At 38.0% G+C, this 71760-nt stretch overlaps 5 protein-coding genes across 6 annotated transcripts; all 5 read right to left on the bottom strand.

Annotated features, from left to right (window-relative positions):
• Positions 1–15363: 15363 nt before the first annotated feature.
• LOC142643674 (uncharacterized) lies at positions 15364–16467 on the bottom strand. Its single transcript, XM_075818374.1, has 3 exons — positions 16081–16467; positions 15907–15953; positions 15364–15803 (listed from the first exon to the last, which is right to left on the bottom strand). The coding sequence occupies exons 1-3, from the start codon at positions 16307–16309 to the stop codon at positions 15669–15671; spliced, it is 411 nt and encodes a 136-aa protein (XP_075674489.1). The 5' UTR covers positions 16310–16467; the 3' UTR covers positions 15364–15668.
• Positions 16468–19047: 2580 nt separating this feature from the next.
• On the bottom strand, positions 19048–35162 carry LOC142642211 (magnesium transporter MRS2-3). 2 transcript variants are annotated; one of them, XR_012845614.1, is made up of 7 exons: positions 34568–35162; positions 34049–34288; positions 33804–33932; positions 33425–33582; positions 33073–33319; positions 32072–32442; positions 19439–19577 (listed from the first exon to the last, which is right to left on the bottom strand). XR_012845614.1 is itself a non-coding variant. In XM_075816550.1 (6 exons), exons 1-6 carry the CDS (start codon positions 34988–34990, stop codon positions 19290–19292), a joined length of 1485 nt encoding a protein of 494 aa, XP_075672665.1. In that variant the 5' UTR covers positions 34991–35162; the 3' UTR covers positions 19048–19289. The 2 variants fall into 2 exon arrangements, 1 of the variants encoding a protein (XP_075672665.1); XM_075816550.1 differs by lacking the exon at positions 32072–32442 and having other exon boundaries at positions 19048–19577.
• Positions 35163–37009: 1847 nt separating this feature from the next.
• On the bottom strand, positions 37010–52580 carry LOC142642212 (magnesium transporter MRS2-3-like). The gene is made up of 6 exons (XM_075816551.1): positions 52016–52580; positions 39295–39528; positions 38808–38936; positions 38466–38626; positions 38211–38358; positions 37010–37473 (listed from the first exon to the last, which is right to left on the bottom strand). The coding sequence occupies exons 1-6, from the start codon at positions 52418–52420 to the stop codon at positions 37183–37185; spliced, it is 1368 nt and encodes a 455-aa protein (XP_075672666.1). The 5' UTR covers positions 52421–52580; the 3' UTR covers positions 37010–37182.
• Positions 46977–48687, bottom strand: LOC142642214 (uncharacterized). The gene is made up of 3 exons (XM_075816552.1): positions 48294–48687; positions 47601–48203; positions 46977–47525 (listed from the first exon to the last, which is right to left on the bottom strand). The coding sequence occupies exons 2-3, from the start codon at positions 47703–47705 to the stop codon at positions 47088–47090; spliced, it is 543 nt and encodes a 180-aa protein (XP_075672667.1). The 5' UTR covers positions 47706–48203; positions 48294–48687; the 3' UTR covers positions 46977–47087.
• A 12042-nt stretch (positions 52581–64622) lies between the features above and the next one.
• On the bottom strand, positions 64623–70544 carry LOC142644632 (magnesium transporter MRS2-3-like). Its single transcript, XM_075819210.1, has 6 exons — positions 70073–70544; positions 68842–69024; positions 68589–68717; positions 68261–68403; positions 67950–68118; positions 64623–64920 (listed from the first exon to the last, which is right to left on the bottom strand). The coding sequence occupies exons 1-6, from the start codon at positions 70499–70501 to the stop codon at positions 64636–64638; spliced, it is 1338 nt and encodes a 445-aa protein (XP_075675325.1). The 5' UTR covers positions 70502–70544; the 3' UTR covers positions 64623–64635.
• Positions 70545–71760: the final 1216 nt, after the last annotated feature.

Raw genomic sequence — 71760 nt, 5'->3', positions numbered from 1 at the left:
CTTTTCTTTCTTTTTCAGGCCATTGAGAGATCAAGTGGTCCTTTCAAGTCCGAAGCATCCAACCTACTGATTTTCTTTGCATCATCACTCTTCATCAAGACCTCCTCTGGATACGATCAATGTTATTTTTGCTGCACCTGGAAGAACTAGTTCACATCCTTCCAGGGTGATGTCTGTGGCTCGGACACTAGCCGAGGAATCTAGGGATCAGCCGAAGAGGACTAAAGTGAATATTCTACCAGTTTTAGGTTTTTTAGAAGAGGACAAGATCGGGACTATCCAACCACATGATGATGCTTTGGTTGTTACCTTAAGGATAGGGGACTACGATGTGAGGAGGGTGATGGTTGATCAGGGTAGTGGGGCAGATATCATGTACCCTGACCTGTTTAAAGGGTTAAACTTAAAGCTTGAAGATCTTATAGCTTATGATTCACCCTTAATTAGTTTTGAGGGAAAAGCAGTCGTACCAAAGGGGTAAATTAGGTTGCCTATGCAATCAGGCTCAGAAGTGGTAAACGTGGATTTCATTGTGGTAGACGCCTATTCTCCCTACATGGCCATTGTGGCAAGACCTTGGTTGCATGCTCTAGGTGCCGTTTCCTCAACCTTGCATGTCAAGATCAAATTTTCATCTGGAGATCAGATAGAGGAACTGCTTGGAAGTCAATCTGTGGCTCGACAATGCATGACGGCTGCGATTTTGCATCAGCCTGAACTGGAGTCCTCAGCCTCGGCTGACGGAAGGTCGTAGCAATCAAAGTCTCTGGCCATAACCAGGGTACCATTAGTAGAAGAACCTGCTTATGAGGAACTAGAGAAGGTTCTTATAGGCGACGACCCTAAGAAATTCTTTCAGGTGGGAGTTCAATTGCCACATGATGAGAAAGTAGAGCTAGTTATGTGTTTTTTAAGAAAAATGTGGATGTATTTGCATGGAATTCTTACGAGGCCCCTAGGGTTGAGCCGAGTTTCATTTGTCATCATTTGAATTTCAATCCAGCTGTAGTACCGAGGAGGGAACCACTTCGGCGCTCCTCTAAAGAGCATTCCGAGGCTTTCAAAGAAGAGGTGCTCAAACTTAAAAAGGCGGGTGCTATCAAAGAAGTTTTCTATCCTGAATGGTTAGCTCATACAGTGGTGGTAGAAAAGAAAAATGGGAAGTGGAGAGTGTGCGTGGACTTAATAGATTTGAACAAAGCTTGTCCTAAAGATTCTTTCCCAATGCCTCGGATAGATCAGTTGGTGGATGCTACTGTTAGGCATCCTCGGATAAGTTTTTTGGATGCTTTCCAAGGTTATCACCAAATACCTTTAGCTGTGAAGGATCAGGAGAAGACTGCATTTGTCACTCCCACGAAAAATTACCATTATAAGGTAATGCCCTTCGGTTTGAAGAACGCAGGGGCTACCTATCAAAGGATGATGACTAGGATGTTTGAGCTACAATTGGGAAAAACTATCGAAGTATATGTGGATGACATGGTGGTGAAGAGTAAAGCGGTTTTCGCTCATCTAGAAGATCTGAATGACACTTTTCAAACATTAAGAAGGACATTAAGAAGGTACAAGTTGCGACTAAATGCCTTTAAGTGTTCTTTTGGTGTGAGGTCGAGCGAATTTCTAGGCTATATGGTAACTCACCATGGAATTAAGTTAATCCAGCTTAGGTCAAGGCCATTAACAACTTACACCCACCTCGAAATCCTAAAGAAGTTCAGAGGCTGACAGGAATGACTGCTGCCCTCAATCGATTTATTTCTCGGTCCGCAGACAGGTGTAGGCCTTTCTTTTAGTTGTTGAACAAATGGAAGGGATTTGAATGGCTTTTCAACAGCTTAAGGAGTATCTCTCACGACCACCCGTTATGTCTCGACCAGAAATTGATGAAATTCTGTTCGAATATATTGCGGTGGCTAATCATGTAGTTAGTCTAGTTCTTATACGGGATGATGATAATATACAAAGGCCAGCTTATTACGTGAGCAAGTCTTTACATGAGGCCGAGGTGAATTATTTACCATTGGAGAAAGCAATCCTGGCAGTGGTGCACGCTAAGCGTAGACTTCCCCACTACTTCCAGTCTCATACAATTGTTGTCCTAACTCAACTCCCTCTCAAGTCTATACTTCGGAGTACAGACTACATGGGAAGGATTGCCAAGTGGGGTACTATCTTAGGGGCATTTGATATCAAATATATGCCTCACACCTCTATAAAGGGACAAGTCATTGCGGATCTGGTGGCGGAGTTTGTTGAGCCCTCGTTAGAAGAATATATTAAGGGATCTGGCATGGATGAAAAATCAGTTGGCATGATCTCGTGCAAAGAGCCTCTGTTATGGAAGGTGTATGTTGATGGAGCAGCAAATCAAAGAGGATCTAGTGTGGGGTTAGTTTTGGTGTCCCCTGAGGGAATTACTTTTGAGAAATCCCTGAGATTGGGGTTCTCGGCTACCAATAATGAGGCAGAATATGAAGCCCAACTTCAGAATGAACATGGTTCATAGAATGGGAGGAAAGATGGTGCAAATGTTCTCGAATTCACAATTGGTGGTAGGCCAAGTGGAAGGGAAGTTAGAGGCAAGAGATCAAAGAATGCAAGGATACCTAACTCAGGTCAGATATATACAATCCAAATTTGAGTCTTTTTCCTTATTACATATATATAGGTGTGGGAATACCCATGCTAACTCTTTAGCCACACTCGCGACGTCCTCAGCACAAAGCCTACCTCGGGTCATCCTTGTTGAAGATCTGTGGAAACGAACTAGGACAAGTGGTGACACCATCCGAATTCATCAAATTAGGGTGGGGCCTAGTTGGATGGATCCAATTATGACATTCCTCAAAGATGATATCTTGCCCAAAGAAAAGTCCAAAGCAGATAAAATACGCAGGAAAGCACCTCGGTTCTGGCTGTCCGAGGATCAGAAATTATATAAGCGCTCTTTTTCAGGACCATATTTGCTATGTATACACCTAGAAGCAACGGAGTTACTTTTGGAAGAGTTGCATGAAGGAATTTGTGGAAGCCACACTAGAGGAAGGTCTTTAGCTCATAGAGCTCTTACTCAGGGATATTGGTGGCCCAATATGCAGAGAGAAGCACAGGATTATGCGAAGAAATGTGACCAATGTCAAAGATTCACTCTTAACATACATCAACCAGGGGGTGTTCTTAATCCTCTATCTAGTCCTTGGCCTTTTGCTTAATGGAGTTTGGACATTGTTGGGCCTTTCCTAAAAGCAGTAGGGAATAGGAGGTGGCTACTCGTTGGAACGGATTATTTCATCAAATGGGTTGAAACTGAGCCATTATCAAATATTAGAGACATGGAAGCGAAGAAGTTTGTATGGAAAAATATTGTCACCAGGTTTGGAATCCCTCATACTCTCATTTCAGATAACGGTCTACAATTTGATAGTAAAACCTTTAGAAGATACTGTTGTGATCTAGGCATCACGAATAGATATTCCACTCCAGCTTATCCTCATGGGAATGGATAGGCCGAAGCAGTCAATAAAGTGATAGTCAATGGTCTCAAGAAAAGGTTAGACGATGCTAAGGGAAGATGGGTGGAAGAATTGCCACATGTTTTGTGGACATATCGAACTACACCTCAAAGATCCACTAGAGAGACACCCTTCTCTATGACTTATAGGGCCAAGGCTATAATACCTCTGGAAATTGGATTTCCAACACTAAGGATAAGCTCTTTCACTCCAAGTGGTAATGATAATTTACTAGTAAAAAGCCTAGACCTAGTTGAGGAACGGCAAGAGAATGTCATGGTTCAGCTAGCTTATTATCAACACAAACTCAAGTAGGGGCATGACTCTCATGTAAAACTACGGCCACTTGCACCTGGAGACTTGGTGCTGAGAAAAGTTTTGGGTACTACAAAGAACCCAGCATGGGAAAAACTAGGGCCCAACTGGGAAGGACCTTATCGTATTACCTCAGTCGCGGGCATATAAGGGCTTATAATCTTGAAGATCTAGATGAATATGTTGTACAACGCCCGTGGAATGTAAATAACCTACGAAGGTACTATTATTAAATGAAAGGCACTTCTGCCATTTTTTATTTCCATTAACACTATATTGCATTGATTGTCGTCATTTTTTCTAAGTATCAAACTAAAGTTTGGTCATGCCTGGCTCCTCGGACCACATACCTCATCTAAATTAATATTTTACTAAGTGTTGAACAAAACCTTGGTTATGTTTGGTCCTCGGATCATCTACTTTGGAGAAATTAACACTTGAGTTCATTTTTCTAAGTATCAAACTGAAGCTTGGTCATGTCTGGCTCCTTGGACCACATACCTCGTTTAAATTGATATTTTATTAAGTGTTGAACAGAATCTTGGTTATGTCTGGTCCTCGGATCATCTACTTTGGAAAAATTAACACTTCAGTTCATTTTTCTAAGTATCAAACTGAAGCTTGGTCATGCCTAACTCCTCGGACCACATACCTCGTTTAAATTGATATTTTATTAAGTGTTAAACATAACCTTGGTTATGTCTGGTCCTCGGATCATCTACTTTGGAGAAATTAACACTTCAGTTCATTTGTCTAAGTATCAAACTGAAGCTTGGTCATGCCTAGCTCCTCGGACCACATACCTAGTTTAAATTGATATTTTATTAAGTGTTGAATAGAACCTTGATTATGTCTGGTCCTCGGATCATCTACTTTGGAGAAATTAACATTTCAGTTCATTTTTCTAAACTATCAAACTGAAGTTTGGTCATGTCTAGCTCCTCGGACCACATACCTCATGTAAATTAATATTTTATTAAAACCTTAGTCATTGTCTGGTCCTTGGATCATCAAATTTAGGGAAATTAACACATCTTGTTAGCCGTGTACCTCGTATATGTTGATATTTTATTGGGCATTGGTTAAAATTTAATTGTGATTGATCCTCGGCCTGTTTATGTTTAAACTTGAATCCAGGCCTAAGTTTGTGCTTCTATTGGTAAAAACTTGGAGACTCCCAAATATAGTGATAAATGGATAGAAGTCCATGAGCATCACTTAATGCATTTGCAAGTATATTGAACATATTACCTAAATCATTCCAGATTGCTTCCTTAGAATTGTTAGTTAGTTTATGAAAATAAAAAAACTATTGTTTTAAGTGTGGTAAACAAACATCAGGAACCATGAACAAGATAACTAAACAAGTATCAAATAAAAGAAATAAACTTGCTTTTTTCATTGATTCAAAATTTCTTTGGAAGTACAATTACTTGCAAGTCGTCGAAATTACAAAAGATAATGGTAAAAGGGAGAATAGGGAAGGAGAGAGCAATCATGGCTTTAGCTTTATCTTTAGGGGAACTTTGGGATCTTCTGGAGGCTGAGGTTGCGCCAAGGGGTCAGCAACTATCCCTTTGCCTTTTGGATCTTCCCTCAAGGTTATTGGAATTGTCGCTAAGACAATCTCCATTGTCTAGTCACTCTGTTTGTCCTTGGAAGATTCCTTAGGATCATTGGGAGGCTGTGTATCCTCAGATGCCACCCCTTTTGTTAGTTCAGCATGCTTGGGAGGTCAATCTTCAGTAGAGATAGGATCTTTAGCTACCTTACTTTGATTGTCCTCTGCTCCTTGTATGTCAGCACCATCCTTGATTTGGGGAAGGGTAGAGGCTCGAATGGCTAGGGGAAAGTAGACATTCTCTATCTTCCAAAGCATGGAAGAAGCATCAACCTTAGCTCGGGAAAGTGCCTCGTTCCATACTTGGAGGCAGTAATGCCTACATACCTCAGGGACTTGAGCCTTGAAAGTTTTTGTGGTCTCTGTCACACCGACCTCATAACCTTCTTGTTCAGCTCGGTCCTTTGCCTTCTCAGCCTCCTCTTTTGCTTGGATGGCCTCTTCTTTGGCCTTGATGGCCTCTTCCCTTGCCCTCTCCGACTCTTTCAAATCATTCTTAAGACCCTCAATCAACCTTTTTGCAGCAGCAAAGTTCTTTTCGGCTTGCCTAAGCTACAATCTTTGGTCCTCAACCTGCTTCTCGGTTCTTTTCAAAGCAGCATCCAAACTGGACCTCTCACCCTCTGATTTGGTCAGATTATCCGAGACCTCTTTTAGTTTCTTCTTTTGTATGTCAAGCATCCTCTGGGTGTTGTCACGCCTTAATTCTTCGGCCTTGAGGGACTTGTACGTGCTAATAACAATCTCCTCTGCCCTGTGAGCAGACTGAACAGCCTATGCATAGAAAACAACAAAGTTATAAAAACAAAGTTAAAACTTTTCAAGTGTAACAGAAATGGAGGTAAACAAGACTTGGATGAGATCCTTACCATAGCAAGTTTCTTCTTTAAGGTCATGAAGACGTTTTGATCTCTCATTCTTCTGAGTTCACCCATGTCCTCGGGTAGCAGTAAGGCTTGCTCTAGGGCATCTGTTACACAGGCAGTTGTCCCTGCATCAGAATTCCTAATGGTTGCGTCAGCAGTGATCGCTTTGTTGTCCACGGTCATCTCGGGAGCCCAAATTGGGGCATGAACGACTGTATGAGACTCGACCCATTTATCTGACCTCGTTTGCGTTGTGTAGGCCAGCTTTCCCCCTTTTTCGGGCTCAAGTTCCTTGGGAAGAGAGTCTTTCCCTCCCTCAATCACGTCTTTCCCTTTTGGCTGATCCATTTTTTCTTTTGTGGTCAGCCTGGTTAGTGCGTTGAGATTGGGTAAGAGGAGGAGGAGGAGGGATCTTGGATTCGGGGACTTTCTCAACGCCTTTATCTTTGACTTTGGTTTGAGGTACCTTAGCAAGCTCTTGGGTCCCCACTTGAGCTTCTAGTACGTCCTTAAGACTTGGCTTTGGCTTGCGTTGGATGCCCATAATATCAGGTTGTTGGGTGGTGCTTAGTAGGGCTGGGGAGGATGTGCCAAGGACAGCAACTTGGTCTTTAGGAGAAGGGGGTTAATTGAAAACCTCGAACTCGTCCTCAGAATCAAATACTTCAACAATCTCTTCTTTTCCCTTTATACTCGGTTGAGAAGAGGTTGCTTCGCCAGATGTGTGTTGAGTTGGAAGAGGGGCTAAAGGAATACCGTCTGGTATGGGTTGAGGGGGTTGTACAGGATGTGTGATAAGTGTGCCTTGAGGAATAGGAGTTCCCTCCGGTAGCAGGAAACCCTCGACGAGAACGCTTATCCGGGGTAGACGCGGGTCCTTGGCTCTGATCATGCACTTCGGTGCTTGGAAATCTTTGCAGATGGGATTGTAGCCGAGGATTAAATGAGCCGCTCGGAGTTGACCGTCTGAGTGTACAAAAACCTCAGCTTGTAGTATCCTGTCTAATCTGGCAAAATCGACAAGATGAGGATGGCGATCTGCTGCGTGTGAGTCTACAAAATTGTTGAGAATAAAAATTATTAGAATAAGTAAACGGTTTATATAAATATAGGTTTTAAAAAAAATGGTTTTGAATAATTTAAACTGGATCCAGAATTTCACTTGGTGTCCCCTCCCTTGTCGAACAGGCAAGGCCGTCGTGCCAATCCCCTAATATGAGTAGGAAGTCATTTTTTAGACCCTTATTGGATTCAGGGAGGCACTGAATTAACCTAACCTCTGGATATCTAGATTTTAGATAATATCCACCTTGTTTCTTTAAGTAGTGAAGGTTACAAACCCAGTTCACATCATGATGGGTGAGTCCTAGGTTCATCTTTTCATTCAAGGCATCTATGGAACCTAGAATCCTAAACATGTTTGGGGCACACTAGGTAGGAGTTAATCTAAACACGCTAAGGTAATCCTTGGTAACAGTTCCCATTGGGATTTTCATCCCTCCTTCTATGAATGCTATCATCGGGATTACTACCTCTCCCGTTTTCCTTTTCTTATACCACTCCCCTTCCGAACAGTATTTGACAAATACCATCGATGGAATTTTATACCTAGCCTTAAATTGTTCTATTTTTTTGCTTGAATCTACTAGCGATGCAAATCTGCCCATGTTTAGAAGTGAGGTGTGGGTATGAGGGAAGAATTAAGAAATTATATGAGCCGAGGAAAAGTAAACACCAGAGAGAGAAAAAGAGAAATAATGAAAGATGGAGTCTGGGAAAATTACTTTAAGTACGACAGAGTCACCTCGGCCTAGTTCTTGGTAAATGTGGGGGCGTGTAGATTGCAAAAAAATTGGCAGATACGCTGAGTAGGTGTTGTAATGTGTGAAATGGTTTGAATTGTTGGTTTTTATACCAGTTGAAATCATAAAGGCATGAAACTTCCCGCCTATGTCTCTATGTCATCCTCAACCGTTGGATGCGCGTCATGTCATTAGGCATAGGGGACAGAAAGACGTCAAAATTTAATTTGGGGACGCTTCGCATACCGATACATCAGGAATGTGCTAAGGGGCAGTTCAAAAGTCATCATCCCTGTCAGCGAAGATGTATGGTGTGCACAAGCTGAAAGATGACAGGTGTCGAGATCCTCTTTTCCTCCCGAGGTAACAAAATGAGAATCTCGAGGGGTTATTGTAAGGTCATTGGGCCTAGAAATATGTGTGGGTTGGCCCAAGAGTATTCTTCGGGCTAGGAGCCCAGTCCAAGGACACAGGATGGTTCAAAGCTGTATGAATGTTAACTCATAAGAAAATACTATATAAAGAAAAGATAATGTTTGGATAAATATGTCCGAGGAAGATTGTGTCCGAGGAAGATTGTGTCCTCGGCTAGGTAAAAGCCGAGGTAGGAGAAGGGTTGTTTGGTATCCATAAGCTATGTTCTAAAAATTCCTATAGGCTAGGAAAGACACGGTACATGTGGAGGATAAGAAGAAGGGCGGTGGAATATCTGAGATAAAGCTGTTACCACCGCCTCCGCATTGAATGCTCTGCAACTGATATTCTAGCCACATTAATGGGGAAGTGAGACCTGAACATCAGGTTTGAAACTTGGCCCCTATCTCCAGAGACTTCAGGGAAGATGGATGGGACAAGTATCTAAACTAGCGGTCTAACCATGAGGTGGAGGATGAAAAAATGGATAAGGAGGGAGTATAAAAGAGAGAAGGGACCTTCAGTAAAGGGGGGGAGATTTTTGGAAAGGAAAAGAAAAGAGACATTGTAAACCTGACTGTCCACAATTGTAATCTATCTTGAGAAGCAGTAATATAAATTATCCTCGGATTGTGTCCGAGGAGAAGTTTTCATTCATATTCATATAAACAACTCCTTGTAAGTGCCATTGTGACAAAAACCCATCATTTTTTGTTATTTAAACATCATTAGAACCTATATTTCAAGCCCACTCTCTACAAAATTTATTGTAAAAGGGCTTTTCAGGCCCACTCCCTTCTGATTGTGGGTTCGGGCTCGAATTGTGTCCTTACAACTACTTTTGATGGATAGCGGCAAAATGGTCGTCTGTATTTACAAACCGTCCATATTAATGACGACTAAGAATATGAATGAGCGTAAGCGCATTAATTCCAAACAATATTTAATGACCAAGTGATAAATAAGCACGGAGTAGTTACTGCCGTCCAATAATGTGCATTTAATGGTCGTTACAGATGTTAAAGGGCTGGGATTAAGTGGTCATTATTTGGCCATAAATCCTCCAGCTGTAATACAACGTTAAAGAGGCCAACAGATTGAACATTTACTCACACAAAAGTTATATAAAGTTAGGAAAGGCAGGTAAACAATTCATTTTGAACACACACAAAAGTTACTCTATAGATTATAGATTTCTAAAGAGTTTAAACTAATTTAAGTATTAGAGGGTCTTTGGCAGACCCCAAACTGGTGTCATTATCTACTTAGTGTCTTCTTTGATACAGGATCTTAAGGTCATCCATCGTATTGACGAGGAACATACTAACGAGGCGAAATCGTGTTTTATCAACTTTGAAACTCCAAAGGAATATTTTCTCTCAGATGCAGGTTTTTCTTTTTGTCCTTGTAGTCTTACTAATCTTCTAGTTTTCTTGGTTGGGCAGGAATGCATTTAGAGGTTCTGTTCCCAAATTTCTAAAGACTAAAGGACCGATTAAAACCAAGCTTAAGAACCATTTGAGCAAGGTACGTGCTTCCTTATGTCATGATAGTAATGAGAAACTATATACTTATCAAAAGATTTTCATTATGTGTCAATAGATTAATTCATTTTCAATAATTAATTGGACCAAATGGACCAAAATGGATCATACTTGACCAAAACAGACTGAAAGGGCTGAAGTGAACGGAAATGGACTAAAGCGATCCAAATAGACTGAAGTAATTTGAATTAAACCAAAATGAACCAAAATGGACTGAAATTGACTGAAATGGACTGAAGTGGTCCACATGAATTGAAATGTTACGATGATGTGGCTCAATATAAGCATAATAACAATAAATGTTGTGTTTCAACTGTTAGATATTATATAAATGTTTTATACTATTTCCCAACGATATCACATTCCTACTTAGGCTCTTTTGGATATACACCACTGTAAGCTTTTTTAAAAACCTTCTCCCCTCTTCCCATGCGTGTGTATTAAAAATATTTAGTATTCTTAAAAAAAAAAAAAAAAAAAAAAAAAAAAAAAAAAACAACAACAACAACAACAACATTCCTGCTTTGGTATTTAGTAAATGCAGGTAAAGGGCTTCTACATTTTATCAACACACACATATACCATTATTTGGTATCTGAATATAAAAATTTCTTAATTTATTTCATTGCAAGACAATTTCAATAAATAAATTAAAAAAGAGAGAAACGAACATAAAGGGAGAAAATATTGTGAGATACCACATGAAGTGGCTAAAACTTGATATGCAGACTAAAGAGAAATAAATGCCTCAAAATCCCAATGAGATTTGCAAAAGAGAAAATGTATACATTTTCGATGGGCTCCTTTTCTTTCGCTAGGTGGGCTTCGTGGGCTTGTCCAAAGGGCGATTACTTTTTCCGTTAATCTAGAAAGAATGCTGCTTGATTGAAAACCGAAAGGAAATTATATTTTGGGCTATACCATAAGACAGCCCATTCTCATTGTTTAAACTTCTTTTTGAGTCTGGCGTGATTACAACAAAGAGTCAACCAATCGAAAAATTGGCCAAGGCCACTAGACTAAGGAACCTTATTAATGGTCATCCGCTTCCAAATTACAAAAAAATAAAAAATAAAAAATAAAAAGAGAGAGAAGAAGAGTATTTCTCATCCCAACTTGTAACGACTTAGCCTACTCGATGGAATTATTATGTCCAAAAAAAAAAAAAAAAAAACGGTTGGTGCCAAAGAAGAAAAAGGTTCTTCTTGTTTTAGCCCAAAAGGTTCTTCTTGCTTTAGCCCAAGTAAAGGAGAACTACCTAAACTTGACGAATTACTAGTAATACCTGTTATACATTGTATAATAAATTTTAAAAAAATAAATTATATATTATAACTCATTACAAAACAATTATATATTTCAGTCATCTCTAAGATCTGCGACTAGTTTAATATAAACATGAGTCTCAATAATTGGACTATGAGCTTTAAGATTTTTGGATTATGTCATCTATTTTTCTCTACTTGCTTTGTGAAATTATTAAGCAGTTAGTTGTCAAACTTAAAAATTTATGTATTATCCGATATCTTATTTGCTTTGCAGAGGGCTTACTTAAAGAAGGCTACTAAGTTTGTTATGCAACATCTATTTTATACTGTCAAAATTTATTTATTTATTTTATTATCTCATTTTACAACTTTCTTATCGTCTTAGTTTTGATTAAAAAAAAAAAAAAAAAACCACTAAAATAATATAAAATATACAACAAATAATATTAAAATTTTAGTTTCTCTCTTTTCTCTTCCATCACCCTTTTCTCACTATCTTTTTGTCACTCTTTTCAGCAAACCCACACAACATCTTCCACCAAAACTCAGCCACAAACACCAATTTCGTCACCGCCAAGATTACCACCAAAAAAAAATGCCACCACCAACCACCGCCACTGAAAATCCTTACCACCACCAAATCCGACCCAAACTCTAAACAATCGCATCCAAATCTGACCCAAACTTTGAACAATTGCCACCTAAATCCGACCCAAATCCATAACCCCCAAGCGCCATCAACAGAATCCTTAACACCACAAGAAACCAGATCAGCCCCCACTCCAAACAACCCAACCTAACCCAAACCTAAATTGGTCAGACTACCACCACTGGTCCATACTACTACTGTTCAACCCACCATAGACCCATCGAAACAAATCACAACCATCGGACCCAAATCCATTTCAAAACTGCAGACCCAAATAACGAACACCATCGGAACAACTACACCTATACCACTGAAATTGGAACCAATCAAAACAATCACATACCCATACCGAAAAAACTACGAAGAGCATCGGGCCAGAGAAGAGAGATTTGCCAATACCCAAATCGGAACAATTACGAATAGCTACTGCTTCGCCGATCTGTGAAGATGCCCATGATCTGACCCAATCACCATCCAAACACAACCCAAACGACAACCACAAGTGTAGAGAGAAGACAAATTCGAAGTGTGAGAGGCATTGAGGGAGAAAAGAGAAAGGGTGAAGTGAAGAGAGAGAGAGAGAGAGAGACATTGAATATATTATATTATTTTTGTTTACATCCAAGTGAACAATTGGTTCAATATATGAGAACCAACTGTTCACAGATGGTAAAAATAAATCCATTTCCACACCCGGTTGTAGCTGAGTTTTAGCTTGTTAGTTTCTAAAATAGCAACTAGGGGGTTTACACACCAATGCTAGTGCTTTAAGAGCAACCACATCAGTCCGTTTAAAAATTGTCTATTTTACATTAAAAACTTACTTTTTCTATTTTACACTATCACATTTCTAAAATACACACATCAGTTTATCTACTTTACACATCTATTCTAATTAAATAATATTATTTTTTATTTTATTATTATTTTTTATTAATACTCATATTCACTCTCACCGGTACACCATATTACTCATTCAGCTCTCTCTCCTTCACTCACTCATACTCATACTCAGACTCCCTCTCACTCTCACTCGTTCCTCTCCTTCACTCACTCTCTCCATCACAGCCGCCTCACCCAGCCTGCCTCACCACCAATCCAGCTCGCCGCCTCAGCCCTCTCTTTCCTTCGCCCCTCCCTAGCTCCGATCCACAAGCACCGATTCGTCTCCCACCCCCAACCGACGAGCACCAATCTCCCTAGCTCCGATCCACAAGCGCCGATTCGCCTCCCACCCCCAACCGACGAGCACCAATCTCCCTAGCTCCGATCTACAAGCGCTGATCAGATCCGAGATCTCCTTAGCTCCGATCAGGCAAGACCCACGATCGTTCCACAAGCACCGATCATTCCGATCAAGCTCCGATTTGTGTGTGTATCTCTGTTTTTTTTTTTTTTTTTTTCCCCTGAGCAAATGTGTATCTCTGCGTTGATTCTCTGATTTGTCTGTGTGGATGTGTTTGTGTGTGGGTGTGTTTGTGTTTGTGTGTATCTGAGGAAAAAGAGGAAGGTGAAGAGAGACGTTGCTGAGTTTGTTAAGCTCGGAAAAGAGAGAAAAAAAAACGAGCGAACCGGAAATTGATAAAAAAATAAATGAAGGAGCTACAGTAGCCGTGTATATTTACACGGTTACTGTAGCTCATGGATGAATTTTCACAATTTTTGCACAGCTTTGCACTTACTGATGTAGGAGATTTTTTGCTCAAAATGTGTAAAATTGAGGAATTTTTGTATTATACATGACTATCCACCAACTGATGTGAATGCTCTAAGGGGAGTAAGCCTACATCAATCAAATTGACTCACATATGCTTTGTAAAGATTTTGCTTTTCTATTATGGCCCTATTACTTTTAGGGATATAAAGTATAAATAGACCAATTCATTTTTGAATAGTTTGGGTTCAATTTGGGAAAAAAACTTGTTTAGGCATGTTTATCTAGTAAACGAACCAAACTCAAACATAAAAATTTGTTTGTAAAAGAACTCATGCATAGGACATAAAGGTTGCTATATATATATACTCTCTAAGCACACGTGTTGCATGTGCTGGGCTCTTTTTTTTTTTCTTTTTTTTTAAGATTAATAATTTGCACCTATTATAATTTGTAAATATATATTTTAATTTTTCAAACAAATAAAAAGGATCAATTTTAGGGAATAAAAAGATGAACGTGAAAGGAAAAAAAAATCCTAAAATTTAGGAGTTCTCTTTTTGAATTCAAATTGAAATTTATTATTTGACATTTATAACCATATTTCTAAGAGAAGTTACCCTTTATTAATAAGAATATTTTTAAACCACATAAAAGTCTAGTTCAAAGAGAAGAATTCTCTTTTATTATGCTATAAAAGTCATGCCCATTATAGACATACTAATTAAGGTTTCACAACCCCATTTTTATAGTTGACTTTATAAAAACGCATCAAGTCAAAATCTACTCTACAATTCTCAATTGATTGAGGAGGAGTCTAGATTAAATCTTGGTCAATTAAGGATGTGTCAAACATGTGTTGAGATTCCAAAAATTGCTCTTTCCTCTAGCTAATCTTAGGTATTTTGTCTTGGATTCACAAATATACGTTAAAGACTTGACATTTTTGACATGGTTGTCAACACTTAATCTATTGTCATTAACAGTGTGGGTAAAAAATAAGTTAATCAATTAGGTCTTGAATAAGCTTGAACTTGTTTGATAATAAAATAAACTTAGTTTGAACATGTAATCTAAATCATTGATAAAATCAAGCTCAGCTTGTATTTGGATTAAAATTAAATTAATAATCCTAAACATTTAATACTTGTCTTGGTTTCGTTTAATGCTAGTTACTCAAGGAAATCCAATCCCTTCCTCCTTTTTCATATTCCCTCTATCTATAGAAACTTTCCCAGCTGTAGACATGATTGCTTTTGGTCTCAAAATTAAGTTGGAACTTGACGGAGCCTGACATAGTTTTTGATAGCCAAACCTAATCTGGGAATGGAACGCCTAATAGCATATCAATCAGCTAAAGCTATTTCACCTGAATTATTACCTCGACTATATATTGAACAGTGAACAACTGAACAGAGAAGGATTTATAAATTGCTTTGGGTAAATAAAATATATTACAAAAAGTTGCACAGAATTAAACCGTAAAGGCCCTTCGTTGATAAGCAAATCATTACTCATTGAACTGCTACAGTGTTACTACATAAGCAAATCATTTCATTTGAATTTCCATGACAAAAATGAGAAATATAAACTTTTATGCTTGTTTCAATAACAGTATATCTACTATAATTTCCTCTCTTTCTGGAGGTTCTGGCCTCTGACTCTAGAGTTGCCTTTCCTCTTGCAATAAAAGTAATTAACTCATGATAATGATAGTAAAAAAATAAATAAAAAATTAAAAAAGCTTGTTTCAATTCAACAAAGCAGGATTTGCACAAATTTCCAATTTTCAACTGCTGCAAGTCTTCTCATATATGTCAATTCCAATATTTTTAAAACTAAAGGAAGTATCATCTACTTGATATTGTTAAACTAAAAACCCAAGATATAGAAATCCTACCTACTGATATTGGTCTGAAATCACAGCACATGGGTGCTAAACAAGAAAAATTTGTTGTTACCAAGAACATCTTTTAAGCAGCTTATTATATAGCTTCAAGAAATAATTTGAAACGTCATTTCATTTGTTTCTTTTAAGCCAATCGAGAATACCCTTCTCTGATTCTGTAAGCTGCTGCCCTTCTTTCCCATTCAAAGATCCTTCCACAAACTCAAAGTAGTCCTTGTAATTGCGCTTGTAATAACTATCCAATCTCTGCATTTTAGAAATCAAATTAGTACATTTGTTTTGCTAAAAACTAGTCATTACATTTACACCTTGAGTCCAGGAAAGGAAATCTGAACAGGGAAACATTTACCTCCTTGTCATTTTTGGCCTTGTTCTCGTCTGACTTCTTCAAATACTCTGATAAGATTATCAACTGCTAAGTAATGTAAACTATAGACTGAAAAAAGAAAGTGAATGCATGGAACCAAGAAAATAACTAAAAAAGAAAGCGCAATGGAAGCTAAAGAGAGAGAATATGGGATACTTTGAAGAAGCTCGGTTCTGGAGTCAGTAATTTGAGTAGCAGCAAGCACTGTGGACAAAAGGAGGCCTCTCCTTGCTATGTCTGTAGAGGTAGAGTTGGTGTTGGTTGAGGTTGAGGTTGAGGTTGGTCTTTTTCTTTCACTTCTATGAACTGCCTGCACGTTTGATGAAGCATACTTGTTCACTGTGACAGTCAGTGCCATCAGAATACTTTGGCCTATTGAACTCATTATTAGAGAGCAACCATTAAAACTCTCTCTCGCACTCTCTTCCTGTCCTCTAGATAGGGATGAAGATAAGGCTTTCTTGGTCCGTCTAAATTTGCGTAACTCGGATGATTCAAATTATTAAAATTATAATTTTTTAAATAGGCCCTGCAAACCAGTCCAGGCCTACATGAAATAAAAAGAAATATATAGCAACCCCAACAATCTTGTATCCAATTTCAACCCAACCCGCCCGGATTGAATTAACTCGATCCGTCTATTATATAAATTAAAATTTATACTTTCTTCTTCTTTTTTTTTATTAACGCATTTTCATGTTTTTAACTTTTTATACTGAAGTAGTATTAAATTTTTTATATTGTAGATCAAAATATTAACCGCATTACTTATCAATTTGACGTATAAATATAAATATTTTCAATATCCGATCTATTACTAATGTTGAACATTTTATAAATTAATTATTTATTTTTCATTATCTAGCACGTTATATTTTATTATTAAAACTGAGTTTAGGTTAACTTTTCTCTTATAAGATTTTTTTAAAAAAAGTTTATTTGCTTATTTACAGCTTTTTAAAGTCTAAAAATTTTGTTGTATTGGAAAAAATAAAAATGATTTCAATAGCTTTTTTACTATTATTTAGCCATAATAAATATGGAACTACGATCATTTAAGGTGGGTGCACATTAGGTCATGTTCTCCTATGTGAAAAGAATAAATAAATATGATTGTTTTCTTAAAACCGTTAAGGAATGAATAAGAAATTAATTTCAAAAGTGCTAGCTTGAACAAAATTGTTATTAGACCCTCTACGCCTCACTCTCATTAACTCATCCCTTCTCTCATCTCATGCCATGTCAAAGAAATAAATTTTCAACATTTTTAAAAAAAAAAAAATTTAGAAAACAAAAAATCTCAATACTATGAGACTTAACACTAGATGAAAGGACTATATTGAATATAAATGAAAGTTAAAGGATTGAAGGAAAAAAAAAACTTTAAAGGAGAAAATTCAAAGAAAAAAAAATTGGGGGTGTAATTTATAATTTAAACTAAAAACAAATACATTATTATCTACCACACTTTACTATAAATTTTTTCACGCCTTGGAATCAATGTCCTTGGTAAGATGTTGGTAACTACCATAGTTTTATTTAACCCAACGATAGATGATTTTAATGCTTTGTTTATTTTGAAGTAAAATATTTTTTGGCATTTGGTTTGACAAATAAAAATTTTCAAGTAAACCATTAAAACTGATGGCTCAACACCAAAGTTGTTAGCATCGGTGGTTCAGTGACTAGATCTCTGGAACCAGCAATCAAAGCGGTGGCTCTAGCAACTGGACTGCCAATGATCACCATTGGAGCTGTATTCTCCATGACCACACCACCAACATCAGTTGACAAAATGGTGTCTTCAGTTACCGGACCATCGGCATCGATTGCAGTGCAGTGTCTCTAGCCATCGGACTGCCAACATCGGTCACCAGTGTGGCGTCTCTAGCTATCGAATTGCCGGCACCAATCGCTAAGGAGGCGTCTCTTGCCACCGGACCACCATCACAGATCGCCGGACCAATGACCTAGCTACCAGATGGAGGAAGGGAAGCCACTATGTGTTTTTGAAAAAAATTTTACTAAGTTTTCAAAGGTAAAACATTTTACAACTTTTTATAAAAAAAAAAATTACGGTTAACGTAAAATATTTTATAAATTTGACTATATTTTACTTGCAAATAGACACTTGAAAATGGAAAAATATTTTTCAAAAAATATTTTACTTCAAAATAAATGGAGCAATAAATGATATACAGAAAAGTTGGTCTTTGGCTTTGCAATTTTAAGAAAATTGTCTTTTTAAAACTAGACAGAAAGTGCATTTTCAAATTGAAGCTCATAGGGATTTTTTTAAAAATATTTTTATTTTCAAAAAATCGATTTTTAGTAAAAACTGTTTTTCCACTTTTTCGTACCAAAGTTTCTCACAATAATAACACTCGTCAAAAGTTCACCAAATGCTCTACCTTATTTTAAGAATCCACATTTTCAAAACACATTTTGAAATCGTTTTGCTTTGATTTATTCAAAACGCACGTTTTTAAACTAATCCAAACGAAAACTTAAAAGACTGCCCATGCACTTTGAGCTTCTCCTATGAGAAATCAGTCGTTCCATCTTAACCAATATATAAAACATCATTTCCTCAGGTTCACCAGACAACAGACGACCACCAGTAACTGAGACTGCAAAGTGGGAGAAGGATTAGGCAGAAAAGCAAGATTAAAGAAGCATGAGAATATGGACTGAGGAAGAAAGTAGGAAGGATTACCCTTCAAGAGGCTTTACGAGGAAGACTTGGAATGCCACTTAGGACGAGTTTTCATTCAATCGACCTACTGCTCGGTGAAGTTTTAACCTAATAATCATAGGAGTACAGTTTAAATTCAAAGGCATCTTGCATTGAGGTCTGTTTGTGCCATTTTGTGATGAGGGGAAACCATTTAGATCTCCAGGACACCATGAAGATGATCTTCTGTGGGCTACTTTCAAAAATTCATTACAAACCTTTACAGTTTACGTCTCTAAAAAGGCCTTTCATCCACTACTCTTCAACAAAATATTTAGCTCCCCCCGCCCCCCCCCCCCCAAAAAAAAAAAAAAAAATTCTGTAACCCTTCCAAACATCAGCTGCATTTCTGTAGACAATCAATTAAATATGGCAGACTTCAATTGGACTTTACCAGCAAAGCTCTATATTTGAATTGTAACATTTTTATTGTACAGCAGTCAAAGCATATGTAGGCAAAAACATGTAGAAACTGTAACGCTCATTTTACAACATCCAAGCATAAGTATGGAAATAGCCCAGTACAGTAAGATGTATAGTAAGTTGTCTCTGTAAAATTCATCCAGCACAAATACAGAACAGATCCTAGAAATCAAAAGGCCCCTTACAAAGATCCACAGCTGGCTCTTCACTACTCTAGTAAGCGCTTGTGCTTACACCAGGCAATAGCAATCACATATAAGAAAATACTGCCAGTGCAACTGCCCCCAACAACCCATAGGAACCTTGACATCCCTAATTGAGTATTATTAAACATCTCGATAGTGATATTCATGCCAAAAATACCAGCAACCACAACAAATGCACTCAAAATCATGGTTGCTGTTGTCAACATGACTCCCATTTGCAGGAGATGGTTCTGTTTGTCATCCAGCATTATGTTGATGTAGTCCTCTGTATCATCAACATACTCCCTAAGCTTCAAAAGCCAAAACCACCAAAAATGATAATATAAAATTAGAAAATCAAAAGCATCCTAAAATATCATGAAAAAGGTATCTTGTTTCTCATTAGTGGAGATCAATGTCAATATTCTAGATCTCTTTTTTTTTTGAGTTATATAATTACAGGGTTTAACCTGGAAAGCACAAACAAGACATTTTGACTGCCATGCCCGTCTAACACACACAGGCGTGACACGGCTGTACCTATGTCATAGCTGTTTTTTTTTTTTTTAAATGAAGGGACACGGCTGGGACACACCTCATATAGAAATTTAAGAAAATAATAATAATAAACCTCAAAAACTTTATCCCGTTATGCTGCGTTTTGAGAGCAGAACTTGAAAACCAAAAAGCCAACCCCAAGCCCCCTAATCTGATCGTTTTCTCTCACTTAGTCTCTCTCCTTCTCTCACTCTCACTCTCTTGGGGTTATTGGCAAAAGCAAAGGGAAATGGTGGGATTATCGGCAAAAGCAAAGGGCAACGGCAGAGGTAAGCTCTCTCTCTCTCTCTCTCTCTCTCTCTCTCTCTCTCTCTCTCTCTCTCTGTTGCACGATCTCTCTCTTTGGCTCACTCTCTCTTTCTCTGTGTCACAGTGTCGCTTGATCTCACTCTATTTTCCTTGCTCGAGTTCATAAGTTGCGCATTTAGTCATTTCCTTGCTTGGCTCACTTTATTATCTATTATTGCTCTTAAATTGATACACATTTAACATTATATGAAAAATATATGTTTAACAAAATATAGAAAATAGAAATAAAATATATTTAATAATTAATATATACATATCCCTATGGTACTTATGTCCTAACATTTTTTTTTGGATAAAATTTCAACCTAAGACGTCTAATTCTAATGATTGCCCTCTGTATCATCAAACCAAGACACCAATCAATTTTTTGTGTAATCGGGGATTGAACCCTAAATCTCTTACTCAACCATCAGAGACTTTGTCAATTGATCAAAGAAAGATTGAGAGTTGTACAGGGTATAATACTTGACATATTATTATTAATGATTTTGTAAACAAAACAACGTAAACCACTGTTCTAATGTGTGTAGATAAATGCACAAATGGAACTAACAAACCAGAAGAATAGAAATAGAAAGATTCTGACCCATAAAGTGGTGCTTTGAGACTCAAAGAATACAAATAGAAAATTTTGAATCAGATGAAGGCTAGTTTTTCACACTATTTCCATAAGACAGATTTCATTCCTCATAGTAGTGCTTTGAGACTCTTGGACACAAGTTCAAAACATGTGCAAGTCAAATAGACACATTGTTCTGGACAGGCCCAGCTCACTCCACTCAAGCCCAACCCAATCCCAGCTTGTTTCCTATAAAGCACGGGCGTGCTGATTGGGTCAGCACACCCGAGTCCGATACGCATGGACGCGCCGTGCACACATGTCTGCAACCGATTTTTTTTTTTTTTTTTTTTTCCGATACAGTCTGATTCTGTCCGATTCGGTCTGAAATGGGCCGAAATAGGCCCCAAATCGGTCCAATATGGGCCGAAATAAGTGTTTTAAAATAAATAAAAAACACATAAATTTTTTTGTCAAAACACACTGTTTTGACATCCTAGTTTAAATATAAAAAACCCTAAACTCATCTCAAACTCTCTCCAACTCTCTCATTCTCTCCGTCTCCTCTCTCTCTCTAACCCATGGCTCTGCCTCAAACTCCCTCCTTTGCCTCACTGACCCAAGCTCACTCCCCCAACTCTTCATAAAATCTCAAACCTCGGTCTCAATCTCTCCATCTCTCGGTAAGAGAAACACTGCTTCCCTTTATGTATTCAGTGTTCACTTTACTATCTATTATTGCTCTAAATTGGTATATGTTTACCATTGTATGAAAAAATATGCTTAGCAATATATAAGAAATATATTTAATAATTTATTAATAAACGTATCTTGTCGCACTTGCACCCTACTTTTTCAAAAATTGCTGAATCACTGCACTGCACCCGCACCCAAACCCGAATCCGCACCCATGCTTTCTAGCTTGTTTCACTGAGGGTGAGCAGGCGACGTGTGTGGTGGACTATGAAGCACGGGTGCGTTTTGGGATTCGGGTGCGGGTGCGGGAGCGGGTGCGGGACTCGGCAATTTTTGAAAAAGTAGGGTGAGGGTGCGGCGGGGTACGGCGATTAAAAAATTATTATTTATATTTTTAATATATTGTTAAACATACTTTTTTCACATTATATAAATATATACCAAATTTAAGAGCAATGGTAAATAATAACTACAATACAGAGAATAGGAGAGAGCCTAGCTGAAGAGTGAAGGTAGAGAGTGGGAGAGAGGCTCAAGAAAAATGAAGAGTGAGAGGGTTGGGTCTTGGTTTTTTTCCAAACGGTGTGTTTGCACCTTTTTTTTTTTTTTTTTTTTTTTTTTTTTTTTTTTCCAGCCATACGCACCTGTTGTTGTTGTTTTTTTTTTTTTTTTTTTGAATTTCAGCCGGTATCGGCATATTTCGGCCGGTATCGGCATATTTCGGCCAATATCGGCCGATTTCTCCGGTATCGGCCGATTTTCGGCCGGACCGATTTCACCCAATACGGACCGATTCGGGCCGAATCGGTGCCGAAAAAAATGATTTTTTATTGCCGGACGCGGCACGGACGCGCAGGCAGCGGCGTCGCCGTGTCCGGCCGCGTCCGACGCGGGTGCGGCGGCCCAAACGCTGCACCCGTGCTTCATAGGTGGTGGAGGCCCACTTCGCTTGGTCCTTCCCACTCCACAAAAGTAGGGTGTCATTTGGGGACCAACCCAATAGTCAAACCATTCTATATAACCCAAATTGTCTCTTTCCTTTTCGTTTCCTATGTGGGATTCAAGCATTTTCACTACTTTCACCCATGTTTAAGTAGACACTTTAGGAGTCAATGTCTCATTCACTCCTAAATGGTTTGGAAAAGAAAGCCCCAACTCAAACCAGCCTCAAAGAACGTGTGGGGCCCACTTTAATTTTGGCTCAAAAATGGCAACTCAACCACTTGAAAAAACACAATTTTCTAATAATACACAACGTGAGTTCATTTCCTACCAAAACAGAACTGTGATAAGCAACAAAATGTGAAACTTATCTGCCTTTACCAATTAAAATCTTGAAGGGGAGTACAACTTGATTTAGACATCAATATACTGCAACTTCAATAACGTGTCCAAAAGAACATTCACCCCATGGAGCTTAGAAACTGCATGCTTTGGATTTGAGGCAACAAGGACCAAAGGAAAATATTTTCTGGATTATCTAACTACTAGTTGACAAGTTAGTTTTCTAACATCTCCACAAAAGGAATATTTATTGAGCAACAGAAATAGAAGGATTTTTTAACTTCTCCAACTTTCAAGAGTAAGGGATGTCAAGGATGAAGATAGATTGATCAAAGAGCTAAGCGAAATAGAGGACATGTCAACAACAGATGTTTTGAGACAAACATTGTCAATTCTAGTTAGACCAAGTGAGTCCAATTGGGAGAGGTGGGATAACTCTAGTGGGAATTGACCATAAAACTCGGTGTAAGAAATGTTAAGACATCTCTCCTCACATTATCACATGTTAAGCAATCAGTGCTCCAGATGACTAAAACTACACAACCAATTGGGAAACTTTTTTTTTTTGATAAGTAATAAGATACATTGATACCAAAAAGGAAGGAAGCACCCTAGTACATAAGGAGTGAACAAGGGTACAACAAATCAAATACAAAAATTGCAATTGGAGCCAATTGGGAATTGAAGAGTTGAAATTGTTGGCAGGTAGATCAAGGTGCTTAAGAGAAGTCATGTTTTGCAAACCAATAGGGATTGGACCTTATTTTTTTGATAAGTAATCAGAAAACTTTTATAAATGAAAGAAAGTAAGTCATACAAGAAGTTCATGATGATGAACAACAAGAGAAAAGCTACTAGAGGGATAAGCTAAGAGAGGACATAAACACAGAAAGAGAAGAACAATTAGTAAACCCCCAACAACGAGACCACTCTAAGAGACTACGCTGACATAAAAGATTTAGCTCAATCAAGGTCTTCTCTTTGTCCTCAAAGGAACGACGATTCCGCTCCAACCACACAATCCACATTAAGCACCCTGGAACCAAGTTCCATATGTCCGACTTATCCTTTCCATGCCACTGATACCAACAACAGATCAAATCCGCCACCGATCCTGGCATAACCCAAGGAATCCCAAAGGCCTGAAGCATACAATACCATAGAGCGTTTGTAACAGGACAATGCAGGAGAAGGTGGTTAACCGACTCCCCATCCATGCAACATAAACAACACCTATTAACCAAAGTCCGACCCTTAAGCATGAGGTTATCCAAGGTGAGAATCCGGCCATGAGCAGCAGACCATAGAAAGAACGCCACCCGCTTAGGGATCTTAGGTTTCCAAACCCCCTTCCAAGGAAGCCAAGAATTCGAAATACCCCGGATCGCGAGGTAATAAGACCGAGCATCAAACATACCATCCCCTTTAAGCCTCCAGTAAAGGGTATCTCTCCTACTACCCTGAGGAATACGAGCTTGGATAAGCCGGAGAAGAGAATACGAAGCCGCCAACTCCCAATCCTCAAAAGCTCTATAAAACGTTAAGTTCCACACTCTAACAGTACCTCTTTCTGGAATCCACAAAACCTCTGAGATACAGGCATCCTTGACTGCTGAGTACTCATAAAGCTCAGGATAGAGAACTTTTAGAGTAGCATCACCAATCCACCTATCAAGCCAAAATCGGATACGAGAACCTTCCCCCACTACAAATGAAAGATGCTTAGAAAAGTTCTCCCAACCTTCGTTAATGCTTCTCCAAAGGCCGCACCCATGGGACCTCCTGCAAGCCCTAGACCTCCACCCCCCTTGACCCTCGCCATATTTTGAAGAAATAACACGACGCCACAGGTGGGTATCTTCGAGGCCATATCTCCACAACCACTTCCCTAATAAAGCCTGATTAAACGACACCACCTTTCTTAACCCCAAACCACCCATCTCGACGGGAAGACACACCTTATCCCATGCCACCAAAGGATATTTGAAACCCCCCTCCGAAGACCCCCAAAGAAACTTCCTCTGAATATTTTCCAATCTAGCCGCCACTGCTTTAGGAATAGTAAAGAGAGATAGAAAGTAAGTCGGGAGACATGAGAGAGTACTCTTAATTAACATGAGCCTCCTACCCTTAGATAAATAGAGACGCTTCCACCCAGAGAGCCTCTTCTCCATCTTTTCCAAAATAGGATTCCAGATCAAGGGGGACTTAAAAGAAGAACCCAACGGCATCCCCAAATACTTCATAGGCAATTTGCCTACTCTACATTGAAGCACATTAGCCAAAGCATCAATATTATTCACCTCCTCCACGGGGGCAATCTCGCTTTTCCCCACATTGACCTTCAAAGCCGTAAACGCCTGAAAACAAGACAATACCAGCCTAATTGACAGTAGCTGCTCCCTAGAGGCCTCACAAAATAAAATGGTGTCGTCCGCAAATAACAGATGGGAAATACTCACCCCAGCAGAGTTCACAGCTCCCACCTGGAAACCCCGAATAAGGTTACACTCCTCTGTCTTCTTCAAAAGCCTACTTAAAACCTCCATTATCACAAGAAATAATAACGGAGACAGCGGATCCCCTTGTCTCAACCCACGAGAGCTACCAAAAAAACCCTCAGGGGAACCGTTAACAAGGATAGAGAAACGAACAGACGTAACGCAAGCTTTAATCCACCTCCTCCATTTCTCCCCAAAACCCATCCGGCCCAACAAATAAAACAGGGCTTCCCAGTTCATGTGATCATAAGCTTTCTCGATATCCAGCTTGCAAACCACTCCCGGAATTCTGCTCTTCAACCTGCTATCCAAACATTCATTAGCAATAAGCACTGAATCTAGAATCTGTCTTCCGCCAACAAACGAATTCTGAGTCTCAGAGATGAGATTATCCAAAACCCTCCTCATCCTATTCGCCAACACCTTAGACAACAGCTTATAAACACTACCCACCAAACTAATGGGGCGAAAATCTGTAATGCTAACGGCTCTACACTTCTTAGGGATTAAAGTGAGGAACGAAGCATTCAAAGACCGCTCAAACGTAGAGTGCCGATGGAAATCTTCAAAAAAATCCATTACATCCCTTTCCACGACACTCCAACAAATCTGAAAAAGGCCATGGTGAAACCATCAGGACCAGGGGCTTTATCCCCCTCCATCTCCTTTAGAACTTGGAAAACTTCCTCCTTTGTAAACTCCTTCTCTAAGGACACCCGATCCTCCTCTTCAATACGGGCAAACTCTAACCCATCCATAGAAGGACGCCCCACCTCAGTTTCCTTATACAACTCTTGGTAAAAGAGGACAATTTGAGAGCGAACATCATGCTCCTCCTCAAAAAGGATACCGTTCACCTCCATCCTTTTAATTTGATTAGCATTTCTATGGGAGTTTGCTAATCTATGAAAAAATCGAGTATTATTATCTCCCTCTTTCACGAATAAGGCTCTCGACTTTTGCCTCCAGGAAGTCTCCTCAAGAGTAGCCAAGTGCTCTATGTCTCCTTTGAGTTGGAGACGCCGAGTCTGATCCTCGCTTGAAAGACCCACAAGCTCCTCTCTCAAATCTAACCCCATCAGCTCAGTCAACATGGTCTTCTTTCTAAAAGCCAAATCCCCAAACTCCTCCCTATTCCACTTTTTTAAGTCTGCTTTTAGAGCCTTCAACTTTTGGGCCAAGACGAAACTTGGAGAGCCCTCAAAACTGTAGCTATCCCACCACTGCTTAACTCTATCAACAAAGCCCTCATCCTTTAACCACATGTTCTCAAATTTAAAAGCACTTCGACCACGCCGAACAACCCCAGCTTCCAGCAGAATAGGGCAGTGATCAGAAAGAACACGGGGAAGCACCCGTTGGGATACATTCTCGAAGTGCTCCTCCCAATCAAGAGAGACCAAGGCCCTGTCGATTCTTGACATAGAGGGAAGACCGGAATCTCGAAACCAAGTGAAAGAAGCCTCCTCTAAAGGTAAATCAACTAAGGAATTATTCTCTATGAAATCTGAGAATGCGAACATAGCAGGGCTGAAAGTCTCACATCCAAGTCTCTCACTTGGGTATCTGATAATATTAAAATCACCTACCAGACACCACGCCACAGGCCACCTGGCGCGCACCTGAGACAACTCCCCCCACAAATTAGGCCGCTGCCCATTGTCATTAGGGCCATACACACCTGAACAAGCCCACACAAAATCATCCCCCACTCCTCTCAATAAAACACTAATAGAGAATTGACCCACAATAATATCCAACTTCTCATAAACTCTCTTATCCCAAATCAGCAAGACCCCACCTGAAGACTGCACCGCATCCAAAACAGCCCAATCAGTGAACGGACTACCCCATAAACTCCGAACAAAGACCCCATCAATAGACGAAACTTTCGTTTCTTGAATACACACTAAATCGCACTTCCACTCTTTTAGAAGGTTCTTACACACCTCTCTCTTCCGGGGATTATTAAGCCCCCTTACATTCCAAGAAAGCAGTCGTAGCGTCATTTAAAACTACTAGCACCCCCAAAGTCAGTCAAAGAGTCTCTGCTCTTACTCCTAGCAATGGCACCCTCGTAATTGACATATGAAATCAGCCCCTTAAGCTCCCTAAGGCCTCGTGTCCCTGATTTAGCAGGTCTCTTAACCACCTCTTCGTCATTCACCTTGAGACAGTCCTGTTCTAGTATGCTAAAAAGGGCCAAACATTGAGCTTCATGTCTCACAATAGGAAACCCCACCAATTTACAGAATTTTTTCATCAGCTTGGATACCCAATCTGAGTGTGGACTAGATACATTCCTCTGTACTCCCTCTACAAAATCCTGAGTCAAAGTACCCACGTTAGGATCAAAAGGAACCCAAAGAGACAGAGGTTCACAGTCCAGCACACAATTATCGTTCTCTCCACTGCCACAGCCACTGACCACCCCCCCACTGGACTCCCTAGGAAGAATAGTGAGCCCAGATTCTGCCTGAAAATCCCCAACGGAATCCACCTCTTCCACGTTTGTTTCCCCTTCCCTAAGCTGATCCTCCAACATTTTACTCAAGTCTTCAGTAGGAGTCATACCATTACTCACCGGTCCATTCCTTACCAACTCCGAGCCAACCACCAAGCCGCCGGAAATACCCAGCTCCAAAAGCCCGAGCCGATGAAGCGACCCAGTATCTGGGCTCGAAAGCCCAGACGGCTCCTCGCCGGCGCCGATAATAGCTTTATCGGCGCCGCTAGGGGCCTCGCCCACTATTCCGGTCCCTGGGTCTTCATCGCGAGCCTTCGCCGGCCTCGCCTCTTCCTCCCTTGAACACGAGCCCACTTGACCCACTCTCGGAACCAGATCCTCCATCGGCATCTTAAGTCTGAGTCCCAAATCATGGGCTACTGGAACTGGATTGGAGCTCTGGTGGTGGGCTGGGTTCAACGTTTTTGGATTTTGACGTGGCCTCCACACTCTACTGGGCTTGGCTGGAACAAAGGGGCTGGAGGGAATAAGCTTAATGGGCTTTGAGGGTTTAAGGGAGTTTGGGCCCACTTCATTTACCTCAGACCACACAATAGCCCAACTCCCATCTAACCCACGTTCCAATCGCATAAAGAGATCCAGCGCTTGCTCAGGTTTCATCCCATCACTTTCAATTTCCTTTACCGTTGACAAAACCTTCGCCCCTAGAAGCTCCCTCTGACCGAGAGTACTAGCCTTACAGGAATCACGGTAAGCACATCTTGAATCTGACACCATCTTCTTTCCAACCTGCTCCCTCTGTCCTGGTACACTTTTCTTGCTGGGATTGCGACTGCTTTCTGACCAAATCTTCGCCCCTCCCAACGCAGATTTCATCTTCCCTTCCACCCCTCTGTCGGTGGTATTAATCCAATGCCCCACCACCACCGATGCATAGGAAGATGAAACATCTGTGTTTGGTTTCCCTATGTTTTTCTCACCGCCTTGGATAAGCGAGCAGTCACCCTCCACCGGCGCCTCCACCTCTGTAACACCCTGAGTTCTCTGGGAAGAACCCTGACTGGTCTCAATATCTTCCTCAGATTAATGCAGAAATAGTGACAGCCACTTCCCAATCTTCCTTCTGGTATCACTATCGTACCCTTCCGACGACCATGGAGAAGTTTTGATACCATTAAAAACTTACCATGTGCATTTGACCCCAGTTGCAGGATGTACACCAAGTTACCTTCTCTAAATGTTCTAGCATATTGATCAGGTGCTTTCTTAGAATATAAATCCTCCAAATGGTTCATGAATCGATGTGCACTCTCCTTCCCCAGAAAAACAGAGCGCATTGAAGAGTGTCCTCTCTCAAAGATACGTAAAGAGAAAAAAGAACCCCCCTCCACAATGGAAAACTCAAAAGTTTTGGATTCAATGAAGAAAAAAGTGGAACCACCCATGCTTAAAATCTAATACATAAATCTCAAAATTCCAGCTTTGATGAGTATCTTTCTTTACTAAGTACTGAATAGTGGTTTCAAAGAAACCTTAAAAATGGTTTGCAAACAACTATCTGGAATTTCCCAGCAAAGCAATTCATTTTTATTTCTATTGGCAGATAGATTAAGAGAAACCAAATTTTGATAACCAAAGACCCATGATGGAATCAAAGCGTTTTCAAAGCTGTTAAAAGAAAGATCAAGGGTGGCTAGAGATGAAAAGTTAGAATTGGGTGTTGGTGGGATGGAACCAAGGCTGCAATGTGATAACCACAACTCTGACAAGGAAGTGATTTTGTTTGTCACCTGAAGCAAATCGGAGGCTTGGCTAAGGTCTACATGTAACACCCGCCTCACTTAAATTGAATTTAATTACTTCTAGAGTGAAATTGATGAATTATTTTATATTATGGTATCTACAAAGAAAATAAATAAAAGAAGATGTAACATGAGAGTTATTTTGTGGATTATTCTTATTAAACTTTTAGTCTCCTTATCACTTAAGGAAAAAGATAAGAGATTAAAACCTATTTGAATTAGGAGTTTAAGTGTTATTAGAATTCTTTAGAGTTCTAGCCTATCTAAACAACCTTAATTTGAGTTTAATTGGGAATTAAAGTCTTGAAAGCTTATTTAAGTTTTAGTGGATCTTAAACTCTAGCCCAAGTAGGAGTGTTATTCAAGAGTACTAATTGGAGTGGAATTAATCTTCCTTGACTGAATTGGAGTGTTATTCTAGAGGTATCAATAGTGGATCTTTTTAAGTCAGCCACGTGAAAGGAATTTTCTTTTTATTTATTTTGAGAGCAGCGGCTTGCTATTTCCCTAATTGCTAAGCTTCACAAGGACGAAACTGTAGATGTAATCCTTTATACGTTGAACTTGATCATTCAATATATTATAGCACGTTAAAATAGATAGATAATATACTTAATCGGCTAAGGTGGATGATTGTTAGAGAATATCATAATGGGTCCATGTCCCATAGAATTAATTCGATTGAATAGTACAATGAACTTTTCTTGGGTTTCTATATACATGTTTAGCACGTATTGAGGGCTGTATCGTATTGGTTACCTGTTGGATTTGCAATTTGATGTATATATTAGATTAAATTTCTAATAGTCATTGCTATACGGGTAGAGTTTTCTATGGATGCTATACATATATGTGGATCTTATAGAGTATTTCATGGTGGTGTTGAAGTGTTATATGAAATCTTAAAGAAAATAGGAATCTGATACTTAACTAGCCAATGGTGTAATGGTATTAACCTATTAGGACTTCTTGGTGAACTGCCAGCATGCATATTCTCATTAGATGGTACCCTTACAAGTTGTAATACCTCTATTAGCCTCAAAGACATAATAGTAATAAGGAGAAGTAATATATTATAGAAGATTGTAAAGATGTTTAAAGACTAGTAAATTATTAGGAAGTGTCCCTTACATCCTTATGGTATACGTCAAGGTGGATTAATTATATAATTGTATTACTTCCTTACTTTTTGGTGTGGAGGAAGAGCTCATTTGATTTTGGATCTTTTTTTTTTTTTTGATAAGTTCATTTGATTTTGGATCTAGACTACGAGTATTAACAACTAGAGATAAGTGGACTTCAAAACATAACGTCTCTCAAGATGTGTATATTTATATATACTTTTGGTATAAAATATATATATATATATATATATATATATATATATATATATATATAATTGCAAAAGTGAAGTTTCCAAAAACTTATACCATTGTCAATATTTTATACACATACTTGAATTTTATTATTTCTTGTATATTGTTTTGAAACTGTATAAGTTAAGAATGACTGAAAACTATATTTTTGAGAAAGTATTTGTTATATGATATGTGATTGGTATTGACAATATTGCAATAAAATAAGAATGTTTTCAAACGGTTAGCTAGACAATCTGCAACCTTTGCCAACACAGGGTTAAGTGTTGGTCTTTGGCCGAAGTAGTGTTATTGTGGTGTGGTGCAGTGTTCTCGTTTGCTCTTTGGAGCCAGTGTTGCCTCTTTGAGGTTAGTGTTATTGTTCCCCATGGGAATCACCCACCAAGTGTTTAGCAGCTTATGTCTTTATTTGGCTAATGTTTAATGTATTCCATATCAAACTATTATTTTATTAGCATCGACCTTTATAAGTGGAAAAATTGTTTATTGTCATTATATATTGTTTCTACCTATTTAGTGTATTTTGGCCAATTAAAGTGGATATTATTTTATTTAATGATTACAGTGTTGTAGTAAATGTCTTCTTTTTGACAATTTTATAGAATATATTATATCATTGTTAAAACTATTTGTAAATGTTTTGTAAAGATTATATTTTGTCAATGATACTATTGTTTTGTTTTGAAAGACATCCTCATGTTTTGTAGTCTCTTATTGAGCTTCTAGCTCACCCCCCATTTCTCCACCTTTTCAGATTACAGCAATGGAATATCTTTTGGTGGTAGATCATTGGAGTCATAGATTGAAGACTTCTTTTGGAGCTATGTTAGTTGATGGACTATTTTAGTATATTTTCTTAGGATAGTGAGTTTGGCATTTGTGGAACTCTTTGAGATTGTATTTGGAGACTTTATTGTTAAACTTTTTGGTTTTTATGGATTTCATAGGAAAGATTTTGATGGTTTGAAGTTTGTTTGTGGATATTTAATTACGCTCTAGTCCATTGTATTATTGAAGGTTATTGACAGCTAAAAAATTATAACCAAAGCCTCCAAGATTAAGATAGTAAAAATTTGAGAGATTTCCAATTTGAGGAGGTATCAATTCTCCAAATCCCACACTGAAGAGATTAAGACATCTTAAACTCTTCATGGAACCACGGAATCCAGGAATTGGAATTAGACCAAAATTATTTTAGCTAAAGTCCAAGTAAAACAAATGCTTCAAATCAAGTAGGGAAGGATTTATCTTACCACCAAACATTGACTGTGCATAAGATTGAATAGCAGCGTCATGTTAGGCTTCAATTGAAAAATATTCAAGCAGAGAAGGAGGAAAGCTTCTGAGATGGAGTTCTTGGACGTGACCAGTAACATTGTTGCAGACAACTCCCACCCATTGACAACAATCCCCATCACCAGAAATAGAAGGTTTTTCTAACTTCTCCACAAAAGTATTTATAAAGCAACAGAGAGAGAGAGAGAGAGAGAGAGAGAGTGTAAGCGTGTAATTTATGATAACCCTCATTAGGACTTTGACCTTATCAGCACTGTCAGAGAGAACAAAATAGGTCAACTTTCAACAAGCCAAGCCCAACAAGCCTTTTAGAGATAGAGCACGTCTTCTGTTCACAAGGGGAGACAAAAGGTCATAGGTAGAGAAAGTCGTTGATGGTGGATCTAAAACTAGATGGAAAAGCTCTTGCATAAGAAAATGACCAACTGCATTGGCGATCAGAATCATGATGATTGTTATTATTAGACAAACTCATTAATTGCTGAATTATGTTGTAAAGTAGAACCAACTTACCAAAAAAAGAGTTGTTAAGTGAAACTGATATATTTCATGAGGTATACATCAACTAGGAGGACTACCTTAATCACTTTCTAGTTCCCACATCATAAGGCTTGAGTGAAACAAGTCAAAACAATTTCTCTTTGGGTAGGAGAACGTTTTTTTTCCCCAAAAGATGTTCCATCTATGTTGGGTTTTTAATTGGTATGAACAAAATACACAACCAGTAGATTTTGAACTCAACCTCATCCCCATCCTACTCCTATGGGAGGAGGAAGTGCCATTTAAACCATAACTCACTAGCTATGCTGGTATTTGGGTATGGTTTAGGGGCTAGTCTGTCTACAATTTGAAAACCATACATCATGTCAAGTGTCAACCTATGTATGGCTGGGTGAAGGTACAGTGACGCACAGTGACTCAGTGAGAAAATAGAGAGTTTGTAGATGTAATTCCATACCGTGGATAGTTTGTTTAGTGTACCATCAATTTGCACAAAATACGCCTCCAACAGCATTTCAAGCTCCTCCACATCCAGGTGCTTGCCTGTAACACTGTGAGTAGTACTAGTATGGATCCCATGGCTGTCCCTACTAAGTGCTTTAGACACACCATATGGTTGCTCCAGGGAATTGTTGATGTTTTGAAGTTCACTTTTGTAACTAGCAGAACCCCTGCCAGCTTCTGCTGAGATTTCAGCAGGTATTCTAATAACAAGAAGATGATGGGCCATGTTCAGCATGTTAGATAGTAATCAAATAATTAAAACTAGGGACACCTACGATTAAAATGATACTGAGATTAGTACGTGCCTATCATCCATGTCTAATCCAAGAACTTCATCATCCATGTTCTCACTTAGAGCGGAAGCAGATGAATTTTCAAGGTTTTGTTGGAGCAACTTCTCCGTAAGATACAGCTCGGCCATATCTTCATCATCATCCAGCAAGTGTTCTAGTTCATCCCTAACCTGGAAATGAGCACGTATGCACCATAAATCAAAAGTCTGTAAAGTGAACTAGTTCACCTATAAAACAAGATTTTGACTAAATGGCATGGTTTAATTGAATGATGCCATACCAATTATAGATATGCAAACACAGGTTCATATAATCATTCCAGCCTATTACACCATCTGAGTTATAATAAATATGCCAAATAATTCAGAAATCACAATCTTAAAACCACTACCTTTTGAACACGTCCAGTTATTGCAACCAAACGGCTTTTAATTTGCCGGACACGCTCCAAATTAAGCGTACTAATCTTTGAAGTCAGCTTGTCTAAGGCTGGATGAGCCTCCAGCTCCAATGTCTTTGCCTGATTTTGAAACAGATACAATAAGAAATGAGAACATAGTAAACAAGAACTGAACAGAACAGAACAACATCAAAAAAGAATAAAACACCATCAAACTAGAAAGAAATAATGTTTACTTCATTTTCTAAGCAACTGCAAGCAGCCTCAAGGCATGCTTCCAATGCAACAAACTCAAATGGAAGAACTTTCATTCCATCTTGATTGTCAAGGCCTTGTTTCCCCTCTGCCTTGCCTTCCTCATCCTGATCCTGATACTGTGGAAACCCTTGAGAAAAATTTACAGGACTACCGGCTCTTGATTGTGGCTCTCCCAAGTCATACAAATTTGACCAGTTTGAATCATCACCATTGCCCTCCTATGCACAACATAAAACACCAAACCAACAACATACACACTCAAAACAAATTGATAAATACAAGGAAAACAACGTCACTACAACCAAAAATACTAATAATTATTTTTTTTTTTTAAATGTAATCTTTGGATTCCAAAAAAGTTTAATTGGACAGGAAATTAGATTCTTATTATAATTCAACAAATTGGGGTTCATTATTGAAACAAAAACAACACAAAATGAAAAACCCATTACTCAAAAATCAAAACATTGAATAAAGAGAGAGAAAATTGATGAAACCTGAGCAGTGGTGGCGTGGTGATGACGCAAAATCCTTCTCTGAAGCTCTTCAACAAAAGGGGTGACAGATGGGTCACGAGAATTAAGCAAGAGAACCTCTTGGGCCGTGATGATAGCCTTGATGTGCTCAAGATTGATCACAATCGCTCGCTCTCGACCCAACACGGTTGACGGGTACGAGAGAAGCGGGTCCAAGATCCGAAGGTCACGGGCGGGCAGACCCGTTCGTCTCATGATAGCATGTTTACCAGCCTCAATCACCTCCGCTTGGCCCGTGGAGTCCACCACCATCCAAGCTCTCACCCCCGTGGCCTTCTTCCGGTGAGGGGCGGAGATGGGTCGGGCCGTGTCTGGGTCTTCATCGGTTATGGATAGACCCGGTTTGGGTGGTGGGTTATTCGGAACATAACCACCTCCCCTCATAGTTTTGGTTTTTCACACAAAAACACGAACAAAACTGTCTTTGTCGTTTTTTTTTTTTTTTTTTTTAATTTGGTCAGTTGGAAGTGGCAGTCTTTATTAGAGAGTGGTTAACCCGTACAAGTTGTGTCTTTTTTGATAAGTACCTGCCTGGGCTGAAAGCCTGACACCACTGAATATGTAGGCTATCGTGACTTGGGGAAGTAAAAGCTTAGAGAAAGTCCATATATACCCAAAAATAAAATTGATAAATAATTTTACCCAAATAATAATAATAATGTTACGTTAGTAGTGGATTTGGAGGAGAATCGGTAAAAGCTTATCTACTTAATTAGTGTGAACATTTTTGTCAAATTTTGTGCATATAACATCATCCAAAAACATAAAACCAATTTTTATTGTATCATATGGTGCAAGGTTTTATTTTATATTTTACAATTGTGATATATTAATAAATTAGTCTTAATGGCAAACCCAAATGAGAATCAATAATAAGTTGTCAACTTAGTGGCTATGACATTGTTGTCAACTCAGCGGCTACAACATTTATTATAAAAATCATTATGCATGTAGCATTGCTTTGACACAAAAATGTAATTGTTGTTGTAAATAATAATACAACGAGGATTTATACTAGAAATTATAAGTGTTTTTTTTTTGGGACATGTTTATGAGAATGAGCATATATTTTTGATAATTGGGGAAGAGGATCTAACCATGAATGTCTTTATTAAAATCACTAAAAAGACTCTTGATGAATGATATATTTTCAAGTTATACTAATATGTAATATCCTTAGTGACATATATTTTCAAGTGGTACCATTAACATATGAATATGTCATCATCCCTATCCACCAAAAACGTACCTAAGGACATAATATTATTGTTTGTATTAATAAATGAAGGCTAATGAGATATTGTGTTATTATATTTGCATGATCTATGTTGAGATCATTCCAATGTGAAAATTCTCAAACGTGTTATTCTCACGTGAGATTGACGTGTGAATCCCACATAAGACTAGTGCAGGAGATATTTCTCCATTCCAAACCACATCAGGATTTATCATTTACTAACTACTGCTATCCACTATGTTGTCTTTAGCATTATAATTATGTAGTTGTAGGCTTGTAGCGTGCTTCTATCCTGTGTCCTGTTAACAGATATATATATAGTTTTATTTCAAGATGAAACATGTACATTTGAAATATCTAATAGTATAGTTTCAACCCAAACATGTAATCTCTCTAACGATAGATATGACAAAATTTATTACCATAACTTTTGAGTAGAGTTTGTGTTAAAATCTCATCCCTTCTCCCTTCTTTGTGTACATATTTTGTTTCTCCAAAATAAAAAAAAAATAAAAAAAAAAGAAGAGAGAGAGAGAGAGAAGATGCCTAGGTAATAAAGAAAGTTGGCAGGTGCACAAAATTTTTTTCCACATGGATGCAAATGGTTAAATAATTTAAAATGGATGTAAGAATTCGTGGCAAATTAAATGGTATAAGTACTAGACATGATATATGCACTGCATAAGAGTATGCTTCACTCATTATATATAATATACTAGTTACTAAACTATGTATAGCTTATACATTTTAAATATATATATATATTTCCCATGAGTGGCCTCCGCTAGACATATCCAAAAATAGAATAATATGAATAGATGATGTGATAGTTCTGCTAGGAATCATGGAGATGATTTTTTTTTTTTTTTTTTTTTTTTATGGGAAATGGAGATGATTTTTGATTGACTGATAAACCACAAATTTGCATGATAAGGGAGGTTGAGGACGTTAGTATTTCATTAACATATGATCCATCAAATATGCCACAGATTTAGATTGGACTGAGATTTGCAACGAACCTGAGAAAATAGTCTGTTAACTTTGAACATCACTGCTCACTGCTCAGGAGAATAAGCATTTGATTTGATCACATAATTGTCTAAACATTCTCACTTTAGCCTGAAAATAAAATTTAAAATCAAATACCTGCAAACACTGCGTGAATGTTGTTAACCAGTAAACTGAAAGTATATGAAATTGTAACAGGTTAACAAAGCATGTCCATGATAATAACCAAAACATAATAAGAGGTATACATTACATATAAAAGTTTTATGGGTCCATACAACTCCCAACTTTATGACACAACAAAAGTTTCGAATTAATGGTCTCTCTCCCTTCATCTTTCTAGCAATCGCTTTTGTTTATACCAGGCAATAGCAAAGATATACAAGACTATGCAAGAAAACGTGCCGCCTCCACAAGTCCATAGAAATCTTGTATTCCCAGGTGGTACGTCATTGAATAGATTGAATCTGATGTTCATACCTAAAATTCCAGCCACAACAATAAAGAAATTCACCACAACGGTTGCTGTTGATAATAGGACCCCCATTTGCAGGAGATGGTTCTGTTTGTCATCGAGCATTATGTTGAGGTAGTCCTCTGTGTTGTCTACATACTCCCTCAGCTTTCAAGAGACAACCATCAGAAAAGAGTGATATACTAATTACTAAGTACTAAACAATGGAAAAGTCAATAAATAGGATGCTTGAAACAAAAGAAAACCATAACACAGATTGATTTTTATAGTGGAGTTGGAAATTAAAGTTCCAACACATTTAGAAGTCAAGCTTATTAAGTATTTAAGAAAATAAACCTATGAAAATTTAAGTGCAATCTGTGCAATGCATACATTACATTGAATAACTTTTTAATGAATATAGAAGGTTGTGTTAAAATCAAATTATTTTCAAAGTTAAATGTTCCATCTTCTATCAAATAAAAGAAATTTTAAAGCTCATAAACCATGAGTAGTTCATTTCTTTGCAAAAGCTCAAGTGAGACAAGCAAAAAGCAACATATTTAAAGGAAGCAACCCACTAAATATAAGGATCACATGATTTAGTAACTCTTCTTCCTTACCTAGAAGGCAGTATATACATATTGAGACTTTTAGGATGAAAGTCAAGAATCTGTATGTGTGAATTTCTGCACTATCAATGCATTCTAGTTATGAAATTTCAGCTGGGCAGTTTGAATGCTAATGGTCAACCATAAAAATTGAACCACAAGCATTAGAATCTTTTCTTTTTCTTTTTTAGAGTGGGATGGGAGAAATAGATCAGCATTACTAAGTATGAATAAAAGAGAGCCTAAAGAAAATGAAAGCCAAAAAGAAATTTAGCAGTAAAATGGGGTTCATACCGTGGATACTGTGTTTAATGTACCATCAATTTGCACAAAGTACGGCTCCAAGAGCATTTCAAGCTCCTTAACATCAAAGTTCTTGACCATAGCACTGCGAGTATCGTTAGCAGACTCACTAACTTCAGATGAGATTTCAGCTGCCACCCTTATAATACACAATGAGAATTCTAAGTGTCATAGAAGACAGATGGTACTACAAAACAGCTAAAAATCAGTGTTCATATCATAAAAGTGAGAAATATTATCACATGCCTATCATCAATGGCTGATTGAAATTCTTCATCATCCGTGTCATCTCTCTCATTTATAGAGGAAGTAGAAGAATTTTCTAGGCTTTTTTGTAACTTTTCAGTTAGATACATCTCAGCCATATCTCCATCATCATTTAGCAAGTGTTCTAATTCATCCCTTACCTGATGATGAGCATAACTACAATCAATAGAAATTTACAAATGAAGAACACAATATTGTGGTTCAATTGTTTGAGGTGATTTGAAGTTTAAACCGTCAACCACAATGTATCATAGTCTCAATCAATGACACGATATAAAAATAAAACATCTGTATTGGTTCATAATCTGAAAATAAAGCTACCTTTTGAACACGTCCAGTTATTGCAACCAAGCGGCTTTTGATTTGACGAACACGTTCCAAGTTGAGAGTACTAATACTTGAAGTCAGTTTATCTAAGGCTGGATGAGCCTCTTTCTCCAATGTTCTGGCCTGGTATGGAGACAAATAACAAAAGAATAGATGAAGAGTAAATAAAATTATGAAGCAAAAGAAAGTGAGATTAACAGTCTAAAAAAAAAAAGAAATTTGAGAAAAAAAACAAATAGTGAAGTGTCTTCATATTGTTGATGTATTGAGTGCTAGTAGCTGTCAACATGGACATAAATATTAATAATTTTATTGTAAGGCAAAGGAATTTATTAGTTAGAAGATAAATGTAATTAGAGCATACCACAAGAATATAAATTGCGATCCCTCGTAAAATGAATTAAACAACATTTATAACAGAAGGCCCGTAAAAAATAAATAAATAAATAAAACTACAGAACTGGAGGAAAGTGACATTTACTTCACTATCTAAGCGACTACAAGTAGCCTCAAGGCATGCTTCCAATGCAACAAACTCAAATGGAAGAACCTCTGATCCATCTTTACTCTCAACTTCATCCTCCATCTTAATTGACTCATCTTGATCAATGAACTTTGAAAATCTTTTGGAGAACCTTTGAGAACTACCAATCCTTGATTTCAAATCTTCCGATTCATGTATATTATTCTTGTTAGAAATTTCATCATCGGCCTCCTATAAAAGCAACAAAATAACAAACAGAAAACACATAAATAATTAACAAATTAATCCTTCCCCTTTCCTTGGAAAAAGTATCTTATGTATTAACTATATGCAGCATCTCTCTCACATTATGTTGGTCTCACTCAGGCACTCACATAATGTGATAGAGATGTTGCATATAGCTGATACATAAGATACTGAGTACTTTCCTTGGGGCTAAACTCACTCATAAAAAATAAGAAAACAATAAATCAGCAAAAGAAAAGGAAATTAAGGTCTACTCTTCAAGTTTCTTAAACATTTATTAGCTCAGTAATCAAGTTGAATAATAATTTGAAAATTGAAGGCCTTCCAAAGGCAAGAGGATCATCACCAAAGAACACTAATCTTGAAACAACTACGCTGGCCATTGCATTACTAATTATAAGCAGAATGAAACATGTTGTAGAAATCCCAATTCCAAGAACAACCTCAAAATTTTGGGGAAAAAATCCCAGTAGAGAATTTTTATAAAAAATAATTAAATTAATTTTTTATATGATTGTGATTGAATGGCAAATAGAGTTTAATACTTGACACAGCTGCATTCACATGGTTGAAAGGAAAGTTCTCCAATAACACATTTAGAATCAAAATGAGCTCACCCTTAAGAGTGAAGAGTTCAATTCTACAACATTAACCTTTTAAAAAAAAAAAATCATAGCTTCACTCTCCATCTTACATTTACTAGAGAAAACAATTACTACTGGTCTACTACTGATGGGACCAACGAACCCTCTTGCCCAGATGACCTCGTCAAATACCTTCGTCCACCTAGCCACGGCATGGACGAAGGAAGGCAAGCCATTAATGAGAAATATCAATGCCTCAGACAGTTACTGATTAGCTGTCAAAACCGTTGGTAGCTCATCAAAACCCGCATTAATAAGCCCTGAGGCGTTACGAAAGGAGCACTAAAGCCACAATTAAGGCCCCAACAGCTAGAAATTCTGAAGCTATATATATACACTCATCAGAATCTGACAAGGTACATATACACACACCCTAAAATACATTAGCATACGTGACTCTGATATTCTAAGCTTTCTTATTTCCTCAAAAGCTTCTGTATACAGACTTTATCATCGGAGGTGTTGTGGTGCACCACACCGGTGACCACTTGAGGAAAGCTTTACACTACATTTGCAGGTACAATGACAAGAGTTCAACTCCATTTGGACAAACCTACACTATTGACGATTTTCGCATCATCAATTTGGCACCTTCTGTCGGAACTACATTTTCGCACTTAGGTTCAAAAGCGTAGTTCCAGTCAATTCCCAAATTCAGATGGAGTCCAACCAAGATTCTGCAGCATTAGCCCTGCAAATCCAGACATTTACAGATAGTGTGGAAGAGCTTACCAAACAGAACCAGGAGATGAGGCTGCGGCTTCAGCAAGAGGAAAACCGGTCTAGGACCAACCAGGAGGACGATGGAGATAGTCATAGAAGGAATGACTGTCGAAGACCCACCACTCCAGAAGGACCAAGCTCGAATCTTCTTCGGGAAATGAGAAAAGAGATGGACGAGCTAAGTAGCGCCATTAAGGGAAAAACGGACCGAAGCCTAGATAGAATGGTCAGAACGATGGTTCACCCTTCACGGTGGCAGTCCTGGAATGCCCAGTGCCATCAAAATTTCACCTACCTCAGCTTGAACTGTTCGACAGACTGAAAGACCCCCTAGATCACCTAAACATTTTCAAGACGACCCTAGGCCTTCAATAGCCTCCTGAAGAAATATTGTGCCGCTCTTTCCCCACCACTCTTAAAGGAACTATGAGGGAGTGGTTCACGAAGTTACCAACATCGTCCATCGATAGCTTTGAGCAGTTGGGCAATTCCTTCTTACGCCACTTCGTCGGGGAACAACGCCCAAGAAGGCTAGCAAACCACTTACTTACCATCAGACAATGAGAAAATGAGACCCCGGGATCATACATGAAGCATTTCACTCGAGAAACTTTAGAGGTCGACGAAGATGATGACAAGGTGCAACTAACAACCTTTAAGCTGGATTGAAGTCCAGGGAGTTCGTGGTCTCACTCGCAAAGAATTCCCAAAGACAATGGCAGAGATGCTCCTGAAGGCGCAGAAGTACATGAACACCACGCCCTAGCAGCGTTAAAAGATGTAGAGAAGTCCATTGAGAAGGGAAGACGATCAAAAAGGACAAAAAAGGGAGTGTACAAATCGTCAGAATAGCGACGGGAGTAAAAGGAAAGACGATAAAGCTCCTCGAACAGTAAAATTCACTCATTTAGTTATGCCTGTTGACAAAATTTTGGTGCAGATTAAAGATGAGCACTACCTAAAATGGCCAAGGCTATTACATTCATCACCCAATGTACGTGACAAGAAGAAATATTTCCGTTTCCACAATGATCCCGACCACTACACATATGATTGCAGGAACTTGAAGGAGCAAATAGAGGAACTCATACGAAAAGGGAAGTTGCAGAGGTTTGTGAAGAAGGGAGAGCCCGACAGTTCTAGGGATGATAACAAGGATGCGAAGCCTCACCAAGGGACGAAGACCACGCGTCCCAATGTCCACCAAGTGTGATTGAGGAGATAAAGACGATCATAGGTGGGCCATCCACAGGTGGGTTGTTCAGATCCCTCAAGAAATCATATCAGAGGCAGATGAACAACATCCATAGGATACCACCCTTGAAGCAAAGAACGGACGGATAGGGACATGTTTTTCTTTAGAGAAGATGCCAGAGGAGTGAAGCAGCCACATGACGACCCCTTGGTCATAATGCTTACGATAAAGGGGTTCAACACCAGGAGAATCCTCGTGGATAATGGTAGCTTCGCAGACATCATCTACCTCTTTGCTTTTCAACAACTAAAGTTGGATCCAGGTAGGCTGCGCCCTTTTGAGCCCCCTCTCGTCAGCTTCAGTGGGGACAAGGTGTATCCCAAAGGCATAGTGACGTTGACGGTCATAGTGGGGTCTTATCTGTGACAATTGACTTGTCAGTTAGACTTCCTAGTGATAGATTGTCCCTCTTCATACAATGTGATTATTGGGAAGCCCACACTTAATCGTTGGAAGGCAGCCACATCCACTTATTGCCTGAAAGTAAAATTTTCAATAGAAAATGGTGTAGATGAAGTAAAAGGAGATCAAGTATTGGCTAGGGAGTGCTACCAAGCAGTGTTGGCTGCAAAGGAAAACCATACATGGATGATCGAGGAAAAAGGAAAGGAGAAGGTAGAAGCCTTGGAAACTGTGGAGCTGGTAGACGGAGAGCCAACGGAGACTATAAGAGTAGGGACGACCATGAGTACAAACATGAAGAAGAAACTGGTCAAATTCCTTAAGGAAAACCTGGACATTTGAACTTGGAGCCACAAGGACATGCCAGGCATATCCACAGAGATCATCCAACACAAGTTAAATGTTGACCCTGAGAAAAAGCCCGTCCAGCAAAGACAATGAGTTTTTACTCCAAAATGAAACTAGGCGATCATGGACGAAGTAAATAAACTACTAGCAGCAGGCTTCATCCATGAGGTCTACTATCGGGACTGGCTGGCCAACATCCTTGTAAAGAAGGCAAATGAGAAATGGAGAATGTGCGTGGACTTCACAGACCTGAACAAGACCTGCCCAAAGGACAGCTTCCCCCTGCCGAGGATAAATCAACTAGGGGATTCCACAGAAGAACATAAGCTCCCGACTTTTATGGACACATTCTTGGGGTACAACCAGATAAAAATGGTGAAGGAAGACCAAGAGAAAACTTCCTTCATCACAAGCCAAGGGCTCTACTACTACAAGGTGATGCCCTTTGAGTTGAAAAATGCAGGAGCAACCTACAAAGGTTAGTAAACAAAGTGTTCAGTAAACAAATTGGGAGGAACATGGAAGTGTACATGAATGACATGATCGTCAAGAACAAAGAAGAGTCTGCTCACCTGAACGACCTCCAAGAGACTTTCACAACTCTCAGGCAATATCAGATGAAGTTAAACCCTAGCAAGTGCACCTTTGGGGTGGCATTAAGGAAGTTCGTAGGGTTCATGGTGTCCTAGAGAGGAATAGAAGAAAACCCAAAGAAGGTACAAGCCATACTAGAGATGACATCACCAAAGACCATGAAAAAAGTCCAGAAACTCACAGGAAGGATAGAAGCGCTCAACAGATTCTTCTCGAAAGCAACGAACAAATGCATGCCCTTCTTTAAGATGCTGAAGCAAGCCTTCGCTTGGACGAACGAGTGTGAGAAAACTTTCCAGGAACTCAAGCGCTACCTGAGCAATCCACCCCTCTTGAGCCCATCCAAGGAGGGAAAAAACCTGTATTTATACTTAGCAGTGTCAGCTAGAGCTGTGAGTGCAACTTTGATTTGAGAAGAGGACAGAAGACAGCTTCCAGTTTACTACGTCAGTCAGGCCTTCCAAGGGGTAGAAGGCAAATACCCACGGATTGAGAAGATTGCATTCGCTTTGATTGTAGCTTCATGCAACTGCGCCCCTACTTCCAGGCAAACCCTATATTGGTGATGACAGACCAACCCATAAAGAAGTCAATGAACAAGCCCGAGGCTGTAGGACGGATGATCCAGTGGGCTATCGAACTTAGCCAATTCGACATTGAGTACCACCCTAGAATAGCTATTAAGGCGCAGGCATTGACAGACTTAATCGTCGAATTTACAATCCTAGATGAGGAGGGAGCAACAGATGAAGCAGAAAGATGGACGATTCAGACTGACAGATCATTAGCCTGAAAGAGGAGCAAAATAGGGATCATTATCATCACCCTAGAAGGAGAGATGCTCAAATACGGAGTTCAGCTAATGTTCCCGACCACCAACAATGAAGCTGAATACGAAGGAGAATTGACGAGACTAAGGGTCGGGAAGGCGCTAGGAGTCAAAAACTTGCTCCTCCAGAGCAATTCAAAGCTTGTTGTAGGTCAGATAAAGGGGAGTTCGAAGGAAAGGATACAAAAATACCTAAGGTTGACGAAACTTTTGACATAGGAGTTTGATTGGGTGGAGTTCACACAGATCCCCAAGAGCCAGAATATGGGGGCAAATGAGCTAGCGAAGCAGGCGTCGTCAAAAGCAGGACCAACGAATACACACCTGAAGATTGAAGTCCAGAAACGTCCAAGTATCGAAGAGGTCCTCACCTTCACAATCTAGAGCAAAAGCAGCTGGATGACCCGAATCCTGTCCTTCCTTCAGGACAGACAGCTTCCATAGGACATCGAAAAGGCCAGGAAGGTCAGAAAAGGGCAGCAAGGTTCACGATCCTAAATGACACCTTGTACAAAAGAGGCTTTTCCATGCCTTACTTGAAGTGCATCAATAAGGAGGAAGCCAAATATATTATGAAGGAGATCCATGAAGGAATTTTCGGAGACCATGTAGGTCCGAGATCCCTGATTGGCAAAATTAACTGAACATGTTACTTCTGGTCTACTTTGCAGAAGGATGCAAGGGAGTTCATCAAGAGGTGTGATAAATGCCAAAGGTTTGGGAACGTCCAACACATCCCAGCAGAGAAACTGACGCCAATAGCCTCCCCATGGACGTTTGACCAGTGGGGACTTGACATCGCCAGCTCGTTACCCTAAGGTAAAAGACCGGTAAAATTTTTATTGGTTGCTATTGACTATTTCACAAAATAGGTTGAAGCAGAAGCACTATCAACCATAACAGAGGCGAAGATTCAGAACTTTGTGTGGAAGAATATAGTTTGCTGATTCGGGATACCATGGACGATCATATCAAACAACGGGCGGTAGTTTAATAGTCAAGGTTTCAGGGACTTTTGCTCGGGGTTAGGAATCAAGAACCAATTCTCATCACCTAGTCACCCCCAAGCTAAAGGCTAGACGAAAGTGACGAACCGGACACTGCTCAAGATCATCAAAGCTCGGTTAGACAAGGCAAAGGGCGCATGGCCAGAGGAATTGCCCAACGTCCTATGGGCATACAAGACTACTGCAAGAACCCCGACGGGAGAGACCCCCTTCAGTATCACCTATGGCACCGATGCAGTAATCCCAGTTGAAGTGGGAATCACTAGCATGAGAGGAGAAGTCTTCCATGAAGGCAGCAATGACGATCAACTAAGAGTCAACTTGGATTGCTTGGACGAATCCAGATACGGGATGTTATCCCGTAAGATGGCGAAGTACTAGCAAAAAATGGTCGAGTACTACAGCAAGAGAGTAAAGCTCAGGCGACTTAACATAGGAGATCTTGTCTTGCGCAAAGTTACACCTGCTACCAAGGACCCGACCTAGGGGAAGCTTGGCCTAACCTGGGAAGGACCCTACAAAGTCACCCATTATTCCAGGCAAGACAGCTATGACCTGAAAACGTTGGACGGGAGGAGACTGCCACGACCATGGAATATCGAGCATTTGAAGAGATACCATCAATAAATGTAATGGACGATTGTATTCATGTTTGAAATAAAGCAATAAAAGAATTATTCAGCCAACATGATGCTTGTAAATCTAGGAGCCTAAAAACACTTGGCTAAGTAACAAGATTCCGCCTAGACAAATGTAGGTTATTGACGAAGCCAAATGACAAGATCCCTTAAATGGGTATAAGTCACAAAAAATTGGCTAAGTAACAAGATTCCGCCTAGATAGATGTAAGTTACTGACAAGGTCACTAACAAAGTCAAATGACAAGATCTCTTAAATGGGTGTAAGTTACAAAAAAATTGGCTAAGTAACAAGATTCTGCCTAGATGGATGTAAGTTACTAACGAAGTCAAATGACAAGATCCCTTAAATGGGTGTAAGTTACAAAAAATTGGCTAAGTAACAAGATTCTGTCTAGACGGATGTAAGTTACTAACGAAGTCAAATGACAAGATCCCTTAAATGGGTATAAGTCACAAAAAATTGACTAAGTAACACGATTCCGCCTAAATGGATATAGGTTACTAACGAAGCCAAATAACAAGATCCCTTAAATGGGTATAACTCACAAAAAATTGGCTAAGTAACAAGATTTCGCCTAAACAGATGTAAGTTACTGACAAAGCCAAATAACAAGATCCCACACATTGGGATAAGTCGCAAAAAATTGACTAATGAAAATCCGCCCAGACGGATATAAACTACTGAAGGATGCAGGTCATTTCCTAATCAAACAAACCCCCCCGAGCTGAGGGTAGACAAGCAACGAGACAGACAGAAATCACATACAGACAAAAAGTATCATGCACAACAATGCAGAAAAGTAAACAGGTAAGCATGAAATAGTCAATAGAATTGAAAGCCCAAAAACATCGGGCAACCAGTATTGTTCCAACATTAGAATTAAAAGCCCAAAAACACTGGGCAAGAGATATTGTTCTTAAATTAGAATAAAAATACTGTTTTGAAAGTATAATCAAGAAGCCCAAAAAACACACTAGGCACCAAAAAAAAAAAACAAACGTGAAGTAGGAATATGAGCAGGTTTAAGCGGCAGCTTCATCATCACCAGCAGGAGGAGGCAGAAGAGCATTCTCTGGAGCATCACCCTCAAGAGCTGTAGACTAGGAGGCCTCGTCAGCTATCATTTCCTTATCCACCTCCTCGAGATCCAAGTTCTCTTGATCCACACCGGTGGGGTGCTTGATGAGCACCCATCTCAAGAGCTTAAAGGCTTTATAATACCAGCTGAAGAGAATAGTTTTGTACTCTTCTGCCTGCTGGAAGGCCTCGACGGACTTGGCAACAACTGTCTTGATCTTCTCTTTCGCGGCTAGAAGCTGCTCGTCCTTCTCCAGAGTCAACTGCCTCTCTGCCCTCAAATCCTCAGACAAGACCTTAGCTTTCTCCTTGCTAGTATTAGCCTCATCCATGATAGCAATAAAGTCCTTCCTCAGTTTTGAGTTTTTCGCCTCCGAAGCCACCACCCAGGACCCCACTGAAGTGGCCTTCATCTCGTGGCTCAGGTACTCAGAGGTGATATGAATGGTCTTCCCAAATACCTGAAAAGAAGATCCAATTTTCAAGACAATACAAAAGAAGGGAAAGGAAATGGAGAAATTGCTCAAGTACACTACCTGGACAAGTTTATGGATATGACGACCCACAACCTTGTTAGAAGGCACGCCAGAGAAGACCTTAAGCTCCTTAGTCGTAAAAACATCTTGCACCCTCGTCAGCATAAGGTCAGCGTCATTCCAAATGCTGGACGAGTGGGAGTCAGCCTTCTCCTTCCCTTTGTTAGCCACGCGCGGCTTCTTCGGCCGTGGGGTAATTTCTTCCACCGAGGTAGCCAGGCCTTAGTGGTGGGGATAGAGGGAGTGACGGAGACCCCTTTATCCACCACACGCACCACCCTCTTCCCATGGTTGGAAAGGGGCTCGTTCTTCTTGGCCCTCATCTTTGCGTACATCCCCTGGTTGAATTTCATCTTCATCTCTGCGAAAGAAAAACACTTGAAAAAAAAAGGAGAGTAGCAACGACGAGCTGAGTAAACACTTACTCTTCTTCTCCTCAATTTCTATAATACCTAAGATGTAAGCACAAGGCTCTGGACCGGCAGTGAAGAGCTAGAGTTTGCGGGTCAACCAAATCATCAAAATCATCAATCGTCCTTGCGTACTCAATAGCTGCCTCGACGCGTTGCCTGTACCTACTCTTGAGCTTCAGCCGCTTCTTAACTGCACACAAGACAAAAAACAGGAGAGTTAGCAATGATAAAATATGTGCAAAAGAAGGAAGGATGAAGGACTGGCAGAGAAACGACGCACCTAGACTTGAGGCTCTCCATCTACGAAGCAACCTAGGGACGTCCCCCCAAACTTCATCAAAAGGAGTCTCTCACTCATCCCCGGAGACAAATAAGAATCAGGATTTCTAGTATCAGAATGACGAGGGCAGGCCCCTGATGATCCTAGCCTCCTTGACCCAAGGCACACGCTCATAGTACCCGTAATCCTTGGACTCCTTCAGACGGTACAAGAAGGTAAACTCGTCCACCCTAATTATATCTCCCTCAGTGGCAGCTAGCCATATCTCCACACAGCTGATTACTATCCTCCATGAGTTTGGCACAAGTTGCCTAGGAGCAATATTGAAATGACTTAAAAGCTCCATGATGAAGGGGTGGACGGGGAATCTAAGCCCACATAGGAAAGCAGCCTCGTAGAAACACACCTCCCCGGGTGAAAAGTGACAGGCTCGTTCCTCCTTATGGGGACGACGAACCCTAATCCTCTTAGGAAATTGGAACCTGTTTCTAAACCTAGAGAGGGTCTCAACGTCCAGGCTACACTCCTCCCCAAGGGCAGAGAAAGCCCTGACTTCCCTTGGGCCAGAAGCCGCAGTTTCTTCCTCCACTTCCACAGGGTCGTCGTTAGACGATAGCCCCGTCTCAAGCACACTAGATCTCACCTCCGACATCCCTTTTTGCTCACCTACCAAATCTTCGAACCAATCAACAGATTGACGAAGCAAAGGGACCAAACCAGCTAACACCACACCCAAACTATTACCCTCACTCATAAAACCCTCAACTAAAGGGGAGAAATTGCGAGAGACTCTCAGAAAAGCCCCTAAATGCACAAAAAGGAAGGAAATAGAAGGGCAAAGTGTCCTAACCTCAGAACTACTAAGCATGGAACTCAAAAAGTAGAAGGAAAGGGGTAAGATCCTAAGAAGACCCAAAAAAAAAAGAAAAAAAGAAAAAGAAAGGGGGAATTAGAATCCTTTGCAAAATTACTATGGTAAGAAGAATAAAAAGAGAAGGAAGAAGCCGTACCTCAGAAACACAACCCCAAAAAGGACAAAATGTAGACAATTGCAGGTGAAGTAGCTCGGAGAAGAAAAAATTGCAGGACAACAATGACATAAGAAAGATGAAAAGTGAAGAAGAAAGAGAAAAGGAAGGGAGTTTAAAAACTAAGCACAAAAAAAAAAAAAAAAAAAATTTGCAAACCAGCGGGAAACCCAAATAGTCACATAAGTGGAGCATTAACTTTGCCAGCCATAACGTGCTGCATGGCCACGATGTGTACAGCGCCACCAAGACACATTAATGCGCCGCCACTTTGCATCAAATGTGGAACGGAACCCCAAGAGTCATGTCTGGAAAAAAGACCTTTCACCTCTTGGTGATCGTCATGACATGCAATGACGACCACAGAGCCTGGGGGGCAGTTGATGGGGCCAACGAACCCTCTTACCTAGACGACCTCATCAAATACCTTTGTCCAACTAGCCACGGCATGGATGAGGGAAGGCAAGCAATTAATGAGAAATTTCAATGCCTTAGACAGTTACCGATTAGCCGTCAAGACCGTTGGTAGCTTATCAAAACCCACATTAATAAGCCCTGAGGCGTTACAAAAGGAGTACTAACGCCATAATTAAGGCCACAATGGCTAGAAATTCTGAAGCTATATATACACAGTCATCAGAACCAGACAAGGTACATATACGCACACCCTAAAATACACTAGCATACGTGACTCTGATATTTTAAGCTTTCTTATTTCCTCAAAAGCTTCTATAGACTGACTTTATCATCAGAGGCGTTGTGGCAGGCACCACACCAGTAACCACCTAAGAAAAGCTTTACACTACATTTGCAAGTGTAGTGACGGGGTTCAACTCCATCTAGATGAACCTACACCACTAACGATTTTTGCATCGTCAACTACTATTCAAATTATAACTTTATTGAGGCTCAAACCTTTTTTTACACTCTCTTTTGTTGCCAAAGTTTGTAGGCTTTTGTATTAGAATATAAACTTAATAGTCACTGTCTTATACAATCACAATCATCAGGGATGCCTGCAAACACACACACAGACTTCAAAGGCTACACATTACCACATCCAGCTGGCTTTTGTTGTTCTTGTACAAGTTTTATAATTGAATAGGACAACAAATTTTATAATTTTTTCTTTTCATACTTGCTGAGGTTCCAGATAGTAATTGGCATATAATAATTACATGAAAATATCAACGTAAGCATATATTTTTTTTATGAACCCAATCCATAAAATATAATAATAATAATAATAATAACTAGTCACTAACCTGTGCGATACATGGAAAAACTATTGACTCTGAAAAAAATTCTAATAATAAGTAAATTGACATTCTGGAAAAAAAATAATTAATTGAGATTAATCCAAACAAATAATTAATCAACCAAAATATAGCTTTTAATAAGAAAACAAAAAATCACATGAGCCTAAGTAAAAAACATTTAAGGTGAAGAATTAAGATCAACCTATTAAGACGCAAATACCAAAAACCCCAAGACTTAAAACTTCAAAATTTATAGAATCCCCTAATTCTAATTCAGAACCAAACCAAATTCAACAAATTTATATATAACATACCAAATAAAAATTTATTATTTCCTAGGCTGGAAGACATAAATTGCATATTTATTTGCCATGTATAGTATAAAAAAATAATTAGTAGAAATTTCAATTAAAAACTAAACCCACAATTATCAACGTGAGTCTTTTTTTTTTCAACGTTAGTTTTTTTTTTTTTTTTTTTTTGAGTCTTATCATAATTTTTGTTTTTATATAAATTATCAACATTTGAGTTTGAGTTTAAGTTAGACTTGTTAGAGGGATAAAGTTTCACTCCTTGTTAAGTTTTGATTAAACAAAAATAATTTTATTTAAAAAAATGATAATGATGAGTTTGAGTTTAAGTTGGACTTATTAAAGAGATAGAGTTTCACTCCTAATTAAGTTTGATCTAAAAATTATAGTTTTATTTAAATAAAATAATAATTTTATTTAAATATTATGTTGACGTGAAAAATTGTGAGAGGTTCAGAGGTTTCGATTTTATATATAGATGATAATAATAATAATAATAATAATAATAATAATAATAATAATAGGATGCGTTGCAAATTTATATCATTTTGATAGCTTTGTCAACGGAGTAGGAATCTGAAAAGGACCACTGACTTTCATCTATTCTAAAATTTCACATGCATGACGTGCACAACTGCCGAACATCACAATATATTTTACATACAAATAACACAACAATAAGATTTCAAATAATGTTAAATTTTTATTTATTTATTTATTTAGATAGTTAGAAAATCTATTTATTACTAATTACTAATACGTTATCCTAGCCTACCCTCTCCCCGAAACCCAAACACTTCCGTGAGTGGAGAGGTGCCAACTGGCCTATAGGTGCGGTGGTAATGCAAAACTTTACTTAACATTATCATAAGTAACAAGATGATATGTGACAAAATTAATTGTATAAAAAAAAGCCACATGTTAATGTGATACAAATTGGCTTGGGTCGGCACACTGAACTCGATAGCATCGGGTCTAATGCACTAGTGCAAGCACTAAGAGTTGGTATCTTGTGCATAAGAAAAGTTTCCAAACACTTAGACCCTATCTTTTCCTAATGTGATATTGCACTTGCAGGGGTTTTGTTTCAAACATTGCTTCTAATAAGTAAAGTTCAAACAAACCTGGGTATGACAGGAATGGTAATGAAAGTGAAGCCGCTTCTGAAGCTCTTCAATAAAGGGTGTGACAGATGGGTCCCTTGAGTTCAGCAAAAGAACCTCGTTGTGCGTAACAATGGCTTTAATATTCTCAAGATTGATCACTATGGCCCTCTCACGCCCCAAAATGCTTGATGGGTATGACAGGACTGGGTCCAGGCTCCGAAGGTCTCTGCCTGGCAAGCCCGTGCGGCTCATGATGTCAGACTTTCCGGCCTCTAACACCTGGGCCTGGCCTGTTCTGTTCAGCACCAACCAGGCTCGAACTGTTCCCTTCTTTTTTGGCCCGCTCGATGTGGCTCGGACCTGCTCTGGACTTTGGGTCAGAGCTAACTCAGACTTGGGAGGAATAGAACCATCCATGGCCATAATCAAAATCTTCTTCACTAAGTATTTTTTCTCTGCTCCTCTAGCTAGCTAATACGAGTAGCGGTAAGTGGTAAATGGGTTTATTGATTCATTGAAGGAGAGTCACAAGAGTGAGTCCTAGGTTGCAACTGAACAAGATGGTACCGTGTCTGGTTCAGGTTGCAACCGTAGTTGCTTGAAAATATATATATATAATATTAATTAATATGATTGAAAATTTGAAATGTCAGCTTTGGTAAAGTTTGATTGAACCTGAATTTTAATCTTTTAAAATTAGTATAGAAGAAGACCTTTAGCATTAAATAAAAATTACATTCATTGTGGTTTTCTTATTTGCGTTGCGTGCGCATTAATTGATCGGTGATTTGTTGCTTCATTCTATGTCCAACGTGTGCACTGAACAAGACTGGCTAGTTCTTAGAGCATCCACAGCAGTGGAGCTAAAAAATTAGCTTTTTAACTCCACCAAAAGTTACTTTATCTATTTTACCTATACATATCTACACACATACTACAGCAGTGGATCTATTTTAGCTTTCAACACAATAAAATAATATAAACATCACAATAAAATAATATATCCCACAACTCAAAAAACATTCACAACACCAACTACAATAAAATAATATTTTTTTTGTTTAGCTCTCATGAACAGTGCACATCTATCTATAGATGTGCACTGTTCATTAAAGCTAAAAAAAAAATAGATTTAGCTCCACTGCTGGAGCATGCTTTTTGGTGTTTGAAGAGCTAAAAAATACCAATATACCAATATACCACCACTGCTGTGAGTGCTCTTAAACGCATCTGGTTGGAGTTTAGCCAAAAACTTTTCTGACAGATTAGGATATCTAAATTAAATTAGAGAAGGGAAAAAAGAAGCAATTATTCAGTGTTGGTGCATCTTTAACACTAATTAATAATGAGTTGTGAAGTTCTTATTGTTATTTTCATCTATGGCTTATAGTTGGTTAGTAAATCCAATTGCGATTTTCTCCTTGTATAATGGGCATAATTTTAATTTTTTTTTTATGAAGATAATGGGCACAATAGTTGTGTATAAATAGATCAAACTTCCCATTAATTATCTATGAACCTATAAATAGATCTATTTGGCCAAGATCCTTCTAACTCAACTATCAGATTAAGATCATCTCTAAAGTTTTAAGGGCACTCTTATCATATAGATTTTTTTTTTAACCTTTTATTTATAATAAAAGTCTAGATTTTGTCATGTCGTTAATCCACCAGCAAGTTTTCCAAAATGATGTTTAAAAAATAAAAACTCATATATGATAATTATTGCCATATCTCTTTTACCTAAATAAGGTCTCTGTAAAAAGCAAGAAGTCATCTAAGTGTATTTGGTTGGAGTGAAAACTTGAATATAAATGGTCTGTTTGGTTGAGATGATGAAAAAGTGGGAGGATTAAAAAACTAAGAGGATAGAAAATATTTAATTTTTCACCCATTTGTATTTAGTTGGGAGAATGAAAAAATCTTGTGCTTGGTTGAGAAGGAAAATAAGAAGATAAAAAATATAATTTGTATAAATTTACTTTCATGCACTTTCAAAATAAATAAAGGTTTATTATAATATATTTCTTTTATAATGTTGATTATAATAATAAGTTCTTTTGAATGCATGGCCTCCACGCTTGAACAATTCAGTTTTTTTTTTTTTTTTTGGTCTAATTAAAAACACTGCTTGGTAAAGTCTATGATGGTTGTATAAGAGATCTAGGGTTCAATCCCCGCCTACACCAAAAACTGATTGGTGTCTTGGTCTGATGATAAAGAGTTATCATCAGAAGCAGACGCTATAGGTTGAAACTTTCTCCAAAAAAAAAAAAAACACTGCAACTTTTTTTTTTTTTTTGGATACCAATAAAACAAAGTCATTACACAAGTTCTGGAGTAATCCAACTATGATTTCCTGGGATGGTAGCTGCTAGATCAACTATACAAAAAACTGAGTCCAAAATGGTTCTAGGAACATGCAAGGTGTTAAATTACCAATTGTCCCAAAAACTTAAGCTGTTAGGAAATGGTAAATTTAATCACTTAACCATAAGTCTAACACTCCCCCTCACTTGTGGGCCTAAACTTTCCCTTTATTAGTGAGGCCCAACAAGTGGGAATTTAACATTTTCAATGGGAGGTAGAGTAAAACCAGGGATCGAACTCAGGATCTTCTACTTTGATACCAAGTTAAATCACCGATTGTCCCAAAAGCTTAAGCTGTTAGGAAATGGTAAATTTAATCACTTAACCATAAGTTTAACACAAGGCTTTACAACTAACACCTTGTTGTTTTAAGGATCTAAGATCTGCAACCATCACCATGTCCTGCCAGCTATTAGAGCATAAACAGTTACAAGCCTGTTGCTACACAAAAACAAAATTCTGTAGAAACCCAATCTCTTAGCTGTTAAGGCTGCCTCGACAAGTGCTTCCTACACTGTTGCATAAGTATTGACTGCTAAAAAAAAAAACATTGCAACTTTAATCTTGCCTTTTAGTTTTGTAATGATTTCTCATGCGTGGAGTCTTGCATGGCCTCCATGTTTTAGACACTCTTTTTTTTTTTTTTGGCCTATTTATTTTGGCTTTAACCAATTTGAGCAATTTGTTCTCTTTCTATTTCACTATTCATTAATCTCACTGATTCGCCATTAGCAGTACTGCACAACACCTTCCCAGATGCTCAAATTCTCTTTTCATATCCGCAGCTTTGTTAAGAAAGGAAATTCTCAGCATCCAAAAGAAAAACATAACTTTGGCAAGGGAAAGACAACAAAGAACAGGGGCAAAAGAGTCATTCGGGTTTCTTCTCTCATTTTCTACCCCCTTTTCTCTCTAATTTGGAGAGATACATTTTTGTGGGCCTCGGTGGAAAATATACTGGAGCCCACTATTTTCTTTCCTATGTGTTTTCAACTCAACCAAATAAGGATAGATGATATTTTCTCCTCAATTTTCTTTTTTATCTTTTCCATTCTCTCTATTTTCAACCAATCCAAACATACACAAAATGGAGGAGAGAAAATGGATAATGGGTGTGTTTGGTTGGGAGAGAAGAGTGGAGTGAAAATGGTAGAGTCTAGAAAATTTCTCTCCAAGCCCACCAAAATTCAATCATCAAAAATGAAGAGAAAATGGTGGGAGAAGAGTACCCCAATCCTCCCCCACATATTTGTAGTGTTGTTCTCTTTTTCTTTTTCCATTTTAAGTTAGGGGTTTGGCTTTATTCTTTTTTCCTTAACTTTTTTTTCCCCTAACAAGATATATATATATATATATATATTTTAAAGTATCTACTAGGGTCATGGGAATAAATTTGTACAATCTATATTTTCTATCATCTTATTTTTCTTTTCGACCAAAAAAAAAAAATCATCATTTCCTTGTCAACTCCTGGGCAACTTTGTTCCCATCAAGGTCTATGTGCATGAGTATGACACTCAAATTACTAAATAAGCAAAGTTAACACTCCATTTTTCCAGCACTCCTCACATGTGGTTCTTTTGCATTTAAGGCTGCAGTGTTATAGCCATTATCATTTCTAATAGTTGCTCCATCCTCAGCTAACTAAACTTCCTATAAAATGGCTCCATCCTAGGTAGTGGTGGCTAACCTCCGTTCTCAGGCATTCTTTGAAATTATCCAATAACCAAAAGGATTTGCTAGTGGATTAATGACATGGAAAAATTATAAAAATGAAAGATTAAAATTAGGCGAAATTACAACTTACCCATCTATGGTTTGCCCGAAATTCAACTTGCCTACGTTTGGTTTCATTTTTGACACTTTACCCACCTTTGGTTCATTCCATCAATGCTCTGTAATCCACCTCCCTGTTAGTCTAACATGATTTATCCCAAAATTAAAAAACAAAATAGATTAAACACTCCTCTCCTAAAACACACTCTTACGCTTGCTTATCCACTCAAAAATGAGGATGCTACCTACTACCCACCTGAAATCTTAGACCAAGGATCATCTGGGTAATTTCGTGCAAGGAAACCAGAAGTTTCTTGACTAGGATATTATTCTGTTTGGCTGAGAAAATCTTCTAGCATGAATGACACTGTCGAAGCCTAGCCTCGATCTAGAATGGGGCAAAAAAATTGCCACCACTGTCGTGGGCCTTCGTTTGACCACCCACCGTGGTGACAGCTCCCGCGCACGCAAGGCCCCGTTGGAGGGCCCCTCTCAATGATCGGTGTGTGTGTGTGCTTCACACAGAGCTTCGAGTGCTCTCTATCTCAGTGGAGGAAGGTAAGTCCACCTTTGGTGTTATGGTAGGAATCTGGGCCAAATTTTAAGGGATTGCCAAAGGTGAGTGGAGTTGTCACCAATTTTTGGATTTTTCTAAGGTGTGATTGGTCACCTATTTCTAGTTGATATTATTACCGATCCTAGGTTAAGAAAAATGAAAATTTTCCTAATCTAATATGGATGGCAAAAAATCTTGATTCTTAGGTCCGGAAGTTTGGTTATGTGTGGAGAAGGTGTTAGGCACCCCACAACGCCTGTCCAAGGACAATCCTTTTTTTTTTTTTTTTTATAAATTTTATAAAACCTTAATTTTCGGAGATTGGCAGTAAAAACATGATCTTGACATTGGCATTCGGGGCTTTACATGCATGAGGGCTTTGAGGTTTGGCTTTTGAATGCGTGTGGTCCCAATCTATTCTTTCCTAAGGCGTTTAAGCAAAGTGCTAGATTTCTACGATGAAAATCTGGGGACAAGTCACATTACTTTCGCAACGGAAATCAGGCATCACTGGCCTTAGGTGACACAGACTATGACAATCACACTGGAGGGGGCGAGAAGGTATATATATACATACATTATGCACAATGAAAGCACACAGAGCATGAAAGTAGATGCCTACATCCCTAGAGCATGGCCTAAAATATAGCTGTAAAAAAATAAACAGGGGTCACCATACTCTAGAGATGAGAATGAATGGTGCACAGCATGATATACCTAATACAAACCATCTAAGAGAGAAAGGGAGGAGGAAGGAAGGGGTTCAAAAGAGTACATAACCAAAGGGAAAGACTAAACTCCTAAACCTACTGACTGCAGCTGCTTGGCTCATGTTGGCATGCTTGCACCCGCACCCCTTTTTGCTTGCTCTTGATAGACCGTGCCCTAGCTCCATGTGCCCTAGCTCCATGTGCCCTAGCTCCATGTGTGTACATGCAAAGGCAAGAACAAGAAACCAATAGACCAATAATGGAAAGAAAGAGATGCGTAGATAATGTGCAAAGGGAACAAAGTAAACAAGCAAGATAGATATGGCGGGAGACATGACAAGCAAAGATAAGCAGACAAACAAGAAAGCAAGCAAACAAACAAAGATGCAAACAAGCAAGAAAGGATACAAAAGATGGTTTCCGTGAGGGACAAATGTAGGTTTGGATCAAATGTCCATAGTTTCATTGTGTTAAAGCATGGACGATACACTAACAAGCAAGACTTATGCATGAACATGTAAGTAAGCGTGTAAAGATGCATGGAAAGCTAACAGGTGGCACAAACAAGCATAGCATTGCACAGAGCGGAAAAGGGGAAAGGTATGCACGAAGCAATTGGCATCATGGTGATGCATCCCAAATGGTTACATCCAAACAAGGCCTCATAGGTTTCGGATGTAACCACACAAGGTCAAGCCCGCGAAGGGCACAAAAGATGGCAAAGCCTAGAACTAGAGGGGCTAACACAAGCATAAAGCGTAGAAGCAAGCAAGCATAGACATGCAAATAAGGATGATCCAAACCCTTTGATATGGGCCAAGGTGTATGGATAATGATAAAGACCATAGGGTCTAGATCGGGCCTGAACCAATAGGCCAAAACGCAAGAAAGCAAGACAAAGCGACAAAAGGTTACAATAGCACATGGCATGGCAAACATAGCCTAGGTCTAGGCACACAAACATGGTATGGAGTGCACAAGCACATAAAGCATGTAGAGAACATAGATCCAAGCACACAAGCATGTGGGAACCTAGATCTAGACATATAGGCATAGAAACGTGCATGTGAGCATGTAGAAATCTAGCACATTGACGTGGTAGAACACGGATCCAAGCCTATGGCCATGTACGGATGTAGATCTAAGCATGAAACATGGCGAAAAGCGCATAGATCCAAGCAAAGCGTGGCAAGCATGTGAATATATCACCCTAACATCAACATAAAGCAAAAAGAAGAACGAAACAAAAGAAAGCATGGTATAAAACCCTAAGCATGTAGATCTAAACATATAAACATGTAAAAATGTAGATCTAAGCATAAAACATGACACAAGCCATAACAACCAGAAAATCTAAGCTAGAAACACACATAAATCAAGAAACATGCTAAAGAAAGTAATAAATCATGTTATTCAAGCTAAAAAAGCAAGATAAATGCTAGAGAATGATTTAGAAGGTTAGGGGTGTGGATAATAACCAAAAAACTACATCCACACCCCTAGATAACTAGAAAGCTACATCCACACCTCTAGATAACCAAAAAGCTACATTCACACCCCTAAACCCCAAATCCAAAGTGTAGAACCAAAGGAAATGGAGATTGGGTATAAGAACAATACCTTGTTTTTTTTGGTGAAAAGGGAAGAATTAAGAAGTTTTGATGTGTTTTTTGGAAGAGAGAAAAAAAATGTAGAGAAAATTGGGCAGAAAGCAAATTTCAGGAAAAAAAAAATCTCTTTTGTTGTTGTTGTTGTTGTTGTCTAAAGAGTGCCTAGGGCTATTTATAGCCCCGACGCTTTACGAGGCGACGACCTTTCAAGGGCCACAGGCCTCAAAAGGCCCCCAAAATTTATAGATCTGGGCACCCTTGGAAAGATCTTGACTTCTTGTTTCTGAAAAGATATGGATCTTAAAAATCCAATGGTCGGATCAAAAGTTATGGCTCTCAGAAGTTTGCGGTGCATCAATCGGTGTGTCATCTCGATTTTCGTGATATCTCGGCCGTTCTAACTCCAATTTTGACCCACGAATAGTCGTTGGAATGAGGATTTGATAATCTTCGCAATGGTGTTGGTTTTAACCCGTTTTGATAGCCGGATCAAAACTAGGGTTTTTGGGCCCACTCGGGATTGACTTCAGGTCAAACTTGGTCAAAGCTGTTAAAATATCCAAGAAGCTTGAATTTGATGTAAAACTATGAAAAACGTTTTTTTGTGAGAGTTTGGACCTCGTTTGATCTTCGGTCAAACCTAGGGTTGATTAGGGGCATTTTGGTCATTTTAGCTGAAAAAAGGCACTTCGGGTGCTCTAGTGCCCGAACAGGTTGCTCCACGTCGTTCTGGACGCTTTCGTGGACCCACAGAGAAAAAGTGATATTTTTGGATTTTTCGAGGTCCGACATGCAAATCGAGGGTGGACAAAATCCGGTATCAACAAACACCAAATAAGAGACAGTAGTTTCAAGTTTACCATGTCAAATAAGTTAATTGGTCATCAATGACCTTACCACTGTTAGGAAAAAAAATTAAAACACATTCACAAGGTGAGTAACTGAGTATTCAAACATTTTATAACAACACCAAATTCCAACCATAGGCCATTAAATTGGAAAAAAAGCTCCGTGACATCCAGCTATCATTCGAAAGATCCTAATACCAAGATCTTCAAGTTAATTTAGAAATTGATCAATTACAAATCTAATACATTGCAATCATACATCTCACTCCTAGTCTTTTTTATTTCTATGGTATGTACTATATCAAGATCATATATTATATGGGCTAATTGAACCCATTCCTCTATCAAGTTCAAGTTTATAGACAAACCCAAAAATTCCAAGAATTGAAGAAAAGAAAACCCAGAAATTCAAATACCTAAAACTTAAATCTAAGAAAGTAAGGAACTCACCCCAGAGAAAGAAACCCAAATGAATCAAGACCCAAAATGTTAACAAAAAATCACAAGTGGGTAGTGATCAAAACCTAGAATCAAGAACGAATCCATGCATCTCCTTCTTCCTTAGCCTTGCATGAAATTATCCAGATGATCCTCGGTTTAAGATCTCAGGTGGGTAGTGGGTAGCATCCTCGGTTTTGAGTGGGTGAGCAAGTGTGAGAGTGTGTTTTAGGGAGAGGAGTGTTTGATCTATTTTGTTTTCTGATTTGAGATAAAACGTGTTAGACTAACGACATGTGGGGAGGTGGGTTACGGAGCATTGAGGGAATGAACCACAGGTGGGTAAAGTGTCAAAAATGAAACCACGGGTAGGCAAGTTGAATTTTAGACAAACCACAGGTGGGTAAGTTGTATTTTCCCCTTAAAATTAAAAGAACTCTATACGATTAAGTACCCTAGAAACTTTAGAGGATCTTGATCCCTTAACTACAACCTCTTAGCATTTTTAACAGAAATGTCCAGGGTTCAAATTTCCTCTCCTCATTATAACTATTGAATTATCAACATCCAACGATACCATTGTTGATGCTTATTTTGGAAAGCCCAGTAGGAAGAAGAAGCCCAACAATATGGGCAGAAGAGAGTTAGTAATTGGATAGAAAAGTCATTAAGCCCAAGCGGCAGGAGTAACAGATCATAGGTCCATAAAGCAAACAAATGGACTTTGAGGAAGTAAACGGGCCTAAAAAGGCCCGAAAAGAGAGAAGTAGTAAACCCATGGGCAGTATGTGATGTAGAAAAATGTGAGAATGGGTCACAGTAGTTATAGCGGGCCCGAAGTAATGCAAGTAAAGAAAGTAAGGGGTAATAGAGAGTTCATAAGCTCCAAGGATGAAGGATAGAGTAATTGGGCCAAGGAAGCCCAAGGAGTTAGTAAAAGCCCATAGGAAACGTAGAATTAGAAAGGGCCAAGGATGCCTAAGGAAAATAAATGGGTTAAGGATGCCTAAAAGGAAATAAATGGGACACAAGAGCCTGCAAGTAATGTAGTAAAAAGCCCAATGATCATACTGGGTCATCAAAAAAGAAATAAGCAGTAGGCCCAGAGAGGCCTAGCAGGATTGGGTCAAGTAACATCACAACAAGAATAGCAGAGTGATGCGGCAAGAAATGATAGCAAGACCACATGAAGAAGCAAAAGGGTGGCCTGAGGGAAAGAAAGCCCACAATCAAGCGAAGCCCAGCCCCCTAAAGGAAGCAAGCCAATAAAGAACGAACGGGAAAACAACTCATGCCGTAAGAAGTCAAGGATGGATGGTAGAATGTGCAGATGAGCCTTCAGACCGCGGCGAATGCATGAGCAGCAGGCAAGTTTTGGACGAACATGAAAGTGAGGCACGCGAATGGGAAAACAGCTCATGCTGTAAGAAGTCATGGATGGATGGTAGAATGTGCAGACGAGCCTTCAGACCACGGCGAACACATGAGCGGCAGGCAGGTTTTGGACGAACATGAAAGTGAGGCACGCGCAAGGCCCAGACACCACCAAACCTGTACCCAGCCAATACAGGAAGTGGTGGGTCATGGGTCAGACGTAAGAGGGCATGATTTGGCAGTAGGGAGAGGGGAAAACCTATTTTATGGTTCCTACTCAGGCTCTTTTGGGGGAAGTGTCTTGCTGGGATGACATACCGCCCAAATAGAAGGAAAGATGAGTTGGAACCACTAAGTGCATGCCATGAGGGATGGAGAGAGAGAGAGAGCACTCACGCTGTGGTAGATAAGAATGCCACGGTAAGCAAACAAACAAAATAGACCTCTTCGTCTGGTGATATGGAATGACGCGACTAGCATAGGTAAGTGGTACTGACTGGACTGACTGGGCAACTGACCAATCAGTAATGGTCGGCAAGGACACCCACACCAGACAAAGGTGGTTAAAGGCTAAAATAGTAAAAGTTAGCTGCGATAGGCATTATATAAATGACCCTTGCAGTACACAGTAAGAGGGGGGAGGGGGGAACACAAACACAGTAATAGTAATATCTAAGAAGAGAATCACAACAACTAAGTAAGCACTGAGAAAGAAAACGAAAAGAAAGAAAGAATTAGAGAGAACAAGAAAACAAAATGGAGAGAATAGAATGGCAGACATGCACTAGATAGGCTGATTCCCTCTCTCCCTCTAAAGCCCATGCTCTTTGCTAAAGGCAAAAGATCCTTCTGGGCATAGGTCATTTAGGCCCGTTCCCTTAAAGCAGTTAATTTCTTTCTGGGGAGATTATTCGCATTGAGGAAATAGTTCCCTTCTTGACTTAGGCCCTATGACATAACTTGGCACATCAAACTGACATTTCTCTCTTTGATTCAATAAGCTTATTACTATCTCTTCCACATTTATTTCTACTATTTCATAAAAAGGGCATTCCTTGTCATGACCCATTATTTACTTTTGTCTAAGTAGCGAACGCATCTCTTTTGTTATCTTTGTTAAATCTGTCTGCCGTGGGCATGTGATCAAAAATCTTGATAAACGGGGCATAGTTTGTATACAAGCTGGGCCAAGGTGGGTTGCAATTGGACCGGTTCCAACTCCCTGATCCAGAACATCTTGGGCCTAGTATAGCAAGAGGCAGCCTAGCTCAACATTACAAAAAAGGTCCACCACAACCATTACTCAACACAACAATAAAATTATATAGATACATCATATGATTTACCTATAATACAAGAATGTATATTTGACAGTTTTTTATTTATTTATAGATTTTCAATTTATAACGTCTGCTTCTAATGATTGTACTCATTATCATCAGACCAAGACACCAATCGTTTTTTGGTATAGGCAAGGATTGAACCCCAAATTTTTTTATTAAACTATAAAAAAGTTTACCAGTTAAACTAACTAGAACCCACTATATTTATAAATTTTAAGGTGAAGAAAATTGTTCTATTTGGTAAAACTTTGGGTTATTAGTGCATCTTAACCTTAAGACATTCAATGACACAGATAGGCAATGTTTGATGCAAGGAGCAAGTCAAATAGAAAATATGCTACACATATTTATGGGTTTTGTGGCTTTTGCCAATGGTAAGGGACTTGAATCTTTTTAATTAGAGTGAGATTTATATCTAATAATCTCATTGGTTTCATTCTATTTTTTACTTTGTGCCTATAATCTAATCTAGTGATTTGATTCTAATTTTAAATTTATTGTAATTTATAGTGTATATTTTATTGTATTATCACTAATACTTTTTAACTATTGTTTCGCTGTTTCTCCTCTCATAAGAAAGGGAAAAGTACACGACATCTCTAAGATTTCTTTGAAAACACTGTATCCCTCTTGAAGATTTGAGTGTAATACTTATTGTTTATGTGTAAACTATTAATCATCTTTGAAATTAAAAAAAGAGTAACTCAAGCGATAACATGTATATTTAGAGTTGCATTTTTCACACAAACAATGCCACATGGGGGGTTTTGTGTTACAATTTAAAAATTCGCAAGGGGTTTAAGTGTTACATAATTAGCAGTTTACACGTAGGACAATATCACAATGCATTAAGCGTTACACTTAAAACCTCAATGTGATTCTATGTACTACGAGAAAGCCACAAGGGCTTTTGTAGCTACTGCCAAAAAGACTGATTTAAAAGTTAAAACCCCAATTTTTAAGGGTAAACATCATTGAAACCCCTAAGGTATAACGAAATTAAACTCACTATACTTGATTTTCAAGAAATGACGCTCCACTTCCAAAATGAATAATATATTTAACACTCCGTTTCCAAAATAATTCAAAAGGGGGTGGGGGTGGGGGAGGGGTGCTGAGTGATATAACTTCGATAATTTGAGGCCATAATGTCATTTTTAAAAAATTAGGTATAACAACTCTAATTTTGCTATACCTTGATAGTGTCAATGTAATTTACCATTTTTTAGGTGATTGTTTGATTGAGATTTACTATAACATAAGAAAAAAGTTGGTAAACATTAAACAAGATTGCTGAAAAGAAATAAAAATACGGTGACCTAACTATCCAAAAATTTAGATACTTAAAAGAAATTAAAATAAGAAATTACAAACATCGCATGGCTAGTATATCAATTAGCAATTGAAAGTCTCTCAAATTGTAACAAAGTAGTAAACAAATCATGTCCATGATAATAATTAAAATGCATTAAGAGGTATAGAATAATAGCAAACAAACAAAATTGTGTTTCCTCAAAAAAAAAAAAAGAATAACAAAATTGTGTCTATACAAAGTATTTTCAACACAATATATAATAAATGTTTTACAATCAATAGCCTCTTTACCTCCGCTATTATATCAATCGCTTATATTTATACCAGCTATAAGCAAAGAGGTATAGGACTATGCACCCAATACTGCCACCCCCAGCAGTCCATAACCAATTTTTCTCTCCATTTAAATTATCATTGAATAGAGCAATTCTAACATTTATGCTTAAGTACCCAACTGTAATAATAAAGGCAGTTAGTAGTAGGGTAGCTGTTGTTAACATGACCCCCATTTGCAGTAGTTTATTCTGTTTGTCATCCAACATTATGTTGATGAAGTCCTCTGTGTTATGTACATACTCCCTTAGCTTCCAAAATACAATCACCAAAAAAGAACGATACATTAACAATGGAAAAATTAATGGTGTGCTTGAAATAGAAGAGAATATTAGCAAAGTTAAATGGAGTTCAATGCTAAATTTCCAACACATTTTTATGCTTATTAAGGATATTTAAGAAAAAATTTTAGTGCATTTTTGTGATGCTTGCATGATATTGAACAATTTTAATAAGGTTAAGTTAAAAACCATTACAATCCAAGTTAAAAACCATTACAATCCTAGTTAAAATTTCCATCTTTAATAAGAAATAAAACTTCAAAGATTGTGAATAATATAAGTTCATTTCCTTGTGTTAGAATCTAAAGCAAAGAAAGAGAGCATAAAGAGAACGTGGACAAAGGGATTATGTGGTTCTATTTTGGTCTACGTTCACTAAAAGAAAGCCTTTTGTTAGGTTCTAAATATTTAGGATAAAATGTGTAGTTTCCAAATATTTGTATGTTGGAAAACCAAGAACAAAAACATATATAGATTAGGTATTAGACATTGCTCAAGTTTGTTCAAGTTAAGTTTTAAGAACTGTCAAGCTACAGAAAATAGAAGCAAGCTATTGTGAAGCTTGACTGGTTGAAAATCATGTTCTACAGAATTTTAAGTCAAGCCTAAGCTCGCGAAAATGTTTAGGATTTCAGTTCAACACTACTAGATATAAAAGGAAAACTTTAACTACGTTTTAAAAGCTCTTGGAAGTCTTGTGAGTTACTCTTGTAGGATTTGTGAGGTTTATGTACCTTCTAACTCAGCAAATATTTGTCAGAACAAGAGATCTACAATCAAGAATTGGTGGAAACAAGTTGTTGCATAAAGATCTACTACTGATGGTGATCTGAAACCTTTGAGTGAGATCTCAAAGTCACAAGCGCGGGAGTTTGTGTTCAGCAAATCTAAGATAGAAGAGTTTGTGGAGTCAGTGCTACACGTGGTCGCGTTAGTAAGCCACTACAAGAAAAATGCCTTTTAGCGACGAAGAATTTTTGACGGACCCAAAAAGCCCTCTAAAAAAATCCTATTTTTGATGGCAAAATAATGACCTCGCAAATACTTGGTAAAACGTGAAACATTTGTGACCAACAAGAAAAGCTATCGCAATTTTGTGTTGTAGCGTCACAAATGCTAATATTTTGGAGGGAAATTTTCCTTCCATATTATTTACGAGAGACAATTAAAAATCTCTCGCAAAAAGTGTATTATTCGTGACGGTTAAAAAAATGCCGTCACTAGTACTAAATTATTTGCGAGGGCCAGGATCGACTTTCACAAATAATTATTAAAATGTCAAAATTTTTGGAGGGAAATATTCTCACCAAATTATTTCGGAGGGACAATAAAAATCCCTTGCAAAAAGTTTATTTTTTGTGTGAGTTAAAAATATACCCTCACTAATACTAAATTATTTGCGAGGGCCACGATTGGCCTTCGCAAATAATAATTAAAATAATAATTGTCTTTAGAGATAAAAGTTATTATAAAATTTAAAGAAAAATAAAAAGAAACACATAGACATATAGTACTTTGTATTCTTTAGATGAACCTTCGATTTACAGCCTAAAAAAAAAAGTCTTTTATAGACATTCTATATATGAAAGGTCTGTCCTTATTTTCTAATAAATTTTACCCATAAAAAAATGATGGCATTTTCAACTTCAAAATGGTCTCCAAAAAACAACATTCTAAAGCAATACCAAGACGATAACGTTAGAATAGTCCAGGACTAACTGAAAGTTGGAAAGTACATACAAGAACAATAAGCTGCAAGAAAAACAATGGGAAGCAGACTATATATAAGTGGTAGCTTTAGATTTAGTGTTTAAATCTATTATAATCTTCCATTTTATCATAGTGGATTTGTTTACCTTGAGGATAGTTATGTTAAATTCTTCCTAGATTTTTACCTTGAAAATGTTGGTTTTTTTGGATCATCATATTACTGTCTTCTTTAATTTTCATATGTTTGCATGTGTTTAACCTAGATATCATAATTAACCTAAGTAACTACTTGGATAATTCATTAGGTTAAACTTATTTGATTTTAAGGGGTCTAAACATACACAAACACCTTTGATAGCTATATCTTCACCATACTCAATTGTTTTATTACAATAAACCTATAATGTCACAATGAACGTGCAATGGAGGAATATTGAAAAACGGCTATATACGAGGGCCTAAGAAAGGCTATATCATTGATTAAAGAGGGAATGTTATGGCTGAAGGGAGTAATGCTAGTACCACCAAAATTGGCAGAATTTTGTGCCACAACTTGCCACATGATGAGTTGTGATGGGTGAAGGTGTGTTAGTAGACCATGTGGAGACACACATTCACCAATCACAACTCGCCACATGGCAAGTTATGACATAAAATTGTGTCATTTTCAGGGTACTAGCATTACCTGGCTGAAGGATGGTACACTAATGACTTGAAGAATATTGACAAAGGAAGACATCTTGATGAAACGCTTGAAAGAGGAACGGCTGGTCAATGGTCAATGTCAAACTAGTCAATGGTCTTGTTTGGTCAAAGTCAAACTATTCAAGATGAATGTTTTGTGTGCATGAGTGTTCAACTTTAAACGCATGCTTGTCTTGGAAGTTTTATTTAGTAGTTTGAATGAAAATGGTCAAACTGTTACAATTGAACCACAAGCATCAAAGACTTCTTTAGATATTGGGTATTTATCATGTTCTATTAAAGTTTTAAAATGATACTAGGTGTTGAGATTTGCATGCTCAAATAAACTACAAAGCTATGGATACAAAAAGCTTTATGCTTCAGTATAACAAGTAATTGGTTGTCCTTTTTTAGTATAACAAGTAATTGGTGAGAAGAATTTCACCTTAATAATATGTTGTTAAAATTAATATGATAAACTGCGTAGGCTTTAACTAGGGGGACTATTATAAGTACTTCAAGTTCTTCATATAAGGAATTAAAAAAAAAAAAAAAAATTATGTTCATGTCTACAATAAGTTGTAAGGTAAAATAAGACTACGTACCGTTGATAGTTTGTTTAGTGTACCATCAATTTGCACAAAATATGGCTCTAAGAGCATTTCAAGCTCCTTTACGTCAAGGTTCTTATTCATATAACTTTGAGTACTGCTAGTATGGTTCCCATGGGGGTTCTCAAGGTTTTGGCCTTCATCATCAGATAAAATAGAACACCTACAAGTTTCCAAAGAGATTTTAGTTGGCATCCTGATAAAATAAATGGAAATATTAAATGTCACATATATATGGTAGTTTAAAACAACTAAAAAATTGGAATTCATATGATAAATATGGTAGTGGTGCTACTATCACATGCCTGTCATCGAAATTTGATTGAGAACTTTCATCATCCATATCATCTCCCTCATTCATATTGGAACTATAAACCAACTTTTCGGTAAGATACATTTGAGCCATATCTTCATCATCATCTAGCAAGTGTTCTAACTCATCCTTTACCTGCAGATGAGTATGAGCACAGTTATAAGTAAAAAAAAAAAAAAAGAAGATTATTATAGTATAATTCTTTAGTCTAATCTAATGTATAAATCAACAATGGTGAAGTCCCATCACAGTGAATTAAACCATATTGCAAGGAATGAACATGTTTTTTTTTTGGGTTCAGAACCTTAAATGCTCTCAACCTTTTGAACACGTCCAGATATTTCAATCAAGCGACTTTTAATTTGGCGGACACGTTCCAAATTGAGAGTACTTAACACTGAGGTCAACTTATCTAAGGTTGGATATGCCTCTTGCTCCAAAGTGATTGCCTGAAATGGAAAAATATAACAATAAAGAATAAAAGAAATTAGTAAAACAATATAAATGAACACAAGTTCATAAAAGACTAAGAAAACACTATATATCAAACTGGAAAGAAGAAGTAAAATTTACTTCGCTCTCTAAGCAGTTACAAACAGTCTCAAGGCATGCCTCCAATGCAACAAACTCAAATGGAAGAACCTTTGATCCATCTTGATTCTTTACATCAGTTTTTTCCTCGACCTTAAGAGACTCATCTTGATCTTCAAGCATTGAAAATTCTTTGGAGAAATTCAAACCATCAACATCGCCCTTCTGTAATAGTAACACAATAAGAAACAAAAATCTCTCATCTTAGGACCAAATTCTCTTATTTAAAATAAATACAATAAGAAATAAACAAAAAAAGAAGAAGAAAATTAATGTCTTCTATTCCAATTGCTTAAAGATTTATTAGCATGGTAAGTAATTTGGATAATAATTTGAACTTAGGCTTTTATAAGAAGACTCCCTAAGAAAAAAAAATGCAACCACTAAACATTACATTACAAATTAAAATCAGAATCAAACTAGGGGTAATAATCTTGTCCCAAGATTAACCTTAAAAATTGAAAAGGAAAAAAATATATTATAGGCCAAAAATTAAAAAATTAATTGTAACTTTAGATTGTACTTTACTCAATAAAATAAATATTACTATATATTTAAAAAATCTAATCGTTGAATTGTATGTTTTTTACGCTCTTAATACACAGTCAAAATTTTTGTCAATCAAATATTATTTACTATATGATGTAGAAGCTTATATTTTATATATAATTTTAAATTACAAAAAACTTACAATTTAAACAATTTATTGATGACATAGCTATTGATTTTTAATTTTCTAGAAATTTTGCAAGCATGAAGGATATAAGAAGAAGATGTAATCCAATGGTAGATTTGTCAAAATTCACTTCCAATAAGAAGATATTAAGTAAGATTTTAGCATAAAGTTACAACCAATTTTGTATCTAAAGTTTAATCACTTTATAATATAAAAAATACAAATTTTTGATGCCTTGGATCTCACCATGGCAGGATCCCTTGGATCAACTCATGGGGAGTAACCCATGAATACAAGATTCTACTTGCCAGAATTGTGTATTAAGTAACCTAAGAGAACTTCTAGTGGGAATTGAGGCTAGGATGTCTAGGTAAGTATCTTCAATACAAATTGGCCATTATAAATGGAATTTTTTAATTTTTTTAAAAAATCATGAATGGATTTAAAGTGACATGTATCATTATTTCTCATTTACCATCAAATATATTATAAAATATTAAGAAAAAAAAAACCTAAAAATTAAATCTCAGTTGAAACCTGGGCTATGGTAGCATGGTGAAAACGCTGAATCCGGTTTTGGAGCTCCTCAATGAATGGCATCACAGTTGGGTCCCTAGAATTCAACAAGAGAACCTCAAGTCCTGTAATTATTGCCTTTATATGCTCCAAATTGATCACAATGGCTTTTTCACGGCCCATAATGGTTGATGGGTATGAGAGAATTGGGTCGAGGACTCGAAGGTCTCTGGCCAGAAGGCCCGTTCGCCGCATGATTGCATACTTCCCGGCCTCGATAACTTGGGCCTCACCCTTTTTGTTCATCAGCATCCAGGCCTGAATTCCTGTACTCTTTTTACGTGGCCCAGTCGGTAGTGGCCGGACTTGATTTGGGCTGAAATCATTAGTTTGGCCGATGTGGGACTTGGTTTTATGAAGAAGACGATGATAATCACCACCAGAGCTCATCTCTCTCTATTCCTTTGCATCACTCTGTACCTCTTCAATGGCTATAAATATAATCTAAGTAATATCCAAACTAATGCTACTATTTCAATAACTTTTATAGATAGTGCAATACGAGGAAATGAAGTCCCAGGTTGAAACTGAGCAAGATGGCGCCTATTCTGGTTGCTATCTGAGGTGCACATATATAATATAATATGCTTTTGTATAGGTAATCTTGTTGGCAACTTGGCATAGGTAATATCTGATTTTGAGCTTTTAGGACTATATTAGTATAGAGAAAAACCTTCAAGTTAATGGATCTTGTCATCTTGCATTTTTTTTTTTATATGTTTCATTTGTCGATAGATGTAAATGTTGTGTCAGCCAATGTCATTAATCGATCAGTAATTTGTTGCTTTATTGTATTGTATTTTACATGTGCCCTGATGCAGATGTCAACCTAATATTTGCAAGGATTTGGCTCATATCATCGTATTAGACGACTATATTATTATTATTAGAGCAAGACTTAAGTATAGTACTTAAGCGTTGTTTCTTAAGTTTCCCTCTTAAGATTTTATCATATGGATTTTTTCTCATAGAATTGAAACGTATTTTTTAATTAAGTGGTCACATGGCTAAATTTCAAGAAGGGAACCTAAGTAATAGCACTTAAGGTACTGTACCTAAGTTTTGTCATTTTTATTATTATATTTTATAATTTAAAGTTTGAGAGAGATTTTTTTTTTTTTTGAGGAAAAAGGTTAGAGAGAGATGATTTGAATACTTGATATCTTGGTTAAAAATACTAAAAAAATGTCAACTAATTGAGTAACAAGATTCTTGATCTATCTTTATATATTATTAATAGCTTCTTCACACAAGTTATGCAATTGTTTAGTGACTTCCCACCACTCCTGAATAAAAAAAAAAAGGAATAAAAGGTTTTTCTTTTTTTGGAGAATAAAAGGAATAAAAGGTTATAAGTACACATTCATATTTACTCTTTAGTCTAAATTCTAAAATAGAAAGATTTAAAAAAAAAAATTAATGAGAAAGATATAGGTAGTCATAAGTGGTTATTATTCTAGTGCAAAAAATGGGAAATATGGAGAATTTATTTTAAATTTTAATTATTACATAAATTTTCGGTGTTTGAAATTTGTTATTTTGACTATTATTTGAAGTTTTTCAAGTTCATTGAGAGGGGGAAACGTTTCTTTCTAAACTAGGTTGAAAAGAAATCTTCAAACTCTACCGACATTTTTTTTATTATATGT

Source organism: Castanea sativa, chromosome 7 (genome assembly GCF_040712315.1).
Source record: "Castanea sativa cultivar Marrone di Chiusa Pesio chromosome 7, ASM4071231v1".
NCBI classification, from domain to species: Eukaryota; Viridiplantae; Streptophyta; class Magnoliopsida; order Fagales; family Fagaceae; genus Castanea; species Castanea sativa.
The sequence above is the reverse complement of the archived record's forward strand: the minus strand, read 5'-3'. Positions and strand labels throughout refer to the sequence as shown.

Coding starts and splice junctions, on each gene's coding strand:
- LOC142643674 (XM_075818374.1), bottom strand. CDS start 16,309: ATGAGTTCAATAGGCCAAAGTATTCTGATGGCACTGACTGTCACAGTG. Junction 15,954..16,080: donor CAGAACCGAGCTTCTTCAAA/GTATCCCATATT, acceptor TAATCTTATCAG/AGTATTTGAAGAAGTCAGAC. Junction 15,804..15,906: donor AGGCCAAAAATGACAAGGAG/GTAAATGTTTCC, acceptor TCTAAAATGCAG/AGATTGGATAGTTATTACAA.
- LOC142642211 (XM_075816550.1), bottom strand. CDS start 34,990: ATGAGGGGAGGTGGTTATGTTCCGAATAACCCACCACCCAAACCGGGT. Junction 33,933..34,048: donor GCAGTTGCTTAGAAAATGAA/GTAAACATTATT, acceptor TTTCAAAATCAG/GCAAAGACATTGGAGCTGGA. Junction 19,578..33,072: donor CACTAAACAAACTATCCACG/GTATGGAATTAC, acceptor TGGCTTTTGAAG/CTTAGGGAGTATGTTGATGA.
- LOC142642214 (XM_075816552.1), bottom strand. CDS start 47,705: ATGCTGACGAGGGTGCAAGATGTTTTTACGACTAAGGAGCTTAAGGTC. Junction 47,526..47,600: donor ATATCCATAAACTTGTCCAG/GTAGTGTACTTG, acceptor TCTTCTTTTCAG/GTATTTGGGAAGACCATTCA.
- LOC142642212 (XM_075816551.1), bottom strand. CDS start 52,420: ATGGCCATGGATGGTTCTATTCCTCCCAAGTCTGAGTTAGCTCTGACC. Junction 39,529..52,015: donor ACCATTCCTGTCATACCCAG/GTTTGTTTGAAC, acceptor TTGCTTTTATAG/GAGGCCGATGATGAAATTTC. Junction 38,359..38,465: donor CAATCAGCCATTGATGATAG/GCATGTGATAAT, acceptor GTGTATTATAAG/GGTGGCAGCTGAAATCTCAT.
- LOC142644632 (XM_075819210.1), bottom strand. CDS start 70,501: ATGAGCTCTGGTGGTGATTATCATCGTCTTCTTCATAAAACCAAGTCC. Junction 69,025..70,072: donor ACCATGCTACCATAGCCCAG/GTTTCAACTGAG, acceptor TTACTATTACAG/AAGGGCGATGTTGATGGTTT. Junction 68,404..68,588: donor TATCTGGACGTGTTCAAAAG/GTTGAGAGCATT, acceptor ACTCATCTGCAG/GTAAAGGATGAGTTAGAACA.